This window comes from Somniosus microcephalus, chromosome 13 (assembly GCF_052327205.1).
Source record: "Somniosus microcephalus isolate GS21.2 chromosome 13, FLI_Smic_1.0, whole genome shotgun sequence".
NCBI lineage: Eukaryota > Metazoa > Chordata > Chondrichthyes > Squaliformes > Somniosidae > Somniosus > Somniosus microcephalus.
In genome coordinates, this window is record NC_140999.1 from 103,860,861 (window position 1) to 103,932,949 (window position 72,089).

The 72,089-nt window shown below is 46.9% G+C and overlaps 1 protein-coding gene, 1 long non-coding RNA gene and 1 pseudogene across 2 annotated transcripts in view; 1 reads left to right on the top strand and 2 right to left on the bottom strand.

The window, feature by feature from the left end:
• LOC147108510 (phosphoenolpyruvate carboxykinase, cytosolic [GTP]-like) overlaps positions 1–9,279 on the top strand; it is a 9,406-nt gene extending 127 nt beyond the window's left edge. Inside the window, exons 2-9 of the mRNA XM_086005161.1 lie at positions 618–871; positions 1,834–2,015; positions 3,751–3,954; positions 4,090–4,277; positions 5,222–5,384; positions 5,520–5,876; positions 7,052–7,147; positions 7,677–9,279. Coding sequence (XP_085861287.1) covers positions 648–871; positions 1,834–2,015; positions 3,751–3,954; positions 4,090–4,277; positions 5,222–5,384; positions 5,520–5,876; positions 7,052–7,147; positions 7,677–8,131 — 1,869 coding nt within the window. The 5' untranslated portion in view covers positions 618–647 and the 3' untranslated portion in view covers positions 8,132–9,279. The remainder of the gene's footprint in view (positions 1–617; positions 872–1,833; positions 2,016–3,750; positions 3,955–4,089; positions 4,278–5,221; positions 5,385–5,519; positions 5,877–7,051; positions 7,148–7,676) is intronic.
• Positions 9,280–31,994: 22,715 nt separating this feature from the next.
• LOC147108511 (uncharacterized) lies at positions 31,995–42,577 on the bottom strand. The gene is made up of 3 exons (XR_015080721.1): positions 42,474–42,577; positions 42,080–42,177; positions 31,995–32,727 (listed from the first exon to the last, which is right to left on the bottom strand). It is a non-coding gene; the product is annotated as an uncharacterized LOC147108511 (long non-coding RNA).
• Positions 42,578–69,469: 26,892 nt separating this feature from the next.
• Positions 69,470–72,089, bottom strand: part of LOC147108512 (phosphoenolpyruvate carboxykinase, cytosolic [GTP] pseudogene) — a 3,793-nt pseudogene continuing 1,173 nt past the window's right edge.

The window sequence follows — 72,089 nt, forward strand, 5'->3', positions numbered from 1 at the left end:
AGATTAATGTTCAGTATTTGTGCGAATAGATGGTATTGAGGAATAAAATGTGCATTTTACTGTTTTGACCCAAAAGTGTATTTTTATTGCAGCTTTTTCATATTACTGGGAATTGTTCATTATTTCCATTTTCATTCTGCCTCTTCCTCACACTCTTTCTCTCGCGCTGTCTCTAGATTTATTCTGCTGAAAATGATCTGCAGCTTCAAGACAAACTCAGGGATCAAGGGGTATGGGGAGAAGGCAGGGACAGGGTACTGAATTTGGATGATCAGCCATGATCTCATTGAATGGCAGAGCAGGCTCGAGGGGCCGAATGGCCTACTCCTGCTCCTATCTTCTATGTTTCTATGAATCATCTGGCTTTAAATACAGATTTCAACAGATTATTGTTCTTTATTATTGTCTGGTTTTTATTCTGAAAAATGGTTCAACAATCCATGCATTCAGCAAATGGAAATTTAAAACACCACCAACATGCATGAGAACACAGTGTATAATAATTAGTGTATAACACTTTCATTTTCATCAATTCTGTTCATATGAACAGTCTGCCATAATCAGGACACAAGCTCATTCCGACCGATCTCAGCAGTGATGTAATTGTTCTTTTGCAGGTTCTTGCTGATCCATTTCTCGGAGAAGACATGGCCCCCCAGCTGCAGTCTCAGACTCGGCTCCTTCTGAATGTGGTTCGAGGGGATCTGAACACCTTGAGCTCTCCAGTGAGAGACTTTGTTGAACAAAGTGCGAAGCTGTGTCAGCCGGACAGCATCCACATCTGTGATGGGAGTGAAGAAGAGAACAGACAGATTCTGTCCCTGATGGAGGAGCAGGGGATGATCAAACGCTTACGCAAGTATCAGAATTGGTGAGCAGCTTTCTCCTTTACAGATACAGTATATATTTTTTGATGAGGTTTTATTGTGTGTGTCAATTTTAGGTACATAATTTTTCACTTTTGCCATCCAGCATCAGCCACAAGCACTCCCAGGTAGGGTATACCAGGGTTACATGCAGAGCAAAACTCCGACTACACTGTCCCACCAACGTGCCTCAGCCCCAGCCTCAGAAGACTTGCTGCTGTACCAGTGTGAGATTTCCATTCGCCACACCAGCTGTTTATAACTCCTGGGTGAAGTTGCCAGTTTAGTGCCAATGTGCGGCTGATTTGCTGCCCACATGTTCAGATTTTTGCACCCTTCATGCCCCAGAGGTGAATGGGCAGAGATCCAGTCCCCTGCAATACTTGATAAAGGGAGAGATTTTCTGTGTCTGTGAAATGACATGTAGGACAACACATTAATTATTTGTATGACAGCAGTTACAATCATGAAAAGTGCTGAACAAAGCGAATTAAGTAAAAGGATGAGGGTTCAATGCTTGATTTAGAGTTGTAATTAATGAACACTCATTGATACCAAGCAAAAAACAAGCTTCACTGTAGCTGGTCCATACAGGGACAATCAGAACATGAGTCCAGTAAATCTTCAGCTTGCCACATTCAGCAACATATGCAACAGGAGAAGACAGAACACGCACAGCATAAGTCCATTCCCACCACCTCCCACGGTGCATCACCTCACACACACGCATTTCATTCAATCTAAAAACAGGGGTCTTACAGAAATATCACTGTCCTGTACAGGGCTTTCAGACCATGGACAGATCAGACAAATGTAATAGCTGGGCTCAGTCCCAGGGCTGTGCTGTCAATCCTGATTCACCACACATTGCAGTGATGTGTTATTGAGGTTCTAATTGTGATGAGGATTGACTCGCCTTAATGTGGGATTCACCGTGACTGAATTGATCAACTTTTGCCATTTCCAGCTGGTTGGCTCGCACGGACCCCAAGGATGTTGCTCGTGTGGAGAGTAAAACCGTGATTGTGACCCCTGAGCAGAGGGATACCATTCCCATACCAAAGAACGGAGTCAGCCAGCTCGGTCGCTGGCTGTCCGAGAAGGAGTTTGAAAAGGCATTCAAAGCACGTTTCCCAGAGTGTATGAAAGGTACAGACACTAATTCAATCTGCGGTATTTCTTAGCTATTCTTTCTGCAAATCGACTTGTGAGTTATTGCTCAATGAAGGTGGCAGGACAAGTGGAGATGTCTGTTAAAAAAGCTGATGGGATCCTTTATAAATAGAAGTACAAAATACAAAAGCAAAGAAGTTATGTTGAACCTTTGTGAGTTATTGCTCAATGAAGGTGCAGTGATTAAGTCGCAGTCAATGGCCCAGAAATTCGGGTCTCCACGGGTGAGTACGCATGGGTTACTCACCGGTAGGCCCAATGGAAGTGCCAGTTTCCTGCATGCATTGCGCATGCGCGGGAAACCGGCACTTCCGTTCCCCTGAAAGAAGGGGTTCAGAGGTCGAAAGCGTGCGCAGGAGGGCAACGCGTGTGCATCGAACTTACGTTTTTTCCCAGATTTTCCCGGGAGGGAAAGTCTCCAGAATTTACACATTTAAAAAGCAGTCGTAAGGCCTGCTTTTTACAAGGTAAGTGGTGACTTAACTAAAATTAAAACATTTTTTCCACAGGTTTATTATTTTTAAATACTTTAAAGAAAGGTAAGTTTATTTTTAGCCCCGTTAGAAAATAAAATTATTTTTTCAAAAATTTAAATTATTGTTTAAAATAGTTATTTCATGTAATTTACAGTTTATTTAAAAAATGTGATATTTTTAAAAAATGTATTTGAAGATTTAGTGATGTGACAGTGACAGCTTCTGACTACCAGTGTTGCAGACAAGCTTGCCGGCTGCACCTTTCTGCTGCCCTAATTACAGCCCTGCAGTTGAGAGGTTTGCCTGTTCCGGGGAGAGTCAGAAGCTAGTACGAATGATGCAGGACGCAGATGGTGGCAAATGCCAGCCAAAAGTGCAAGAACAATCGAAGGCGCCACGTCCCCCCACCCCCCAACCCGTGTTTCATAGAAACATAGAAACATAGAAGATAGGAGCAGGATTGGCCATTCGGTGCTTCTAACCTGCTCCGCCATTTAATGAGATCATGGCTGATCATCCAAATTCAGTACCCTGTCCCTGCTTTCTCCCCATATCCCTTGACCCCTTTAGCCTTAAGAAATATATCTAACTCCTTCTTGAATATATTTAATGAATTGACCTCAACTGCATTCTGTGGTAGAGAATTCCACAGGTTCACCACTCTCTGGGTGAAGAAATTCCTCCTCATCTCAGTCCTAAATGGCTTACCCCTTATCCTTAGACTGTGACCCCTGGTTCTGGACTCCCCCGCCATCGGGAACGTCCTTCCTGCATCTTGACTGTCTAGTCCTGTTAGAATTTTATCAGTTTCAATGTGATCCCCTCTCATTCTTCTAAACTCTAGTGAATATTAAGCCTAATCGACCCAATCTCTCGTCATACGTCATTCCTGCCATCCCAGGTATCAGTCTGGTGAATCTTTGCTGCACTCCCTCCATGGCAAGAACATGGTTCAGACTACAGGTTGTACAAATAATAGATACAGGGAGTTTGGGGTTTGGATACCAGATCGAAACTCTGAGCTCCACTCTTGTGGTTTATGAACTCGTCCGAACCAATTGATGGGATCACGGGCTTGTTGTTTGTTATTCGTCTGTAATTCTGTAAATGCCGTAGCAGACAGCAGTAATTGTAGCTAAACCTGAGCTTAACCTTGGGTTCATAAGGATTTAAACATCAGTCAAATTCTATCCCAGAATAGTCTCAGGATTGATTTTCTTCCTTTAAATCTCTAGGCCGTACAATGTACCTGATTCCATTCAGCATGGGACCTGTGGGGTCACCTCTGTCCAAGATTGGGATCCAGCTCACGGATTCACCTTATGTCGTGGCTAGTATGAGGATCATGACTCGCATGGGATCAGCTGTCCTGGAGACCCTGGGCAATGGCCAGTTTGTGAAATGCCTTCATTCCGTCGGATGCCCTTTACCGCTAAAGAGTGAGTTTGGATCCTGCCATTTTTGATCAATTATTGCTCTCTGGGTGCGGGGGAAGGAAGGGGAGAGGGATCCTACACTTTGATCCAACAGCTTTGTATTGAACCTTTGGGTGATAATCCATTTGTTGTATTTAGGACCACTGGTCAATAACTGGGCCTGTAACCCCGAGCTGACACTAGTCGCCCACATACCTCAGCGCAGGGAGATTATGTCATTCGGGAGCGGTTACGGAGGAAACTCACTGCTGGGGAAGAAGTGCTTCGCTCTGCGCATCGCCTCCAGGATTGCTAAGGAAGAGGGCTGGCTGGCCGAGCACATGCTGGTAAGGATACTGGAGTTACTGTTTGCTGGAGCAGTGATTGAAGAGTTTATTCAGTAGCTGTAATTTATCAGTAATATGCCTCTGCCCTGTGAAAGAAGCAAACTTTAGAAATATGTGAATAACATTTTTAAACCCTGTGTTAAGGTGTTAGCCTTGGCTCAGTTGATAGCATTCTCGCCTCTGAGTCTTGAGTTCAAGTCCCACTCCAGAGACTTGAGCACATAATCCAGGCTAAAACTCCAGTGCAGTACTGAGGGAGTGCTGCACTGTCGGAGGTGCCGTCTTTCAGATGAGACACTAAACCGAGGCCTCACCTGGTCTCTCATGTGGACGTAAAAGATCCATGGCATTATTTCGAAGAAGGTCAGGGGAATTCTCCCCGGTGTCCTGGCCAATATTTATCCCTTAACCAACATCATTAAAACAGGTTACCCGATCATTATCTCGCTGTTGTTTGTGGGAGCTTGCTGTGCACAAATTGGCTTCCTACATTACAACAGTGATTACATTCAAAAGTATTTAATTGGCTGTAAAGCACTTTGGGATGTTCCGAGGTCATGAAAGGCGCTATATAAATACAAATCTTTCTTTTCACACTGAGACTCGAGGCAATGAGTGATGTTTTTCAGTCTCCCACTGTATGATAATGAGCTCAATAATGTCTGAAGTTTAGGTTAAATGAAGCTTAATGTGTGTATTTTACTGGAATAATTTAAAAACATTGAATCATTTGGGATCGAGTGTGCAGCATGGGAGATATGACGGAGTGGAAATATTTACTGGTGATACGTTGCTCAGCCTGTGTCAGTATGGACACGTGCACTGACTGTCCCAGGCTGTATTTCTTTTGTCAAGCTGCAGCTATACCGGGTGCACAGTAAACTGTAGCCCAGTGTCAGTTTACAGGAATCAGCTTCTCATCAGCCTCTCCTCTCCCTCCACAGATCCTAGGAGTAACCAATCCCAAAGGCCAGAAGAAGTACATTGCTGCTGCCTTCCCCAGTGCTTGTGGGAAAACAAACATGGCTATGATGAATCCAACATTACCCGGCTGGAAAATCGAGTGCGTGGGAGATGACATCGCCTGGATGAAATTCGATGAGCAAGGTGTGTTGGTCTCGACATCGCTCTATAGTTTAAGGCAGATGTGAAATAATTCTTTGGGAAAGTATCCGCTTTGTGTTGCCTGGTGTGAAAGTCCAATGAGTTTATTAATATGTACCTTACTGGACCTTCCCACAGGTAACCTGAGAGCAATCAACCCAGAAAATGGCTTCTTCGGCGTAGCTCCCGGCACGTCCGTGAAAACAAACCCAAACGCAATGAAAACCATCAGAAGCAACACCATTTTCACGAATGTGGCAGAGACCAGCGATGGGGGTGTTTACTGGGAAGGAATCGATGAAACCCTGCCTCCCGATGTCACAGTGACTTCATGGAAAAACAAAGAATGGATGCCAGAGGATGGAGAACCATGTTCACACCCCAACTCCAGGTTCTGTGCTCCCGCCAGACAGTGTCCGATCATTGACCCGGACTGGGAGTCTCCTGAAGGGGTTCCCATTGAAGGAATTGTCTTTGGAGGAAGGAGGCCAAAAGGTACAATAATCTAACATATAGAGCAACACAATAAACATTAGCCACAGTGTGAGGCAGAGCCTGGGAGCAGTAGGATTGTACTGGATTGCTGCTCAGAGAGCCCAGGAACTCTTGCAGTCGACATTTGGTAAAAGGTTGAAAGTAGGAGTGTTTTGCGCAACAGTATTAAAACATACAGCGGTTCAAGAAAGCGGCTCACCACCATCTTCTCAAGGGCAATTAGGAATGGGCACAAAATGCAGGCCTAGCAAGCGACGCCCACATCCCATCAATGAATAAAAAATTTTTTTTTTTAAACTGTGCAGTTGATAGCCGACCATTAGATAGTAGTTACATAATAGATACAGCACAGAAACAGGCCATTCAGCCCATCAGGTTTATGCCAGTGTTTATGCTCCATATGAGCTTCCTCTCACCCCTCTTCATTTCACCCTATCAGCATATCTTCTGTTCCTTTCTCCCTCGTGTGTTTATCTAGCTTCCCCTTAAATGCATCTGTGCTATTTTGTCTCAACTATTCCATGTGGTAGTGAGTTCCACAATCTAACCACTCTGGGTAAAGAACTCTGGGTAAAGAATTCCCAATTGCATTTATTAGTGACTATCTTATATTTATGGCCCCTAGTTCTGGACTCCCCTGCAAATGGAAACATCTTCTCTACATCTACCCTATCAAACCCGTTCAGAATCTTAAAAATGTCTATCAGGTCCCTACTCAGTCTTCTCTTTTCTAGAGAAAAGAACCCCAGCCTGTTCAATCTTTCCTGACAGGTATAACTTCTCAGTTCTGGTATCATTCTCATCAATCTTTTTTGCACCTTCTCCAATGCCTCTATACCCTTGTTATGATATGGAGACCAGGACTGTGCACAATACTCCAAATGCGGTCTAACGAAGGTTCTATACAAGTTTAAGATAACTTATCTGTTTTTCAATTCTATCCCTCTAGAAATGAACCCCAGTGCTCTGTTGCTTTTTTATGGCCTTATTAACCTGCGTTGCTACTTTTAATCATTTGTGTATCTGTACCCCCTGATCCCTCTGCTCCTCTACCCTGTTTAGAAACTTATTTTCCAAAGTTATTCAACCTACTTTATTCTTCCTACCAAAATGTACCACCTCACACTTACCTGTACTGAAGTTCATTGTTTCAAAGACTTTCCGTTCCATTCCAGGTGTCCCTCTGGTGTATGAAGCATTCAACTGGCAACACGGAGTTTTCATCGGAGCAGCCATGAGATCAGAGGCTACAGCTGCAGCAGAACACAAAGGTATGAGTGTAACACTGGGACACAGATTACAACAGTAACACTGGACACAGAGTACAGTAACACTGGGACACAGAGTACAGTAACACTGGACACAGAGAACAGTAACACCGGACAGAGTACAGCAATACTGGGACACAGAGTACAGTAACACTGGGCACAGAGTACAGTAACACTGGGACACAGAGTACAGTAACACTGGACACAGTACAGTAACACTGGAGCACAGAGTACAGTAACACTGGATACAGAGTACGACTGTAACACTGGGACACAGAGTACAGCAGTAACAGTGTCCACCAATTCCTACTAGAAAGTGCATGTATGTGGATGTGGAGTGAGGAGCCTGCCAACATTCACTATTCACATTCTGTGTCACACATGAAGGAGAAAAGCTGTCACTTTATATTTTGAGTCTAGTGTGAAGGTTGTGCTGTTGTGCTATTTGTCTCCATACTAATGTACTGTTAACTCAGATAATTTCCATGTCACCCTCGGTACCAGTTCTTCACTGTTTGTCACTGTTCCTCAGGTAAGGTCATTATGCACGACCCGTTCGCCATGAGGCCTTTCTTCGGGTACAACTTTGGCAAGTACCTATCGCACTGGCTCAGCATGGAACACAGGGCCAGCGCAAGACTTCCCAAGATCTTCCACGTCAACTGGTTCCGCAAAGACAAGCAGAACAACTACCTGTGGCCGGGCTTCGGGGAGAACTCCCGGGTCCTGGAGTGGATGTTCCGGAGAATCGAGGGAGAGGACTGCGCCAAGCTGTCTCCTTTGGGCTTCATTCCCGCAGATGGTGCCCTGAACCTCAAAGGCCTCGGCAATCTGAACATGGACGAGCTCTTCAGTGTTGAGAAAGAATTCTGGGAAGAGGAGATAGAAGAGATCAGAAAATATTTTGAAGAACAAGTCAACAATGACCTTCCCAGTGACGTGGCGAACCAGCTGCTGCAGTTAGAACAAAGAATAAGTCGGTTGTAACGAGGGACACATGATAGGAAGTAAGGAATGAGCCATGATTATTTCAAATAAAATGGCCTCCGATTGGCATTCGGGTGTTTAGCACTGTTTATTGATACTGTGAGTTAGACTGAACACTTAGGAATGCTAAAGATCCTGTACATTTACTGTAACATTTTTTACTTGATAACAATGGACTCAGGTGGAAAAGAAAATGGCCCCTTTAAACAGGGGGTTTACAGTCATATTTAGGAGCATGGAGTTCTGTAGGATGTCTGTGTGCATTTTGTGTCACAATACTGCAGCCAACATTTATTAACAAGGTCTTTGAATGCACGGTCTAGCTATGGAAATCCATTGTTAGGGGTATATCACAATGCTACCTGTGGCCTGAGGGTGTGTGAAGGAAACGTGGCTTTAACCCACTCTTAGTTTGTGAGAATTCAGTCCGATGGAAAATTTCAGAGGTCTGAAGGGATGAGGGGGTTTAGATTTAGATCCAGCCCCACTAGTTGTGCAGCTTTTTCTGCAAAAACAGGTTGACAGGCACAGCACCTCTTGTAACCTATCAGCAACAACTGAGAAGTTGTACTTTGATTTTTGGTGTATTATGATTTTGATAGCTTTGTAATCCACAATTGTTTGATTACCTGCAAACATTATCACACAATGTACATTTCTATTCATATTTTGAGATTCAGCAGGGCTGCACTGGAGAGTCTTTCAGATCCCAGGAACAGCCTGTCCTGAACATGTACTAGTGCCACTACTGCAGCTTCCAGGAAAGGTGCGCAGTGCAGTGTACACCATGCAGCAACGTAGTTTTAAGTAGAGAACTGTTAGCTTTAGTTTTTTATATTAGATCTGATAAAGTTACTAATTTTTAGAAGAGATGCAGTCAGCACCGCAGTGATGTCACTGCGCCACCAATCAATCACCTGTGCTTTCCCCGGGTATACAAACACGGCCCAGCATCAGGGTTGACAATGAAGAAAAAAAAGTCAAATCACTTAACTAAAGCAAAGTAGTATTAATCTTTTCAAATTGTAACTTATTTTTCTACAACAAACTTCGAGAATATGTATTTTATACTGTAATTCAATATGTTTCAACTGTAAAAGTTATTGTTTATAGTGTTTTTTTATAATAAATTGTTATTCTGTGCTCAACATTTTGAATTTTATTTAACTGCATCACCCTGTGGGACTTTTTTGTCCAATCCTTTTCAAGCTTCCCACATCAGCCTGAAAGTTGGCCCCTGGGGTTTCTATCGTAAAGGTTTTTGAATATCTGTCCCTGTCTTTTTTGTTTAAGTGGAGGCTGGTGGCAAAACTCATAAGTAAAGGTATTGTAATGTGATTTCCTTAACCACTTCAGTTTGGAGTTTAGCTCAGACAGTTTCCTTTCACCTGAGTTCCAAACCATTCCTACACAGAGTGATGGAATGAAAGGCCGGAATTTTAATCGGGAGGTGGGTTGGGAACAGGGGTGGCTAGGAAAGGGTCGGGAAACCCGGGAGAACGGGTTTCCCGCAGCCCCTGTCGAATTTAACGGCAGGGTCTGATTAGCATTTCAAAGGTTTGTTTCCCACCCGCAGCCAGCCAGATTGAGAAGCTGGCTGGCTCCGGGGCGGGTAGGCCTGCGGCACTAGGCCCCAGAGGAGGGAGGGAGAGATCGGGGGGTGGTCGGGGGCCAGAGGAGGATTGGGGGTGGAGGGGAGAGGATCGGGGCCGGAGCATCGGCGGGGGGAGCGTGAGGGGGATGTGGAGGGATCGGGGCTGAAAGTTGAATCAAAACAGAACCATTTGTGCTGAAGATCTCGGTCTATGAACTGAATTGCACCAAGATTTGGGACCATGCAACAGTTAACCCCTTTCTCATCCATAGCTGCAAAGTTGCCAGATGCCACGGGGCAGGGGCTTCAGCAGAAGAAGGGAGAAAAGGTGGAGAACTGTGGAAAACTAGAGAGAATATGAGATGACATGAGGTTACCCAAAAAATGTTTTGGGAGGGGAGGGCTCTCTGGTCTGAATTCAGCACCAATTGGTACTAAGAGGGAGCTTTTCTGTTTTGGGAAATTTCACATCCCTCGCCTGTAATTTTCTATCCATTAAATTAAGCAGAAATCTCCCCTTCAATTCAGAGAGAAGAGAAAAATAGAAGGTGTAGTAAGGAGAATCTTCCAAGCTTCGGGGTTAATGTAAACCTGTGTTTGGGAGCAAGATGAAGATTCAAAAAAGGCAACCAAAGATTTCAAAGGCACTCTTTGAGGTGAAGTTTATTGATGCGGTTCTAGCCAATCACAGCTTTGAGTTTAATCTCCCTCTGACCTGCTGTACCACTATACACTTGTCGTGTAAGGGGAATTATAGACTGGTAAGCCTGACATCGGTAATGGGGAAAATGCTAGAGTCCATTATAAAAGATGTAATAGCAGAGCACTTGGAAAACAGTGACTGGATCGGACAAAGTCAACATGGATTTACAAAAGGTAAATCATGCTTGACTACTGGAATATTTTGAGGATATAACTGGTAGAATAGATAAGGGAGAACCAGTGGGTGTGGTGTATTGGGACTTTCAGAAGGCTTTCGCTAAGATCCCGCATAAGAGGTTAGCATGCAAAGTTAAAGCACATGGGATTGGGGGTAAGGTACTGTCTTGGATAGAGAACTGGTTGGCAGACAGGAAGCAAAGAGTTGGAATAAACGGGTCTTTTTCCGAGTGGCAGGCAGTGACTAGTGGGGTACCGCAGGGATCGGTGCTAGGACCCCAGCTATTCACAATATACATAAATGATCTAGACAAGGGAACTGATGTAATATCTCCAAGTTTGCAGGTGACACAAAGCTGGGTGGGCGTGTGTGCTGTGAGGAGGATGCAGAGAAACTCCAGTACGATTTGGACAGGTTGGGCGATTGGGCAGATGCATGGCAAATGCAGTATAATGTGGATAACTGCGAGGTTATCCACTTCAGTGGCAAAAACAGGAAGACAGATTATTATCTGGACGGCAATCGATTGGGAAAAGGGGAAGTGCAACGAGACCTGGGTGTCCTTGTGCACCAGTCGCTGAAGGTAAGCATGCAGGTGCAGCAGGCAGTTAAGAAGGCAAATGGTATGTTGGCCTTCACAGCGAGAGGATTTGAGTACAGGAGCAAGGATGTCTTGCTGCAGTTGTACAGGGCCTTGGTGAGACCACACCTTGAGTATTGTGTGCAGTTTTGGTCGCCTTATCTGAGGAAGGATGTTCTTGCCATGGAGAGAGTGCAGCGAAGATTCATCAGACTGATACCTGGGATGGCAGGAATGACATATGAGGAGAGATTGGATCGATTAGGCTTATATTCGCTAGAGTTTAGAAGAATGAGAGGGGATCTCATAAAATTCTAACAGGACTAGATGCAGGAAGGATGTTCCCGATGGCGGGGGAGTCCAGAACCAGGGGTCACAATCTAAGGATAAGGGGTAAGCCATTTAGGACTGAGATGAGGAGGAATTTCTTCACCCAGAGAGTGGTGAACCTGTGGAATTCTCTGCCTCACAGGGCAGTTGAGGCCAATTCATTAAATATATTCAAGAAGGAGTTGGATATATTTCTTGAGGCTAAAGGGATCAAGGGATATGGGGAGAAAGCAGGGACAGGGTACTGAATTTGGATGATCAGCCATTATCTCATTAAATGGTGGAGCGGGCTCGAGGGGCCGAATGGCCTACTCCTGCCCCCATCTTCTATGTTTTCTATGACACAATTCACACACAATGGCAGACAAGAGAATCTCATTGATAACTTTTCAGTGATATTCAGCCTCCAGGATTCACCCTAATCACCAGCACATCCCATCCTGACTGATGTGAATTTAATTGGCTTGAGATGCCATTTTCTGCAGCAAGATTAGATAAGTGTTTTGTTGTTTGCAAGGGTGCTTGGCTCCGGATAAATACCTCCAGGCATGAGTCTAATCCAAGTACATAATGGCAATGCACAGCACCAAATCAATTCATTTCTAATTCATTCTCATTAAAGACTGCCGTCTTAAATTTCAGAAATGGAGCCTGTATATTGGTAGTGGTACACATACCGATCACTCCATGTCGCCCTGCATTACTGCCACTGTAGAAGTAGGGAGGGAGCGGGTGTGGGGCAGGAGATGGTTGGGGGCTGGAGGAGGATCGGGGGTGGGGAGAGAGGATTGGGCCAGAGCATCGGGGTGGGGGGGGAGGGGAGGGAAGCATTGGGGCCGGAGCACCGGGGGAGGGAGGGTGTGGGGGAGTCCGGGAATGTGATCAGAGGCCTCATGGGGGAGATTGGAGGACTTGGGGTGGGGTGGTGTCGGAGGCCTTGGAGGGGTGATCGGAGGCCTTGTGGAGGGTCTCCAATCACAGGGGGGGGGTGGGGCAAGGACGCTGGATCCAGGAGGTTAGTGTAAAAACACGTACCTCCTGGATCCAGCAGTCCTCGCCTTACTTTAGCATGAGAAACCTGACCAGCCACAGTAAATTTGAAATGAGAGTTAAATCTGAGGCAAGCCAGCCTCATTATAATATTTAAATGGACAACCCGCCTCCTGGAAGCGAGTTGGCTGCCCGCCCTTCACTCCACCTCCGTTAATACCGGAAGTGGGCGGGTTGGGGTCGGGATTCATTTTTTTAACAATTTATTCTCCAACCTGTCCCCAACCCTCCCGTTTTTGGGGTTAAAATTCTCCCAAAGTCTCAGCTGATCCCAGCTGGAGCAGCAGTAGTCGCGCTACAATTGGTCACAATGCCCCCTGGGTTAAGGAAGGGACTATCAGCCAGGATTCCACTCCTATTCACAGCTGGTATCGACCCACTATCTGGATGGACAGAATCATGGGATGCATGCAACATAAAGAACCAACACCTCAACATTGACCCAACAGCAGAGGCCCCTGGCTTCGACCTCCCTTGGAGACAGTGGACAGCGCTCAACCGAATCCCTACAGGGCATGAATGATGTGGCCACCTGCTCCACAAGTGGCAGATGAGGGATGACCCGAAGTGTGACTGTGGCCATGAGCCCCAGACCATGGAGCACATCACATCACATCAACCTGCCCACTAAGATCTGCGGGAGGCACCTAATTTCTCCACTCGGCATCTCAGGAGACCATCAAATGGAGAGCCAGACTAGACATCCCATTATAATCTTTCTCCATCAATGCTTCTTCCATATACCTTGTACACGCCATCCTATCAAGAACTCTACCCACCCATTCGATTAGATTCCACATACCATATACACTCCAATTTATCCTACCTATTTCATTTCTTTGCACACGCCATATACAATCTCCCCTATTATAGACTCTACTCACCCATTTAATCTCTTTACATAGCTCATATATAATTTATCCTATCATGAACTCTACCCACTCATTTAATTTCCTGAGGGAAAGTTCTGTATAGATGCCCCCTGATCCACAAAGATAATTGAGCAAGACTCCAGAATATTCATCCATCCTTACCTCTCCAAGGATATAAATTAACAGAAGATGAATGGTTCACTATTAGCAGCCACATGTTAACATTTCCATTTCAAAAATATTGCTTATCCTACGTAACATATCACGTGGTGAAAATAAATATTTGCAGTCTTAAGTGCAGACTTATCTGATGTTACACTGCCTCAACAACTTGCATTTCTATAGCACCATTAACGTAGAAAAATGTCCCAAGGTGCTTCACAGAGGTGTAGTGTAGGATTTCGCAAGAATTTCGAAAATCTCTACAGCCCCGAAGATTATATTTCTGATTAAAGAAAACCTGGGTAGAATATACCTTTAAAAATCCAGGGCATCAAAATGGCCATCAGACCTCGTGGCAGAAGGAAAAGGCAGCCTGTGCGTATGTGAAAAGGAAAATCAAAGATGGCTGTCCGGCCGCGTGGCATAAGACACAACACAGCCTTTGTGTATGTGGAAGGAAAATCAAAGATGGCTGACAAGAGATTTGAAAAAAAACCCAGCCTCTGAAGTCGTCGTTGTACGTGTCTTCACACTGTTCCCTTTGGGGAACTGTATGAAGTGGTGGAAGGATTTCTGGCCGCGATTAACGCTCCTTCCGTGACCGTAACCATCTTCGTACCAGCCATTAGGGTGGTTAGTCCTATGGCGGGAGGGTTTTACGGGCTCCCACAACCCATACGAGGGGGGGTGCCACCCACACCCACGGACGCAAGTATCCCACTGGATGTCAACCCAGAATTTAGAGCCGGAGCTCCGACTCCACTTGCCGGGGCTGTCTGGAGCGGAGTTCGAAACCCTACGCCTTCTGGCCCAGCGACGGGAATGCTACCGCTACGCCAAAAGCCCACTCCTGCCTCTGAAGTAATGAGGTATTTAAACTGTCAATCAAATGCGGTTTGGGAAGCTGCAACATGAACAAAGAACTTTGTTTACATGAACTCTTACAATGTTGACTCAAGAGATTAAGTACTTGAGACTGTCAATCAATTGCGGTTGGGCGGGACCGCAGGACAATTGGATTTGTTTACACTAACATCCAAGGGCTGTTTACTCAGCACTTAAGGAAACAGACATTTTTTTTCAAACTGAGACAGCTTTATTCAAACCAGTCAATGAATGGGGTAATACATTAAAACCCATCACAGTCAATGGGGACAGATCGATTCCCTTTTGTATAGCCCAGATACATCCGGATTTGGGCGCGAAGATTTCGGCTCCCAATTGGGGTATATAGATAGCCTCTCGGGAAGCCATTCACTCTCTCTCTGCCGCCTCGCCTCCATGCTCTGCCTACAGAAGAACAACTCAGCAAGCCCGCCCAAAAGAAGTGGAATACCAGCAGTTACTTTTAAATACTGGGGTATCTCTACTTCGGGGCGGTGAAGAATACAGACCGCAGGGGCACGGAGCAGGCATTTCACTGGTGAGCATAGATTTTCTGGCCCATTACAAGGCAACTTAGCTAGGTATTAGGGGTGGGAGTTAAGGGGAATTTTTGTTAAATTGTAATTTTAGTCAATTTTCCCTCGTTGTGTCCGTTTTCTCCTCCCCTATTAAGCAAAAGTGCTGCACTAGGTAAAAGTGCTGTATTAAGTAAAAGAGTGCTGCACTAGGTAAAAGTGCTGTATTAAGTAAAAGAGTGTTCTACTAAGCAAGAGTGCTGTAGTAAGCATAAGTGTACTGTATTTGAGTAATAGTGCTGTATTTAGCATAGGTGTGCTGTATTGATTATTTTCAATTTATTTCCTTTTATTTCAATAAATACTGGTCTTCTTTGCATCCAACCATGAGTCTCGTTTTGTCTACATCGCTACTGAATAAGTCCGGCGGTCAGAACCAGAAAAGGGGAGCGATTTGAAACCGCACGGGGCTCTGGAGCAGCTCAGATACTTCTGACTGGCCAGAGACACTGGCCTAGAAATTCGGTTGGTAGCACCAGCGATTAGCACCTAAAGAGCCCGAGAATTGGGGCGTTACCCAATGTTCGGGCGGGCGCAGTGAATATAGCGCCACCTCCCATATTGAGTATTCTTTTAGCGCCAGCGCTAACTCTTTGCGCGCGCCCATGGGCGCAGGCAGATCATGACATAATTTCAGTGTGCAATGCCTTTTTGGCGCCCCGGACTGGATATTCGGTGGCACCCGGAACCTTTGCACCTAGAGCTGTTAGTGACAGTTCGATGGAACGTTACCAGGCCCTTCTCGTAGCCGGGGGGCGCTATTTAAAGGGGACAGCTCTAGCATAAAAGCTGCAGCCACTTGGCCTGTTCATTGTGATCGTTGCTGGAGAGAGTTGGTGAGCTACTGTGGAGCAGATTTTTTGGAATTTAGCCTTAGAATACTTGGGACCTTCAAACCTGTCCGGAGCAGTTGGAGCGCTACACCTAGCAGCGTTTTGACCGACTGGCATCGGAATGGGAGCTGCTTTGGATGGCAACGTCCTCATGGCTGGACACTGTGAAGGGGCAGAGAGACGGCGGGAGAGAGGGCCGGGATTGGCCAGAAGGAGGAGGGGCAATGGAGGTCGGCCAATCCGAGGGTACGCTACGAGGGTATTCAGGCAGCAGGTCTCATACCTTGCAATGTCGGATGAGCAGTGTGTGCGAAGGCTCCGATTCGGGAAGGAGGTTGTAACTGAGCTGTGCCACCTGCTTGTTCAGGATCTGCAGCCGTATCTACGGTGCAGGACCTCTCTGTCGGTGTCCGTTAAAGTGACTGTTGCCCTCAATTTCTATGCCACCGGATCCTTTCAGTCAGCCACTGGGGACATTGCGAATATCTCTCAGTTTGCAGTCCATTGTTGCATCCGGCAAGTTACAGCTGCCCTTTATAGACGAAGGCGTCAATTCATCACCTTCCCTCTGAGCCTGGAGAAGCAGGGCTTCGCTGCTATTGCGGACTTCCCCGTGGTGCAGGGGGCGATTGATTGCACACATGTGGTTTTGCGGGCGCCATTGCTCAATCCTGAGGACTTCCGCAACCGCAAGGGGTTCCACTCCCTCAATGTGCAGCTGGTCTGTGACCACCGCCAAATGATCATGGCAGTCAACGCCCAATTACCAGGGAGCAGCCACGATGCCTTCATTCTGCGGCAGACCTCAGTTTGTGACCTTTTTGAGGGGCCGGCTCGCCCACGAGGCTGGCTTCTTGGGGACAAGGGCTATCCTCTCTGCCCATGGCTCATGACACCACTCCGTTTGGCCGCCACCCCAGCAGAAGAGCTGTACAACAGCAGCCATCAGGCGACCAGGAACATTGTAGAGCACACTATTGGTGTGCTCAAACAGCGTTTCCACTGTCTGGACCATTCGGGGGAGCCCTGCAGTACTCGCCGGAGCAAGTGGGTTACATCGTCGTCGTCTGCTGCATGCTCCACAACTTGGCGATTCGATGCACCCAGCCAATGCCAGCTGTCCCTCAAGGTCCAGCAGAGCAGTTGGACGAGGAGGAGGAGGAGGAGGACGAGCAGGCGGACGAGGAGGAGGAGGAGGAGCATGCGGACAAGGAGGAGGAGGAGGAGCATGCGGACGAGGAGGAGGAGGAGGAGGAAGATGGGAGGGCTCCTGAAAGTGGAAGGGCCATCCGTCAGAGGCTCATCAGGACTCAGTTCCAGGTCACTCTGGCGGAATGATGGGTGTCATTCGTCCTGCGCACTTCGGACCTTTGAAAGGCTCTGAAGGCCAGCATGACTGTAAATAGTTACGTGTACCATTGCAAATTAAAACTTTTCTTTATTGTCACAAAAGTCCTTCCTTCCAGCATAACAATGTCATGTCAACAGAAACCATAACTAACAAAATAACAGTTAACTCTTCGGCAAAGCCGCAAAACTAAACAAACCATTTCCAACAATCACAACAGGTGAGGGAGTCCTTGAATTTGGCCAAAGAAATGTCTCTGCACCTCCCTCTACTGCTGGCCCCTTGATGGAGAACAACTTCTCTTTCGCGGTCGGCCCCTTCCCTCCCTGCTGCTCCTATGTAATTGAACCCCAGTGGTGGGGTCAAGGCTGGGGGACGCCTGCTGACTGTGTGGAAGCGCAGAAGCCCCTGAGGGACGGCCTGGCCGACCTCTGGTCTTGGAGGGTGCGGACGCAGGCTGCTTGATCTGAGCATGGCTGGAAGCAGTGTGCCCTGCAGGTGGTGGCAGCTGCACTGCAGAAGTACCAGCGGTGGCATGAGCAATGGTCACCTGCCGAGAGAGGACACCTGCACCATGGTCGGACGACACACTGGCTCTCTGAGGGGACCGGTTCGGCTCAACCGCCACAATCGCCTGCTCCACTGATTCCTGGCCTTGTATGGTACTGGAAGGGCCTGGGGTGATCCTAGCTGATGCAGATAAGGTGGCTGCAGTGAGAGTTCGTGTTGCCTCAATCTGGGTGTGGACGAGGCCAGCAAGTGACTGCGTGGCAGCAGTGAGGACCTGTGTGGCAGGTGCCAGTGCTTCGGAGAAGCCCTGGACAGTTCTTTCCATTGCTTCGGACAAGGCCGGAGCAGTCCATTCCACTGCCTCGGACAAGCCCTGGACAGACCTTTCCAGGGATTGTCCGAGGCTCTGAACAGTCCTTTCCATAGCAGCCTCGAAGCCCTGGACAGTCCTCTCCATAGCAGCCCCGAAGCCCTGGACAGTCCTCTCCATTGCTGCTCTAAAGTCCAACACACTCTTTGCCAGTGTTTCTATCGACTGAGGCATCCTCCCCACTGCAGCCATCAGCTCAGTGTGCCTGAGCCGGGCCTGGGTGCTCATTTCAGCAAGGCTACGCACCTCCTCTGCACTCTGTGCAGCAGTCATCACTCCCTGCCTTGCCCTCCGGGGAGCCGGTGGCCGAACTTGCCTACCCCCCCCCCCGCGCTGCTGCATGCCGCTTGTTCCGGCAACTGGCTCATCAGCAGAGCCCCCCCCTCCCCTCCAGGGAACTACTATCCCCAGTCTGCAGATGTGTACGCTCCCCGAAGTTGGAACAGATGCTCCGGCTTCCTCCTGATCCTCGCCTCCGGAAGCACTGGCACTGGCAGCTTCAGGGCGCAGATCCCGAGTTGGTGATGCAGCATCTGAAAGCAGGGAGGTGGAAGAGTGGCTTTAGCAAAAGGTCAGGTTGGCGGCAAGGCATGCCAGGCATGCCAGATTGCAGCATGGCTGCACACTGAGAAAGCATGCTGGCGGGGGGACCAAGTGGAAGGAGACAGCTGAAAAAGGTGAGAGCCTTACCCTCGCTGTCGAGAAGGGGGTCGGCAGCTGCAGTGGTAACAGGACCACTCAGACGTCCTCCAAGAATCTGGTGCACTCTCTCCTCGAGATCCATGAGAGTGACCACTTGTGGAGGTCCGCCACCGGCTCGACGCTGGTCCTTTCGAATCGTCGCCAGCTTGGACTGCAGGGGAAAGAAGGGGAAGCTCTGTTACACGATGCCTTGAGAGATCATCTCATGCCCCCCATGGTGCAAGAGCCCTTACATGATGCCTTGAGAGATCATCTCATGCCCCCCATGGTGCAAGAGCCCTTACATGATGCCTTGAGAGATCATCTCATGCCCCCCATGGTGCAAGAGCCCTTATATGATGCCTTGAGAGATCATCTCATGCCCCCCATGGTGCAAGAGCCCTTACATGATGCCTTGAGTCAAATGTGCATGTGTGTGCCCAGAAAGGGCCATGGGTGCTTGCTGACAGATGGCCATTGGGGCATCATGGCAACAGGATGCGTGAAGTCAGGTGCAGATGGAGGGAATCAGAAGTTTGCATAAACAACACTCACCCTAACGACCCGAGTGAGGTCGTTGAATTTCTTCCTGCTGCTGAAGCGCTCTGCTCTCTGTCTCACCTTCTCCATCCTGACCAAGTTTTTTGCAACAGAGAAGGAAGAGTGCCGATTCTGAGGCCTACAGGGCGTTGAGTGTGGAAGCTGAGGCTGACTGACCCACCCCTTTAAGAGCCGGCCGGCGCCTGGAAGTCTCGTGGTTATCGGTAATTGAGATCACCTGCGCTGCGCCCGTCCGCGCCGATATTGGGTAGCGCCGGAAGTTTTGCGCCTTAGGAGGCCCGTGCAACATCTGAATTCACGCCTCAATCCCCTTTGGGGGCGACGCAACCCAGGCGGCGATAAGTTTCGTCTGGCTATAAACTTTGCGCAGCGCCAGTTCTAATGCCTCAAGCGGGGCGATATCCAATTTCTAGGCCTATAACTCCAGTTATAACCCCATTTCTACAGTAGTCAGACAAAAATGGTTGCCAATCTTGACGGAAAAATAATGGTGAATTAACAGCTGTTATTAATGTGCAAATCAGGCAGCAAGTTCAGAGGTAGAAGAGATACGCCGTAAGTTATGAATCTCCAGAATTTGCTGCCCTGTCGTTTGCTTCACAAAAAACAGCATCTTGCCCTTACCCTTACTGTTATGTTTCAAGAACTAGCTGGATTTGCACATTAGTTGCCCATTAAAGTCGCCACAGAAAGTTAGGGCTGGAACTTAGCAGCGTAAGTACCCTTTCTAACGACGTGATAATTGTTAAATGCAATGCCAATCGCAGGGCGTGAAATTGGGCTCAGTAGCGCACGTTATTTGGGCGCTACGGGTGCTGTTCAGGGACCGAAATGGCGACTGATGCATGCGCGCACTTTTGCCATGAATCACACTGGACGTCATCTTGGCGAGGGCGTTAGCATGCGCACAGCTAACATCCACCAGAAGTATGCAAAGAAGGCAGATCATGATGTCATTCAGCGAGCAATATTGATTTGATGCCAGCTGTGCCATTTTAGAGCTCAACACTCCAGCCAACACCCTTTCTTAACCTCACGTTGCTGCCATCATGCTTGCAGCAGTGCTAAGGCCGGAATTTTGCTGGCGCTCAGAGTGCGGGTTTGGAGGTGGGTCCGCTGTCAAAACTGCAAAGATTGACAGCGGGTAAGAAACCCGCTGTCAACCCGCCTCCACGCGAGTCTCCCAGGTGTCAGGTCTGTCTGCGCAGAACTGACCCGACACCAAACAGCGGGGGAGACAATTCTGGTACTTAAATGGTTTGTTAAGAGCCAATTTAAGAGGATTTTGAGGCTTACTTGTAATTTTACCTTCTCCCCCACAAGTTACCCGCAGCTCAACCTAGCGTGTTTTGAGTCTGCTCTGATGTTTGTGAAAAGCTGACAGCTGCAGAAGTGGTGTCAAGGATGCCATGTTACGGATGGTGAGTTTCAGAGCAAAGAAAATGTTGGTTACTGCATTTTTAATACATGTACAGATTTATTTAGCTTACAAGTTTTTAAATCCAACTGTATGTGAGTGCTACCTCATTGGAAGAACCTCTCTCACCAGTGACACATCACTTCTGTCATCTCACCTGCAGCTGCCATCTATTCCAGCAACATTGGAGCCAATGAAACAATCAGACCTTGGTCTTCCAAATCCTTCCACAATCAGTCCCAACACCAACATCACCAACAACATCACTAACCTTCTCTGCCATCGCTGCACTGGACACAGGGCATCAGCCCCTGACAAAATTGCTGACTGGGAGGCCAGCGATGGCATCACCATGGCCAGACTTTCTTCACTTATTGCTGTACACCCTGGCTGCCACATGATGCGCCAGGTTGACACCATCCCACACTAGCACCGTGAAGCATCCCTTTAATGTTCAAGCCATTCCATGCACACACATCACTTTAGGGGGCCCGGCGGGCAGGGGGGAAGGAGGTGGGGGGAGTTATGACTGAACAATCACTGGAACTCAGTAAGACACTTCTCAATGTGCGCTCAGATCTGTCCAATAATTGAAAAAGAGATTTCACTGTATGACAACGCATTATCAGAAGCTTTACATGGACATTGGCTAAACCTCTCAAGTGCCCACCCTTATGTGTTGTTAGTTGATGTGTTGGCAGTGGAATGAGGGTGAGTGTGAGGGGTGAAAATGATAAAGTAGATAGAGAGGGTTGGGTGGAGGTGCAAGGTAAGTTGGTGTCCTGGGGAGGTCTCTTCCGCCCATGGAAAGGAAGAGAATCTCTCTGCGTACTGTGACTCCCTCCATAAGCATATGGAGGGAGTCATTGGAGAGCCTGGGTGCAAGAGTTCACGTTTGTGCAGTGATTGTCAGTGTTTTCAGCAGCTCAATGCTGTCATACACTGAAAAACAAACTGTCAAAATAAAATTGTGCATGGTCCCTTAAGGAAACCGGCAGATGACGCGTCATCAAATGACGTCATCAGACCTGCTTCCTGTTAATTGGCCGGTAAGGTCAATCAAGGGAAAATCATGACTGCAGAGTGGAGGCAGCTGGGGATGGGACTGGAACCTGGAAACCAGCTGACCCGCCCCATCTCGACACTGCTGAGAAAATCGTGGTCTAAGCGTGTGAGGGTGAAGTGAAGCATATGAAGATTAGGTAGGAGTCCTGTTTGATAGAGATTGTTGGTAGGTGAGTGATGGCGGTGTGGTGAATTGAGCAGTGGCGAAGGCTACTGGTATGGTTGGTAGGATATGGCATTTGAAGATGCATTCACTGACCCTGACCACTCATGTGAGGTCATTGAACTTCTTGCGGCATTGCATCCAGGTCCTCGGGGCTTGACCCCTGGAATTGACCTCCACGGCTATCTGCTCCCACTGTCTTTCGACCTTCTGTCTGGAGGGCCTCCTTCTCCCTGCAGATACAGTACATCTCTCCTCCTTTCCACCTCCTCCACCAAGGTCTCCAGTGCAGCATCCGAAAACCTTGGAGCCCACGGTCTCCCCTGCTGTGCCATTCCACACTGTTTCCCAGGACAGACTCACTTCCTGCATGACTCCTAGCACCTACTCCAGCCACAATGCACCTCCCCTTCAAGAGGTGCAGGCTAGCTTTAAGCAGTGCAGGCTAGCTTTAAGTGATGCTAGGAAGTTTGGACCCCCTGCTGATGTGTGCAGCCAATGAGCAGCACAGTTACCGCTGGCTGCACGCAGAAATCATTCTAATGAGCAGGCAGCACGAAGTTGGCGTGCTGCCTGTATTTCAATCAACGGGCACGGGTTAATCGCGCATCGCAATTCCCACACCCATTTTTGGGGGCTATTCAATTTAGCCCCCCAATCTCTCTGATGCAGTGTAGGAACAATTTAAACTGTTGAGTCTTATTCCTGCATGTAGTTAATCGTTGTTAGAGAATTTAAAAATATCAAACTTAAAATGTTTACATTTTTCTCTCTCTTAGTCCAATCTTTCTTTCACACGCCTTTCTCTTTCTGTACCTGACTCTAATTCACCCTATTTCCTTCTCCTTAAATCTCATTGGTTAAGGAGATAGACTGTTGGTCCCATTGTTCACTGAGGTCCCTGATGCCCTGTTGCCCTCAGCTCACACTTCCAGCAAGTTATGGCGCAAAAAAAATTTAAATTGAAGGGTGCAGAAAAAAAGTCTAACTAACAATGTATGCAGCTACAGCAAGGTCCTTCCCTATAGGAGGAATTGCTTGGCCAAAGAAGTGGGTTTTATAGAGGTCTTAAAGGAGGCGAGGGAGGTGGAATGGCAGAAGGGTTTAGAAAGGGAATTGCAGAGCGTGTGGTCTAGATGGCTGAAGGCACAGCCACCAATGGTAGGGTGAAGGGACAGGAAAATGCACAAAAGGCCAGAGTCAGCATAACAGAGAGTTTGGAGGATGGGGTTTAGGGCTGGAAGAGGTTGCAGAGATAGGGAGGGGCAAAGTCATGAAGGAATTTAAACACAAGGGTGAGAATATTAAATTGGAAGCTTTGAGACACTGAGAATCAATATTAAATCAACAAGGACTGGGGTGTTAAGTGAGTGGGACCTGGTGTGGGATAGGATATGGGCAACAGAGTTTGTGAAGTTTACAGAGGGTGGAGAATGGCATACTGGCCAGAAAAACATTACAATAGTAAAGTCTGGAGGCGACAAATGCATGGATGAGAGTTTCTACTGTGCAGTAGATGAGCTGAGGCTGGTGTGGAGGTGGTGTTATGGAGGTGGAAGTATGTGGTCTTTGTGATGGAGAGGATATGAGGTCAGAAGCACAGCTTGAGGTCAAATAGAGATTGCGAACAGTCAGCCTAAACCAATGGCCAGGGATGGGGATGGAATCAATGGTGAGGTCCGAAGACAATGGCTTCAGTTTTCCCAATGTTTAACTGGAGCGAATTGTGGCTCATCCAGGACTAGATATCAGACAAGCAGTCTGACAACACAGAGGGGTCAAGAGAGGTGGTGGAGAGATAGAGCAGGGTGATGTCAGTGTACTTCTGACCCCAAAATAGCACTTTAGCTGCCAAATGAAGGATAATTTATAGCAGTCCAGTAAAGGTCTTCATTGGATAGAGGCATGCCTCTAACCCGTTCCAATCTTTTTAACCCATTCCTGCCAAATTTGGCCCACCTCAATTCATTGCTGGCCCGCTGAGACTGCCTATGGCCTATCATTGACCATCCTGAGCGTATCAGGCCGGCCCCAGCCTGGAGCTTGTATTCTGTGCTATGTCCGAGTTTGTAATGCACAACCTGACTGTAGGTTATGATTAAGTGTGGTGTGGTCAGGGCATACGCACTAAATGTACTGCTTTCATTGAATAGCTCCTCCATCTTCTGTGCCATTGCTGAAGGGAAGTCGTTTCTGCAGGGCTGCTGCTGATCTTCCGAAGTTACAGTGAGAGATTCGGAGAACCCCTGCAGAATATCTACCCCCATGCATTGTTAAAATGTAGGTGTGTGTTGTAAGGTAGCCAGTGCAGATGGTACAACAGAGCCCTTGTGTGCAGAATATATTCTCAGGAACTCCACTATTTGAACTGAATGCATCAGAAGTTTTGGACTAATCTTTGTTCACTCTCCTCCCACACATAATAGCTCACTTCCCATTTCCTTCCCCAATCGCTCATGCTTCCCCTACCCCTTCACTCCCATCTTGTCCTACTACCTCTTCCATTCCTTTCACTCACCACTCTCATCCCTATCATGATCGCTTTCCCTTTGAACTAATCGCTTAATCCCTGTATCCTGCCCTCCTGCTTGCTCTGTTCTCACTCGCCTTTGCCTTAACACTCCATCTACTCCTACTCACTCCATTCCTACTTCATTCTGAGATCTCTTGCAATTCAATTAACTGCTTTTTGAGATTCCCTCTGTCTCAAAACTGCTGTTACCTAGATCAGCAGCTCACTAGGCATGCCACAAGGAGCCAGCTTCTTACTGAGCCCAGAAGCCCATGCTGTATCAAGGCTTTAAAGATGCCGAAAATTAGCTATTGTTTTAACTTTAGACCCTCGAGAGGATAAAAACATAAGAACATAAGAAATAGGAGCAGGAGTAGGCCATTTGGCCCTTCGAGCCTGCTCCGCCATTCAATGAGACCAAGGCTGATCTTTTACCTCATCTCTACTTTCCTGCACTATCCCCATATTCCTTGATTCCCTTAATATTCAAAAATCTATCGATCTCTGTCTTGAATATACTCAATGACTGAGCCTCCACAGTCCTCTGGGGTAGAGAATTCCAAAGATTCACCACCCTCTGAGTGAAGAAATTTCTCCTCATCTCAGTCCTAAATGGCTGACCCCTCATTCTGAGACTGTGACCCCTGGTTCTAGACTCCCCAGCCAGGGGAAACACCCTCTCTGCATCTACCCTGTCAAGCCCTGTAAGAATTTTGTATGTTTCAATGAGATCACCTCTCATTCTTCTAAACTCTAGAGAATATAGGCCGAGTGTACTCAATCTCTCCTCATAGTACAATCCCCCCATCCCAGGAAAAAAAGTTAGGATCTAAATTAAAAAGCAGGACCTCGAGGGTAATAATCTCTGGGTTATTGCCCGAGCCACGTACAAATTGGCATAGAAGTAGACAGATCCGGAGAATTAACATGTGGCTAAAGGGCTGGTGTGGGAAAGAGGGGTTCCTTTTCATGGGACACTGGCACCAGTTCTGGGACAGGAAGGAGCTGTACCAATGGGACAGGCTCCACCTGAACCGGGATGGGACCCGTGTCCGAGCAGAAAGGGTAAATCAGGAGGTGGCAAAGGCTTTAAATTGGTAAGATGGGGGGAGGGATCTACAAGAAATGTAGCCAGCCTAAATATAAACAAAATAGGAAAAGAGAGCATATGAAAGAATAAAGTAAGGGAGGACATTCATGGCAAGGGAATAAATAGAGTTGTAGAACAGAAGACTAAAAATATGGTTAAACATAAAGTGAGAGGAAATCCTATTAAAAATGAGTTAAACTGTCTGTACAACAATGCACACAGTGTCTGTAATAAAACAGGGGAGCTGGAGGCAATCATACGTTGTGAAGAACCAGACATAGTAGGGATTACTGAGAAATGGCTACAGAAAAATCAGGACTGGGAATTAAACATTGCAGGGTATAACATATTTAGAAAAGATAGGGAGGGAAAAAGAGGAGGTGGAGTACCTGTACTTATTAGGGATAACATAATGGCAGTAGAAAAAAGTGATGCAGATATCAGCAAGACAAAAATAGAATCCATATGGATAGAGATATAAGATAATAAAGGATCACACTAATAGGCGTAGCCTACAGACCACCTAATAGTGGAAGGGAGGTGGATGAAGAAATATGCAGACAAATTAGGGAAATGAGTAAAAAACATAGAATAATAATCATGCGGGATTTCAACTACCCTGATATTAATTGGACAGAAGAGGTAGGTAAAGGGGATAAGGGAATGGAGTTCCTACAATGTGTACAGGACTCCTTTCTAACCTAATATGTAAAAAGCCCAAAAGGGAGGATTCACTTTTGGATCTAGTAATGGGGAATGAACCAGAGCAGATAAGAGAAGTAAAGGTAGGGGAATATATAGGCAATAGTGACCATAATATAATACGCTTTAAGATGATAATTGAGAAGGACATAAGTATGATGAAAACCAAATTAATAGATTGGAGAAAAGCTGATTTTGAGGGGCTGAGAATAGAACTTGGGGAAAAAAATGGGCAACAATATTGGCAAACAACGATGTAGAAAAGCAATGGGAAACATTTAAAACGGTGTTCAGCTGTGTGCAGGAAAAATATATTCCGCTGAAAGGAAAGAACAAACTAAACAATAATGAGACTCCATGGATGAATAAAGCCATAAGGGAACAATTGAGGGTAAGGAAAGAGGCATACATTGAGTGCATAGACAGCAGTGGAGTGCATGATAAGAGAGAATACGAAAAGATTAGGAGAAAAGTCAAAAAAACAATTAGGGAGACAAAGATGAACTATGAAATTAAATTATCAAGGAACATAAAACAAAATAGTAAAATATTTTATAGGCACGTCAATAAAAAAAGGAAGGTTGGGATGGGAATAGGGCCATTAAGGGATAGTCAGGGTAATACCACAGCTAACAATAGAGAGATGGCAGAAATATTAAATAATTATTTTGCTTCAGTATTTACCAGGGAGATAGAACAGGTGCACATGACATTGGATGATGAGATTAGTAAAGAGATAAGTGCATTTAAAATAAAAAAGGGGATTTTCAGCCTTCTGATATCATGCACATATATTTTCCATGAGGATATATTAAATAAATTAACCAAACTCAAAGAGGATAAAACCTCTGTTGCATTCACACATTTTAAAAGAATCTAGGGAAGAGATAGCAGAGGCATTACTATGCATATTTAATAATTCGTTAGAAAAAGGAGAGGACTGGCGGATAGCTAACGTAATACCGATATTTAAGAAGAGGGATAGAACATGTCCAGGGAATTATAGACCAGTCAGCTTAACATCGGTAGTAGGAAAAATAATGGAATCCCTACTAAAGGAGAAACTAGAAGAACTTCTAGAAACCAAAAATATAATAATGAATAGTCAACATGGATTTCAAAAGGGAAAGTCTTGCTTGACCACCCTTATTGAATTTTTTGAAGAGGTAACAGAGAGAGTAGACAAGGGTAATGCAGTAGATGTAATTTATCTGGATTTTCAAAAGGCCTTCGATAAGATACCCCATAATAGACTGATGAACAAGGTCAGAGAATGCGGAGTCAGGGGACAAGTAGCAGAATGGATTACTGGCTGGCTTCAGGACAGAAAGCAGAGAGTAGAAGTAAAGGGTAGCTATTCACAGTGGCAGAAGGTGGATAGTGGTGTTCCACAAGGATCAGTGCTGGGATCACTGCTGTTCACAATTTACATTAATGATTTAGACTTAGAAATCAAAAATACAATTTCTAAATTTGCGGATGACACCAAATTGGGGGTGATAGTCAATACTGAGGAGGACTGCAACAAGTTATAGGAGGACATTAATAAACTTGCAGAATGGGCATTTAATTGGCAAATGAAGTTCAACACAGATAAATGTGAGGTATTACATTTTGATAGGAAGAACAGGGAGGTCACTTATCACTTGGAGGGTGCGAGTCTAGGTGTGGTAGAGGAACAAAGGGATCTAGGAGTACAAATACACAAATCACTAAAAGTTGCGACAAGGCCATAAAAAAGCAAACCAAGCACTAGGGTTTATTTCTAGAGGGATTGAATTGAAAAGTAGGGAAGTTATGCTAAACCTGTATCGAACCTTGGTTAGTCCACACTTAGAGTATGTGTACAATGCTGGTCGCCATACTATAAAAAGGATATAGAGGCACTGGAGAGGGTGCAGAGAAGATTTACAAGGATGATACAGTACCAGAAATGCAAGGGTATACATATCAGGAAAGGATGAACAGGCTGGATCTCTTTTCTCTTGAAAGAAGAAGGCTGAGGGGTGACCTAATAGAGGTCTTTAAAATTAAGAAAAATGTTGATAGAGTGGATACAGAGAGAATGTTTTCACTTGTGGGGAAAAGCATTACTAGAGGCCATCAATATAAGATAGTCATCAAGAAATCCAATGGGGAATTCAGAAGAAATTTCTTTACCCAAAGAGTGGTGAGAATGTGGAACTCGCTACCACAGGAGTGGTTGAAACGAATAGTATAGATGCATTTAAGGGGAGGCAAGACAAACATATGAGGGAAAAGGGAATACAGGGTTATGCTGATAGATTTAGATGAGGAAAGACGGGAGGAGGCTCATGTGGAGCATAAACGCCGGCATGGATGGGTTGGGCCGATTGGCCTGTTTCTGTGCCGTATATCCTATGTAATCCTATGTAATGAACCAGTCTGGTGAACCTTTGTTGCACTCCCTCTGTGGCAAGTATATCCTTCCTTAGGTAAGGAGGCCAAAACTGTACACAATACTCCAGGTGTGGTCTCACCAGGGCCCTATATAATTGCAGTAAGACATCTTTACTCTTATACTCAAATCCTCTTGTAATAAAGGCCAACATGCCATTTGCTTTCCTAATTGCTTGCTGTACCTGCATGTTAACTTTCAGTGATTCGTGTCAAGGACACCCAGGTCCCTATGAACACTAACATTTCCCAATCTCTCACCATTTAAAAAATACTCTGCTTTTCTATTTTTCCTACCAAAATGGATAACTTCACATTTCTCCACATTACATTCCATTTGCCATGTTCTTGCCCACTCACTTAGCCTGTCTATATCCCCTTGAAGCCTCCTTGCATCCTCCTCACAACTTACATTCCCACCCAGCTTTGTATCATCAGCAAATTTGGATATATTACATTTGATACCCTCATCCAAATCATGAATGTAGATTGTGAATAGCTGAGGCCCAAGCACTGATCCTTGCGGTACCCCAATAGTTGCAGCCTGCCAACCTGAAAATGACCTGTTTATTCCTACTCTCTGTTTTCTGTCCATTAACCAATCCTCTATCCATGCTAGTATATTATACCCAATTCCATGAGCCCTAATTTTGTTTAATAACCTCTTGTGTGGCACCTTATCGGATCCCTTCTGAGAATCCAAATACACCACATCCACTGGTTCCCCCTTATCTAATCTGTTAGTTACAACCTCAAAAAGCTGTAGCAGATTCATTAAACACAATTCCCCTTTCATAAATCCATGTTGACTCTGCCCAATCCTATTATTATTTTCTAAGTGCCCTGTTACCATGTCCTTAATAATAGATTCTAGCAGTTTCTCTGCTACTGATGTCAGGCTACCTGGTCTGTAGTTCCCGCTTTCTCTCTCCCTCCTTTCTTAAATAGTGTGGTTACATTTGCCACCTTCCAATCTGCGGGCACCATTCTAGAATCTATGGAATTTTGGAAATTGACGACCAATGCATCCAGTGTCTCTATCGCTACCTCTTTCAAAATCCTAGGATATAGGCCATCAGGTCCAGGAGATTTATTGGCTTTCAGTCCCATTAATTTCTCCAGTACTATTTTTTACTAATATTAATTTTTTTCAGTTCCTCATTCTCGCTAGACCCTTGGTGCTCCACTATTTCCAGTAATTTTTCTTGTCTTCCGTGAAGGCAGACACAAAAGGCTGGATTTTACTCACCGAGATGAGTTGGGGGCGGGACTGCTGCCTTCCGAGTTCTAGACTCGCCCCCAGCGACATCCGACACACAGATGCTATTTTCCCCGATTGGCCTTGTTAAGCCTGCCCTGCAGGCTTGCCAGCCAATTAAGTGAAAGGCGATGTCAGTTGATGACGCTTCATCTGCCAGTTTTCTTAAAGGGACATGAACCATCTATTTTTAACAGATGATTTGACAATGTTTGACAGCATTGAGGTGCTGTCAAATATTGACAATCACTGTACAAAGGTGAGCCCTTGCACCCAGGCTATCCAATTACTCCCTCCTTAGGATAAAACAGATGGCAGCTGCAGGTGAGGGTACAGAAGCAATCTGTCACTTATCCCAATGAGGTAAGGCCACACAAACACTTCAAAGCTTGTCACCTACAGAAAAATCTAAACACATTAAAAATGACTTTCCCCACATCTCCTTGTACAGGAATAGCCATATTTCAGAAAGATACACCATCCTATGAATGGAATTTTGACTTTATTACAACATGAAAACTGGGTTTAAAAATCTAAAAGCCTCAATGACACAAGCTGTAAACAGAATACAGGCTTTTGAGATAAGATCAGTTGTTAACACAAAGCTGTAAACACCATACAAGCTTTGAAATGGGAATTGGTTGTTAATACTAAAACAATGGCCCTATTGAAGCAAAGAGTTGGAGTTTCCAAGAAGTCTGTAGTTTGGGAGAAACACAATACCATTACCCAGTTTAAAGTGTCATAAAACTAACACTTCGAACAGAAACTCAGAACATTAAAGAACCATATGCCTTGATAAATATCACATCAAATGAAAGACAGGAGACATAATTCTTAATACAACCAATTGAAGTAGCTAAGAAATGCATAGAACACCCTAGTTGAAGTGTTTTTAATTTACATGTTGTAAAAGATATCAACAGAAAACTTTGTAAATATTACATCAATAGAGGCACCAACCAATCACATTGTGTTTGTATTGAACTTGGAACAGTCCCTCTACACCTCCATCCCCCACCCGGATGGCCTGAGGGCACTCCGCTTCTTCCTTGAACAGAGGCCCGACCAGTCCCCATCCACCATGACCCTCCTCCGCCTGGCTGAACTTGTTCTCACATTGAACAACTTTTCCTTTAACTCCACTCATTTCCTCCAAATCAAAGGTGTTGCCATGGGTACCTGCATGGGTCCTAGCTATGCCTGCCTTTGCGTGGGCTATGTGGAACAATCTTTGTTCCAGTCCTACTCGGGTCCCCTCCCTCACCTCTTTTTCCGATACATTGATGACTGTATCGGTGCCGTTTCCTGCTCTCGCCCCGAACTTGACAATTTCATTCACTTTGCCTCCAATTTCCACCCTTCCCTCACCTTCACATGGTCCATCTCGGACTCTTCCCTTCCCTTCCTCGACTTCTCTGTCTCCATCTCTGGGGATAGGTTATCGACCAATATTCACTACAAGCCCACTGACTCCCACAGCTACCTGGACTACACTTCCTCCCACCCCGCTTCCTGTAAGGACTCTATTCCATTCTCCCAGTTTCTCCGCCTCCGCCATATCTGCTCCGACGACGCCACCTTCCACACCAGTGCTTCAGACATGTCTTCCTTTTTCCGCAACCGAGGATTCCCCTCTACTGTGGTTGACACTGCCCTCGACCGTGTCAGTTCCATCTCCCGCACTTCTGCCCTCACCCCTGCCCCTCCCTCCCGGAACCACGATAGGGTTCCCCTTGTCCTCACCTTTCACCCCACCAGCCTCCACATTCAATGGATCATCCTCCGGCATTTCCGCTACCTCCAAAGTGATCCCACCACCAAACGTATCTTCCCCTCCCCTCTCCTTTCAGCATTCCGCAGGGACCGCTCCCTCCGAGACACCCTAGTCCACTCCTCTATCACCCCAAACAGCCCTTCCCCTTCGCCTGGCACCTTCCCGTGCAAGCAGAGGAGATGTAACACCTGCCCCTATACCTCCCCCCTTCCCACTGTCCAGGGCCCCAAACACCCCTTCCAGGTGAAACAGTGATTTACTTGTACTTCTCGCAATCTAGTATACTGTATTCGCTGCTCATGATGCGGTCTCCTCTACATTGGGGAGACCAAACGCAGATTGGGTGACCGCTTTGCAGAACACCTCCGTTCAGTCCGTAAGGGTGACCCCGAGCTTCCGGTCGCCTGTCATTTTAATTCACCGCTCCATTCCCACTCGGACCTCACCGTCCTTGGCCTCTTGTATTGTTCCACGGAAGCTCAACGTAAACTCGAGGAACAGCACCTCATCTTCCGATTAGGCAGTCTGCAGCCTTCCGGACTCAATATCGAGTTCAACAATTTCAGATCATAAGCTCGGCCCCCATTTCATTTTCTCTTGTATTTGTTCCACTCCTTTCCCCCCCCTTTCCTTTTGTTTCTCTCTCACACCTGGCAGCTATCTTTTGCCCTGCCAGTACACTTTACACCTAATCCCAGCCTATTACCATCTCGTCTAGCTTCTAATCTCTTTTACTTCTTTTGTTTCTTTTATTCTTTTGTCCGATCGCAGCCCTGCCTTCGATCTAGTTTCTTTTCTTTCCAGTTTTGAAGAAGGGTCCAACCCGAAACGTCAACTCAAATTTCTCTCCACGAATGTTGCCTGACCTGCTGAGTTTTTCCAGCATTTTCTGTTGTTATTTCGGATTTCCAACATCTGCAGTATTTTGCTATCGTAGGAGTCACGACATCTGCTTCCAACCAGCTAAGGTGATTTAAGAGATGAATAGAAGTCCTTTGTAAGAATGGCATCAAATAGATACATCTGTCATAACCATTTTATATGATAAGTTTTGAAACACATACACAGCAGGCAGAAGTCTGCAAGCTAACAGCTGAATTGACAGTAAGAATAAGAAAGAAGTCAACAGAGAAATGACTAGAGATAATTAGCTTACATCAGCAGAAAACTTCAAAGGATATACCACTGCAAAAAGGGTATAAAATATGGAACTTTCAGTTAGGAAGTCAGAAGTCGCTGAAAGGGGCAAGCGATTCTGTCACTCTTCAGAGGCAGGCTCTGTAAGTTTTTTACTCTTTGAGTCTCGGGGAACAAAAAGGTACTTTTATTTGATTTTGATGGATATCCTGGATTAGAAATAAGTAAGAAATGTAAAAATGTAACGAAATTAAGATTTGAGAATAAGAATTGTAAGCTATTTGTTTTTAGAACTGTTAATGTTGCAACGGAAATCATCAGCTGTTAACTACATGTCGGTTCTTTAATAAATCTATATATTTTTAGAATTGTCTCACAGATAACTTCTGTATCAAACTCGCAAACTCAATCTCTGTACACTCTTTGGTGAGGAGTTACAGAATTCTGGGGGAATATTCCGGACACTCATAATATCTGGAAGGTTATACTCTAGTTAAACTTATTAAAAGTGCTATCTGGAGGATGGTAACATCCTCAAGTCATTCCTTTCCTTTAGGGAGAGATAGTCTGGACCTTTAGACCCAATTAAGCATCTCTAGGATTCGGCTAACTCTAACTTTAGTTGAAGGTGAATGTCTGGGGAATACGCCTGATCCGGGGTAGCCTGAAAAGGGCTAGGACTAGTAATTATCCCTTCATCCTTACCTCTGATACTCACCAGTGTCCCATTGGATCCTTCACACCACTTCTGCAGCTGTCGTCTATACACAAACATTACAACAGACCCACAGCAAGCCTCACTTACCCTGGTGAGGTTCCCCGATGTCGGGAAGCTCACAGCAGAAGTCTCAAAATGGGAAAATGCCTCTTAACTGCCTGACAGTTAAGTGGCTATAATCCTCTTCCCGCCACTAGGAGTCGGTCCCTGCACAAATCAGGGACCCGACTCCCGGGAAGATTGTTTGGAGGTGGGTTGGGAGTGGGTTCGGGACCCGCTTCCATTCTTTTTGATTTTGCCAGCAGTCCCATCTCCAAACCCACCTCCTCAGGGCTGGTAAAATCCAGCCCAAAGTATTTGTTTAATTTCTCTGCCATTTCCTTATTCCCCAGTATAATTTCTCCTGTCTCAGCCTGTAAGGGACCCACATTTACTTTCGCTAATCTTTTCCTTTTTACATACCTATAGAAGCTTTTACAGTCTGTTTTTATGCCTCTCACTAGTTTACTCTCATATTCTATTTTCCCTTTCTTTATCATTTTCTTGGTCCTCTTTTGCTGAATTCTAAAATCCTCTCAATCCTCAGGCTTACTATTCTTTTCGACAACATTATAAGCCTCTTCCTTTGAACATAAGAACATAAGAAATAGGAGCAGGAGCAGGCCATTTGGCCCCTCAAGCCTGCTCCACCACCCAATGAGATCATGGACGATCCAACTTTGGCCTCAACTTCACTTTCCTGCCCGCTCCCCATAACCCTTGACTCCCCTGTTACTCAAAAATCTGTCTATCTCAGCCTTGAATATAGTCAACGACTCAGCTTCCACAGCTCTCTGGGGTAAAGAATTCCAAAGATTCACAACCCTCTGAGAGAAGAAATTCCTCCTCATCTCCATCTTAAATGGGCGACCCCTTATTCTGAGACTATGCCCCCTCGTTCTAGGTTCTCCCACAAGGGGAAACTTCCTCTCAGCATCCACCCTGTCCAACCCCCTCAGAATCTTGCATGTTTCAATAAGATCACCTCTCATTCTTCTAAACTCCAATGAGTATAGGCCCTACCTGCTCAACCTTTCCTCATAAGACAACCCTTCCATTCTAGGAATCAACTTAGTGAACCTTCTATGAACTGCCTCCAATGCAAGTATATCCCTCCTTAAATAAGGGGACCAAAACTGTCCACAGTACTCTAGGTGTGGTCTCACCAGCACCCTGTACAGTTGTAGCAAATCTTCTCTGCTTTTATACTCTATCCCCCTTGAAATAAAGGTCAACATTCCATTTGCTTTCCTAATTACTTGCTGCACCTGCATGTTAACCTTTTTTTGTTTCATGTACGAGGACACCCAAATCCCTCTGTACCGTTGCATTCTGTAGTCTTTCTCCATTTAACTAATATTTTTCTTTTCTATTCTTCCTACCAAAGTGGATAACTTCACATTTTCCCACATTATACTCCATCTGCCAAATTCTTGCCCACTCACTTAACCTATCTATATCCCTTTGCAGTCTCTTTGGGCTGGATTTTGTCAATGGGAAGCTTTTGGAGGTGGGACTGCTGCTTGCCAGTTTTCAATCCCGCCTCCATCAGCTTCTGGCCAACTAGTGGGATTTTCCCCTGATTGACCTTGTTAAGCCCACCTAGCGGGCTAAACTGGCCAATTAGGGGGAAGTCACTGACAGAGCACGTCAACGTCTGACGTGCCATCTGTCAAGATTTCTTGAAAGAAGAAATGTCAGCATTTGACAGCTCTGTGAAGCTGTTAAACACTGACATTCCGTGTAGTTTGATGAGTTCTTGTGTTCAGGACTCATCAAACCTTTCAACTTTGCAGAAATCACCTGGCTGTTGGTTCGGAGGATCCAACAGTCAGCCTGTGAAATCTACAATGAAGATGTCGGGACTCCAGATCCACAGCGGCTGAAGGCTGTAGGCAGAAACAAAGGTAAGTGAACATTTTATAACACTTAACACTCACCTTACACACTTACCACTCCACACTTGCAGCCATCACTCATCTCTACATCTCACTTTCAGACCCCGCAGACCTCCGTCTCGTCTCCTGCACCCTGGCGGGGTTCTCTCCGAGGTCGGGAAGCCTGCACTTCGGTGCTAAAAATAGGGATAATCCTTTTTTCTGCCTGTTAACTACCTGTTAACAGGCAGGTAATAGGATTTAATCCCTTTCCTGCCTTGAGGAGATGGGACCCAGGGCAGGACGGCTTCCCGCCTCCTGGCAAAAGGGCACGGAGGCAGGTTGGGGGCGAGTTTGCCAGCCGCCCCCAAATCCCGCAACTTTACTGGCAGTCCCGCCTCCATACCCGCCTCCTCGGGGCTGACAAAATCCAGCCCATAATGTCCTCCTCACAACTTGCTTTCCCACTTATCTTTGTAATGTCCACAAATTTGGCTACAATGCACTCACTTCCTTCATCCAAGTCATTAATATAGATTGAAAATAGTTGAGGCCCCAGCACTGATCCCTGTGGCACCCCAATAGTTACAGATTGCCATCCTGAAAATGATCCATTTATCCTGACTCTCTGTTTTCTGTTAGTTAACCAATCCTCTATGCAATCTAATATATTACCCCCAACACCAAGAGCTCTTATCTTATGCAGTAACTTTTTATGTGGCACCTTGTCGAATGCCTTTTGGAAATCCAAATACACTATATCTACTGGTTCCTCTTTATCCACCCTGCTTGTTATCTCCTCAAAGAACTCTAATAGATTTGTCAAACACGATTTCCCTTTCATAAAACCATGTTGGCTCTGTTTGATTGTATTATGATTTTCTAAATGCCCTGCTATTACTGCCTTAGTAATGGATTTGAGCATTTTGCGAATGACAGATGTTAGGCTAACTGGCCTATAGTTTCCTGCTTTCTGTCTCCCTCCTTTTTTTGAATGCGGTTTTCCAATCCATTGGGACTTTTCCAGAGTCAAGGGAATTCTGGAAGATTACAACCAATGCATCCACTATCTCTGTAGCCACTTCTTTTAAAACCCTAGGATGCAGGCCATCAGGTCCAGGGGGACTTGTCAGCCTTTAGACCCATAAGTTTGCCTAGCACTTTTTCTCTAGTGATAGTGATTGCTTTAAGTTCCTCCCTCCTTTTTGCCCCTTGATTTTCTACTATTACTGGGATGTTTTTAGTGTCCTCTACTGTGAAGCCAGATACAAAATATTTGTTCAATGCCTCTGCCATTTCCTTGTTTCCCATTATTATTTCCCTAGTCTCATCCTCTAAGGGACCAACATTTACTTTAGCTACTCTCTTCTTTTTATATACCTGTGGAAGCTCTTACTGTCAGTTTTTATATTTCTTGCTAATTTACTCTCATAAGCTATTTTCTCCCTCTTTATTATTTTTTAGTCATCCTTTGCTGGTTTCTAAAATGTTCCCAATCTTCGAGCCTACCACTAATCTTTGCAACATTGTATGCCTTTTCTTTCAATTTGATACCACCCTTACCTTCCTTGGTTAGCCATGGTTGATTCATCCTTCTCTTCGAGCCTTTCTTTCTCACTGAAATATATCTTTGTTGAGAGTCATAAAATATCCCTTTAAATGTCTGCCACTGCTTTTCTACCATCTTACCTTCTAATCTATTCTCCCAGTCCACTTTAGCCAACTCTCCCCTCATACATTTGTAATTGCCTTTATTTAAGTTTAATACTCTAGTTTCAGACCCAAGTTTCTCACCTTCAAACTGAATGTGGAATTCAATCATGTTATGATCACTCTTCCCTAGAGGATCCTTTACTTTGAGATCATTAATTAATCCTGTTTCATTACACATTACCAGATCTAAAATAGCCTGTTCCCTGGTTGGTTCCACAACATATTGTTCCAAGAAACTGTCCCAAATACACTCTATGAACTCGTCCTCAAGGCTACTTTTGTCTATTTGATTTGTCAAATCTATATGAAGATTAAAATCACTCATGATTATTGCAGTACCTTTCTTACAAGCCCCCATTATTTCTTGATTTATACTCTGTCCTACAATGTAGCTACTGTTGGGGGGCCTATAGACTACTCCCACCAGTGCCTTCTGTCCCTTACTATTTCTTACCTCCACCCAAATTGATTCTAAATCTGGAACTTCCAAGCCAAGATCATTTCTCACTATTGTACTGATCTCATCCTTTATTAACAGAGCTACCCCACCTCCTTTTCCTTTCTGTCTATCCTTCCGAAATGTCAAATACTCCTGAATATTCAGTTCCCAGCCTTGGTCATATTGCAACCACGGGGCAAATTTTGCCAGCCCTGGGGAGGCGGGTGTGGAGGCGGGACTGCCGGGAAAATGGCAGCAACTGGGAGCAGGTACCGAACCCGCTCCTAACCTGCCTCCGTGCCATCTTCCCGGGAGGTGGGTCCCCGACTCGCACAGGGACCCGTCTCCTCAAGGCGGGAAGGGGATTACAGCCAATTAACTGCCTGTTAACAGGTAGTTAGCAGGCAGTTAAGAGACTTATCCTCATTTTACCCCTGCAAGTGTGGGCTTCTCAATGGTTGCGAACCTCACCAGGGGCAGCAAGGCGAGCAGTGGGTCTGCGCGGGTGAGAGGGATCGACAAGTCCACTGTGGAGGTGAGTGATGGGTGCAAGTGTGGAGAGGTAAGTATGAGAAAAAGTTTACTTATCTTTGTTTCTTCCTGCAGGCTTCAACCCTTGGGGACCCGGAGGTGCCTCATCTCAACGGCAGAGATGACAGAATGGCTGCTGCATTCTCAGATGCAGCAGCCATCTGATTTCTGCTAAGGAAAGAGGTTTGGTGAGTCTTCAGTCCAAGGGCTCACCTTAGAACAAAGATTGTTAGTGTTTGACAGCTTCTCAAAGCTGTCAAACACTGACAATTCATCTGACAAGTCAGTGGCCACGATTTTATGAACCTTGGTGGGGCCAGGGGCGGGTGTCGTCAGTGGCGGGTCCCGACCCCGCTGCTGGCTCCAGCCCACTGTGTAGAATGAATTTCCCTTGACTTGTTAAGCCCGCTTAATGCATTTCCCAGCCAATTAGAGGAAGCAGGTCTGGTGACGTCATTTGATGACACGTCATCAGCTGATTTCCTTAAAGGGACCATGGCCAACTTTATTTTGACATTTGTGCTGTCAGTGTTCTACAGCATTGAGGTGTTACAAACATTGACAATGACTACAAAGAGGTGCAGGGCTGCACCCAGGCTTTCCCTTGACTCCTTCCATATGCTTATGGAGGGAGTCACAGCACATAGGATGGTCCTCTTCCCTTCCCATGGATGGAAGAGACCTCCCCAGGAGATCAACACAGCCTGGTTGCACATTGCAGAGGAGGTCACAAGCAGGGATGTGGTTAGGAGGACCTGGGTGCAGTGCCACAAAAGTTTCAATGATCTCAGTAGATCATGAAACGTTCGTACAAAGCCACATTCAACCTCATCCTGCTGTGCCGCTCATCACATCCCCATCACTCTGCCTTCCCTACCCTACTCCTGCTCATCCTTACTCACACCAACTTACCTTGCACCTCCATCCATCCCTCTCTATCTACATTATCACATCCCCATCTCACTAGCCACCCCTCACACTCACCCTCATCCTAGTGCAGTCATACCAACTAACAACACACAGGGTAGGCACTTGGGTGTTTTATGCAATGGTCATGTAAAGTTTCTGTTCATGGAGTGTCAAACATTGAAACCTTTATTTTCAACACTTTGCGTTCTTGGACAGATTTGAGTGCACCTTTGTAAGTAGCTTAGTGAGTTGCAGTGAATGGTGAGATATAACGGTACCACCCCCCCGCAATGGTCATGAATGTGAAAGGAATGGCTTTGATCACTAATGTCCTTTAGAGAAGGAAACCTGCCATCCTTACCCGGTCTGGCCTGTATGAGAATCCAGTCCCACACCAAGGTGGTTGGCTCCTAACTGTCCTCTGAAGTGGCCTAGCAAGCCATTCAGTTGTATGAAAATTGCTCCCAGTGGTTCAAGAAGGCGGCTTACCAACATCTTCTTAAGGCAACTGGGGATCGGCAATAAATGCCAGCCTAACCAATGATGCCCACATCCCGAGAATGGATTAAGAAAAGAGAAAGATCCTATCAAATGATATCTCGCACAAATTTCTAAGTAAGTTAGAGCAACCATAACAATGTTTCATACCTAAATTCAATTCAGTGCAGAAGTCAGCTGTGGAACAAGACAGAATTCACACAATACCAAGAACATTACACAAGTTTGTCTGCAGAGATATAAGCATGATTTATAAGTGATAGAGAACCAGTTTATACCCATAAAGGGCAAGAGCTCTATTTGCCAAAAACACAGCCATGGTCAACTAAAGAGGTAAGGGATAACTTAAGCAAAAGAAAAAGCATACAAGAATGCAAAATCTAGAACAGATCCTGGCGACTGGGAGAGATACAAAGACCAACAAAAGGCGACAAAACAGATAGTGAGAGCTACAAAAGGGAGCATGAAAAGAAACTTGCAAGGGACATCAAAATCAACAAAAAATGTGTTCCAATTGTATTAGGAAAAAGAAGGTAGTCGGCCCCTTGAAAACTTGAAAGCGGTGATACTATAAAAGAAAATAAGGAAATGACGGACATGTTGAATAATTACTTTGTGTCAGTATTTACAGTAGAGGAAGAGGCTGGCATGCCGGAAATCCCAAGGAAACTAATATTGAATTGGGGTGGGGACTCACCAAAATTAACGTACGCAAAATAACAATAATGAAGAAAATACTGGCACTAAAGAGTGACAAATCCCCAGGACCAGATGGTTTCCATTCTAGGGTTTTAAAGGAAGTAGGTGAGCACATTGCAGATGCCCTAACTATAATCTTCCAAAGTTCTCTTGATTCAGGAAATGTTCCTTTAGATTGGAAAATTGCGCATGTCACTCCGCTATTTAAGAATGGTGAGAGAGGGAAACCAGGGAATTATAGACCAGTTAGCCTGACATCTGTTGTCGGGAAATTACTAGAGTCTATAATTAAGGATTGGGTGACTGAACACCTCGAAAACTTTCAGCTGATTGGGGAGAGCCAGCATGGATTTGTAAAATGTAGGTCACGCCTGACAAACCTAATTGAATTTTTGGAGCGATGACTAAATTAGTGGATGGGGGAATGTCTATGGATGTTATTTATATGGACTTCTAGAAGGCATTTGATAAAATTCCTCATAAGAGACTGTTAGCTAAAGCTGAAGCTCATCGAATTGAAGGTAAATTATTGATCTGGTTGGAAAATTGGCTGAGCGGCAGGAGACAAAGAGTAGGAATAATGGGTAGGTACTCAAATTGGCAGGATGTGACTATTGGTGTCTCGCGGGGATCAGTGTTGGGGCTTCAACTATTCACCGTATTTATTAACAACTATTCACCATATTTATTAACATATCCAAGTTTGCTGATGACACAAAGATAGGCGGCATTGTAGGCAGTGTAGATGGAAGCATAAAATTACAAAGTGATATTAATAGATTAAGTGAATGGGCAAACTGTGGCAAATAGATTTGAATGTAGGCAAATGTGAGGTCATCCACTTTGGACCTAAAAAGGATAGAACAGGGTATTTTCTAAATGGTGAAAAACTAAAAACAGTGGTGGTCCAAAGAGACTTGGGGGTTCAGGTACATGGATCATTAAAATGTCATGGACAGGTACAGAAAATAATCAAAAAAGCTAATGGAATGCTGGCCTTTATATTTAGAGGACTGGAATACAAAGGGGTAGAAGTTATGCTACAGCTTTACAAAGCCCTAGTTAGACAACACCTGGAGTACTGTGAGCAGTTCTGGGCACCACACTTTAAGAAGGATATATTGGCCTTGGAGGGAGTGCAGCGTAGGTTTACTAGAATGATACCTGGACTCCAAGGATTAAATGACGAGAGAGATTACACAAATTAGGGGTGTATTTTCTGGAATTTAGAAGGTTAAGGGGTGATTTGATCGAAGATTCAGGATATTAAGGGGAACTGATAGGGTAGATAGAGAGAAACTGTTTCTGCTGGTTGGGGAGTCTAGGACTAGTCTAAAAATTAGAGTCAGATCTTTCAGGAGTGAAGATAGGAAACACTTCTACACACAAAGGGTGGCACAAGTTTGGAACTCTCTTCTGCAAATGGCAGTTGATGCTGGGTCAATTGTTAATTTTAAGTCTGAGATTGATCGATTTCTGTTAACCAAAGGTATTAAGGGATATGGGGCAAAGGCGGGTATGTGGAGTTAGGTCACAGATCAGCCATGATCTCATTGAATGGTGGAGCAGGCTCGAGGGGCTCAATGGCCTCCTCCTGCTCCTATGTTCCTAATGCAGGACAAATGTCTGTTTACAGTGATGCATACTGTGGCAGATCTGAACATTTTTATAGGATTGTGTCAGACATACAGTGGTTCAAAAATCATGTTTTCACGTCAGAGTAACAAAAGAGTTAATAATATCAAGGAAGCAAACCCGTTTATCTTCTGATCAAAAGCCACAGTCTGAACTTTAGGTGAATGAGACACGCAGCTTGTGACGACGTCCATATCCCCTGCCACGAACATTCCTCACTGTAATGCACATAACGTCCACAAATAAAAATGCAATCAGCTATAATTTGACAATCCGCAGCTTACAATCCACATTTGCATCTGTCGAGATCATTTACTTAAATATAAAAGTTGCAGTTGATTGAAAGTTTTCTATTTCACTACCAACAATGTCTGACAGAATCCAACTGGCAGCTTCCTAGAATCACTGCTCGTGAATCCCATCAGTAGAGGCTGGCAATCCACCAAAGCACTGACAAAACATATGGCGCAATTCTGGGCCCTGCACGTGAGATAAACAAGACAATTTCCCATACCACCGTGTGAGACTCTGACCAACTCCAATGAGATTACGCTGGTTATGTTCTGGCGTTGAAGCTCATAAACAGGTTGTGCAAGGCGCTGACGAACTGTTGTCCAGTTAAACTTGTTACATTCTGTGCAAGCCAACAGTAACTAGCTGTTTTATAGCTGATTGCATTTTTATTTGCGAACGTTGTGCGCGTTTATTTATTTTGCATCTGCTTATTTGTGGAGTAGAGTAAAATTGGCAATTATCCCAGGACATGTTGGCTTGTTAGCTCTGTATCACTCTTAACTGAGACCCAGTTATGCTTCAGGTATCAGTTTAAGCCCAGTACCTGCTTAAAGTTATACTGTCGGCTCCCTTCCACTCTACACATGTCCTGCTTACATTTAAATGTCACCGTCAGTGTTAGTCAGGCAGATGGGACACCCAGCTTTTCACCAACGTTAACACATGGAAAAATAGAGTTTAATACTAGCTCGTGTAGTTCCTATTTTCAAAAAAGGGAACAAATCGATTATCAGCTGGGATTATTAGCCTGACATCCATTATTGGGAAGATATTAGAAGGGAATTTAAGAGATGCCCTTTACGATCACTGGGAAAGGGAAGGGGCCATTAGAAATTCACAACACGGCTTCTGAAAAGTGTCTCATCTCATGATGCTCTGGTAGGTTTGATGGGTCAGCGGGTCTTCTCTTGTCCATCAATTTAATGTGTTAGAACATAAGAACATAAGAAATAGGATCAGGAGTAGGCCAATCGGCCCCTCGAGCCTGTTCCGCCATTCAATAAGATCATGGCTGATCTGATCCTAACTGCCAATCCACTATCACAGAACCATCTCCTGCATCTAACTGAATTAGACACACGAAATAGGAGCAGGATCAGGCTACACGGCCCCTGGGCCCGCTCCGCTACCCACAGGGCCATGACCGATCCGAACCTAGACTCATGTCCAAATTCCTGCCCGCTCCCCGTAACCCTTAATTCCCTTTACTTCTAGGAAACTGTCTATTTCTGTTTTAAATTTATGTAATGATGTAGCTTCTACAGCTTTTTGGGGCAGCATATTCCATGGACCTACCACCCTCTGAGTGAAGTAGTTCCTCCTCATCTCAGTTTTGAAAGAGCAGCCCCTTATTCTAAGACTATGCCCCCTAGTTCTAGTTTCACCCATCATCGGGAACATCTTCCCTGCATCCACCCGATCCAACCCCTTCACAATCTTATATGTTTCAATAAGATCGCCTCTCATTCTTCTGAACTCCAATGAGTAGAGTCCCAATCTACTCAACCTCTCCTCATATGTCCATCCCCTCATCCCCGGGGATATGTTTGTATATGTCAGCCAAATCGCTGTGAAATGTACAGACCTGGGAGTTTTTATTTGTACTTGGCATGTGGGTAACACTGGTGAAATTGCATTTATTGTCCATCAAAGGTGGGCCTTCATAGCAATTGCTTTTTTTAAGACTGAATGGCTGGCTAGGCCACTTCGACGGGCATAAAGAGTCAACCACCTGATTTGGGACCGAAGTCACATGTAGGCCAGACTGGTAGGTGTGGCAGGTCCCCCTCCATGAAGAACATTCGTGAACCAGTCGGCTTTTCACAACAATCCAGCAGCTGCCAGGGTCACTTTTTTTCTGGTACCAAGCCCACAAATTACCAGAAGTATCGCATTCACTTTCATAACTCGCCATGGTGGGATTTGAATCCATGACCTCTTTTTGTTGTCATGCTGTTTATGGGTTTACTGAGGTTTCAGAGTAATGAATTTTCGCTCCATGTGCTGTTTATGAGACATAAGAACATAAGAAGTAGGAGCAGGAGTAGGCCATACGGCCCCTCAGGCCTGCTCTGCCATTCAATAGGATCATGGCTGATCCGAACCTAGACTCACGTCCACTTCCCTGCCCTCTCCCCGTAACCCCTAATTCCCTTATCAGCTAGGAAACTGTCTATCTCCGTTTTAAATTTATTTAATGTCGCAGCTTCCACAGCTCTCTGAGGTAGCAATTTCCATAGATTTATTACCCTCTGAGTGAAGAAGTTTCTCCTCATCTCAGTTTTGAAACAGCAGCCCCTTATTCTAAGATTATGTCCCCTAGTTCTAGTCTCACCCATCAGTGGAAACATCCTCCCCACATCCACCCGATCAAGCCCCCTCACAATCTTATATGTTTCGATAAGATCGCCTCTCATTCTTCTGAATTCCAATGAGTAGAGGCCCAACCTACTCAACCTTTCCTCATAAGTCAACCCCCTCATCTCCAGAATCAACCAAGTGAACCTTCTCTGAACTGCCTCGAGAGCAAGTATATCTTTTCTTAAATATGGAAACCAAAACTGTACGCAGTATTCCAGGTGTGGCCTCACCAGTACCCTGTATAACTGAAGCAAGGCTTCCCTGCTTTTATACTCCATTCACCTTGCAATAAAAGCCAAGATTCTATTGGCCTTCCTGATACTAACCTTCTGTGTTTCATGCACCAGGACCCCCAGATCCCTTTGTACTGTAGCACTTTGCAGTTTCTTTCCATTTAGATAATAACTTGCTCTTTGATTTTTTCTGCCAAAGTGCATAACCTCACACTTTCCAACATTATATTCCATCTGCCAAATTTCTGCCCACTCACTTAGCCTGTCTATGTCCTTTTGCAGGTTTTTTATGTCCTCCTCACTCACTGCTTTCCCTCCCATCTTTGTATCATCGGCAAACTTGGATACGTTGCACATGGTCCCCTCCTCCAAATCGTTAATATAGATTGTAAAGAGTTGGGGTCCCAGCACTGACCCCTGCGGAACACCACTAGTTACTGATTGCCAACCCGAGAATGAACCATTTATCCCCACTCTCTGTTTTCTGTTAGATAGCCAATCTTCCACCCATGCCAGTATATTACCCCCAATCCCATGATTTTTTATCTTGTGCAGTAATCTTTTGTGCGCAAATTGGCTGCCATGTGTCCTAGATTAAAATAGTGACTACACTTCCAAAGTACTTCATTGGCTGTAAAGCACTTTGGGATGTCCTGAGGTCGAGAAAGGCGCTATATAAATGCAAGCTCTTTCTTTCTTTCTCTGGGTTGCTAGTCCAGGACCATAACCACTAGGCTCAAAAAGAGCCCCGGTGTGTGCTGAGGCAGCTGAAGTTAGTTAGGCAGTAATGTGGGTGCTGCAAAGGGACTAGGGGTAAAAATTGGGTAGTGCTATCTTCGCTAATTTTAGCGCCCCGAGAAAGTTAGCGCCCCCGTGGCCGATTTTCCCAGGTAGCGCCCCGAAAGGGCGCTGTGAGCCAATATTGCAGCGCTACATGGCGTTGCAGCATGTCACGCCATGGTACTGCAGGCCTTCCTCCACTTATTAAAGGGGAAGGGCCTGGCGCAGCACGTCCTGGCACCCAGCTGGGCCACCAGGGATCAGGAGTGCCGGCAAATGGAGAGCAGCCGACACCTCACGGGGGGGCTTCACTGGGGCCGGGGACAGCAACAGAGGCAGGTGCTGGCAGACGGCCAGCAACAAAAATGGCCACCCGCCACCTCCCCTTTAACTAGCGCCGCCCTGGCCGCAGGTAGGCCCCCCTGACCCCGGCGGACATAGCATCCGGCAGTAAGTTGGGGGGCGCCACCCAAAATACAGCCAGGGCGCGAGTGGGGCGCTGCGCATGGTGATGACGTCATCGCCGGCGGCGCAGTGCCGCACTAACGGTTAGCTCCACCGCTAACCTCCCGCTGAATTTCATGAGAGGTGTTAGCGGCGCTGTGCCCAGGCACTAGTTGAATTGCACCCCGTTAGCGCCCTCTTAGGGAGCTAACGGGAGGTGCAAATCAACCGAATTTAGCCCCCTAAAATTCAGTCTGGTTTCTCACTGATTGCTATCCAGTGACCTCTGCTGGAAGTGAGCATGTAGCAGGGATGTCAGGTGGAGACAGGATTGAGTTGAGCTTTGATGCTCTGTATGCTTGGAATACCTGCTGTCTCGGTGTTTTGGTTGAGCTACCAGAGGGTTGCTGGTGCCCATGGAACCAAATCTAGCACGAGTCATTGACTTGAGGAGAGGAGAGGAGAAAAGAAGGTACTAAATCTGATGAAGTTATATTGCAGATTCTGTATCAATTCAATGAAAAATGTGCCTTCGTTTTTAGTAGAGGAAGCAGTTGTCTAGTAATTAGCAAGTTGTATCTGTGAAGTATGCCGCAACATTAGTGATTTTACGGTAATAATCGAAGAATGTGGAGCAATAATTCATTATTCTGAAACTTCAGCAAATCCATCAACATCAGAGAGACTTTGTCTGGGTTTTGGTGTCAGGATATCTAATGCCATTGTGATGGAAACAAAGCTTCATTATGCTTCAAAATTTCTCTATTGTCTTTTTTTATCTGATTTTAAACGGACCAGATACAGGAAACTTTGGTTTATCCGGAGGTTAACTGTCCAGAATGCTCGATCCACCGGCAAAATTCAGGAGTCGGTTCAGTAAGTTTTTTTTTCTTTTCGTTGCTTTTTTTTCACCAGTCAGGCTCTGCAAGGTCTAGCTAAAGCTGTTGCTTAGCTACAGAGACGCTTGCAAGCTACGGCCGACTATTTAGAAGCTGTTGCTAAGCAACAGGGTTTGTTGCTAGATACGGAGCTCAAGCTCTGTATGTTTTAACATTACCGCTGGTTTGTCCGGCAGTTTTGATGGGACGGCAACAGCTCGGTCCCGTCGGTGCCGGATATCACAAAGTTTCCTGTATATTCAAATTAGAAGTTGGCTTCAAAAACCTGCAGCTGAGATAGAGAGTTGCGGCTGTGCGTGCAGGCAGCCTGTTTAATATATAAGTCAACCAAGATGTAGTAGTTTTGTTGCCATTTCTATTGACAGACAATGGCCCAGAAATTCGGGTCTCCACGGGTGAGTACGCACGGGGTACTCACCCGTAGGCCCAATGGAAGTGCCAGTTTCCTGCATGCACTGCGCATGCGCGGGAAACCGGCACTTCCGTTCCCCTGAAAGAAGGGGTTCAGAGTTTGAATGCATGCGCAGGAGAGGCAGTGTGTGTGCATCGAACTTGCATTTTTTTTGCAGGTTTTCCCGGGAGGGTAAGTCTCCAGAAATTACACATTTAAAAAGCAGTCATAAGGCCTGCTTTTTACAAGTAAGTGGTGAATTAATTAAAGTTAAAACATTTTTTCCACAGGTTTATTATTTTTAAATACTTTAAAGAAAGGTAAGTTTATTTTTAGCCCCGTTAGATAATAAAATTACTTTTTCAAAAATTTAAATTGTTTAAAATAGTTATTTCATGTAATTTATAGTTTATTTAAAAAATGTGATGGTTTTTTAAAAATTTATTTGAAGATTTAGTGATGTTTTGGGGCTCGTAGTATTTCTAAGTTTGACAGCACTTCCTGTCAAACTTATGAATGAAGCATTCCCTGCTCTGATTGGCTCCCCATGGCCCACGTGATCCCAGGGGACGCATCGAACTAACTGCACCCCTGGGATGTGCAAGCACTGCGCGCCGGCAGTTGGAGCAGGCCCAGGATCGGAATTCCACGGGGGCCCACAGCTCAACGGCTGGCGCGCAAGGTAAGTGCAGGTCGGGGGCTTACACCCGCGGGAAGCCCCCGACCCGAATTTCTGGGCCATTAGCCATTCTGTAAACTCCAACTACTGACCCTCACACCCTAAGAATGGTTTCTGTTACTGTCAGGCGTGAAAAGCAAACAGACTATGAAATGGCCAGGAGATTATTGTTTGCACTTTAATTTACTTTTTAATGTTAGAAATGGTTAATTGCCTGACGATTGAGAAGATTCCATTATTCTTGTGCTTTGACGAGGAGGTGAATGAGAGTGTGGAGGAGGAGCGGATGGAAGCTAGGCGATTGTGGCATCATGCATGCAGGCAGCGCCCGATCCATAGGTATCCACCCTACAGGGGCTACAGATGGATGTCTCAGCTGGATTTTTCTTATAGGCTGTGCTTCACCTGGGATACAGCAACTGAGGTACTGAACTGTTGGAACCTGACCTGCAGCCTAATTCCATCACAGACATTGCCTTGTCGGTGGCTGTAAAGATGTCAACAGCACAACATTTTTATGCATCTGGATATTTCCAAATGGCCTCTAGTGACATTAGTCACATCAGTCAATCAGCAGGGCATCAGTGCATTACACAGTTAACTGATGCCCTGCTCAGATAGGCCTCTGACATCATAAACTACTCCCATAGACCCAGCAAAGTAGAGGAGGACAATCAATTTCTTCAGAGTGCCTGTATTCCCTGAATTGCAGGGTGCCATATTAATGTCACCCATGTGCCAATAAATGTCCCATCTGAGAGGACCATCAGTTTCACCAACAAGAAGGGAATTCATTGCCTGTAGGTGCTAGGCACCTCATCCTGCACGTCAATGCATGCTACCCGGGAGGCAGCCATGATGGTTTTATTTACAAGCAATCCAGGATACCTGCACTGCTCAGCTAGAGCAATGTGTTAGGATGGCTGATAGGAGGCCAGAGGTACCTGATTCAGCCATGGCTGATGACTCCTTTCCACCATTTGAGGACAGAGACTGAAAACAAGTACAATGAAGCATTAAGTGCTACAAGAATAATGTTTGAGAAGACAATCGGGATTCTCAAGTCCCATTTCTCTTAACTGGGTAGGTCGGGGGAACCCTACAGTACAATCTACTGGCCTAAACATCCACCGCCTCTACCATCAATGCACTGTAGCTGCAGTGTGTCCTATCTACAAGATACACTTCAGAAACTCATCAAGGGTTGTTCAGTAGCACCTCCCAAACTCGCAAGCTCCACCACATGGCAGCAGGTGCATGGAAAATCCACCACCTCCAAGTTCTCCTCCAAGTCACACATCATCCCGACTTAGAAATATATTGCCGTTCCTTCATCATCGCTCAGTCAAAATCATAGAACTATCTACCTAACAGCACTGTGGAAGTACCTTCACCACATGGACTGCAGCGGTTCAAGAAGAAGGCCCACCACCACCTTCTCAAGGGCGACTAGGGATGGGCAGTAAATTATGGCATTGCCAGCAACGCCCACATCCCGAGAATGAATAAAAAAAAGCGAGGGTTTAAAGAATTATGGTGGCTTTCTGCTTCCTCCATAATTTGGCCACTATGAAGGGATAGGGTATTCCATCTGCAGAAGGTAAAGGAGAAGAAGGTGGAGACACCCAACTCCCTGATGATGCTCAGGAAAGAGAGAAGGTGGTTCATGGTCTCTGCAACTTATCCACTATCTGCAACATATGAAAGGAGACTGTCCCCACTGCCTGCACCTAAGATCCATGCTCCTTTAAAGACTGGGCCCCTGAGATTTTGGATCCTTAGCCAAAGGCAATCAGTTCCTTCCCTCTGTGGTCAGGTGACAGCAGGATCACATAGGTGGGCATTTCTCCGCCTTTCTAGGCTTATACATGAAGAAAGTCCGCTTACAGTCAATGGCTGGAGAATCGTGGGCAGCGGGTCTGTGATTTCTCAATAGATGGGGCCAGTGGGCAAGGCTCCACAGCGGCAGCACATCTGGAAAATCAGCACTAAGATTTTCATGCATAGATGTATAACCTGACGGCCCTTGAAACGTCCCTCAGAAATGGTTTCTTCCAGTTGCTGGTTACCAGTGGATTAAGAGCACTAACTGCTAGTAATTGTTAACTCCCCTGCTTGCATGGGTAAAAATCTTCCCAATTGGCCAGGCCTGATCTGGAGGGGAAATGCATTTGAAAGTGATGAAGGCACTGTCATCTGGGATATTACGGAGTCAACATGCCAGAACATTCAGTGAACTGGAGCAGGGTCCAGGGTCAAGGGCTTGTTTTGGGAGGGGATGTGTGAGAGAGTGCTGTTTTCAAACCCAGTGAACTCTCACTATAAGCTCTCCAATCAGGCATAATCTCTGACCCAATGAGTGGACTCTGAGCCTTTGGCACAGTGCCATACCAGCACACTGTGGTGGATGAACATCAGAACCCACTGGCTGTATACCAGGTTCATTGAGTACCATGTTCACACTCAATGACACAAGAGTCCCAGATACTGATGCTGAAACTAGACATCTCTGTTTAACAACAATTACAACAACATCCGCCTCTCACGCAGAAGACCATCGTAGAGTGATCTTCAAGGTGAAGAATAGGACACCCAACTGGACATGGGAAATTAAAGTGTGCTGAAAGATTAAGGCCTAGAAATTCAGTGGGCTGCGCCACCCATTAGCGCCCAAAGAGGGCACTTAGTGGGTTTTGCGCCACTGACCACGCCTCCCGCTAAATTTAGCAGGACGCTAATGGCGGCGCTAGCCGTTAGCGCTGCGCTGCCACCGATGACATCATCGGTGTGCGCAGCACCCCGCTACCGCCCCGATCGCGAAATTTGGTAGCGCCCCCTGCTTTAACGCCGGTCGCAATTTGCGACCGGTTCAGGGGGGCCTACCTGCGGCGGTAGAGGCGCGGAGGTGCGAGCCGGCCACTTTATTTGCTGGCCGCCTGCCAGCACCTCTTCGCACCGCCGTTCCTGGCCTCCTGAGCACCCCCCCCCCACCGTGTTGTGCTGGCTGTGTCCCAAGAGCCCAGCACTTCTCCTCGGTGCCGGGCTCTTTTGCCGGCACTCGCGATCGCCGATCGCGCTGCAGCAGGCCCCTCCCCTTTAAGAAGGGGAGGAAGGTCAGCAGTACCGCAGTGCACCATGCCGCAGCGTGTGGCGCTGCGGCACGTTGCGCTGTGATTTTCAGTTGCAGCGCCCCAAGAGGGATGCGGGGCACCTCGAGTAGCGCTGCGCTTCCGTCTGGGGCGCTGAAACTGAATTTCCGGCGGGCGTTCGCGACTCCTTCCAGGGCGGTACTTCCAGCGCCTTGGCAGAAACGGGGCGCCAGTGAATTTCTAGGCCTAAGGCTTTTAAGAATACAGGGAGCTAGATAGCATGGCAAACTAGTTTTGAGTGAGAATTCCAAAGAGCAGCTTTACGGTGTCTGAGAGATTGTTTTCCAATGATGGAATGGAGGAGCTAGAACAGTAGAGTTGGAGGAGCAGAGGGTGCAGCCTGGGACATACAGTGGAAGTATAGATCGCTCAGTAAAAGTGGAACAAGGCCATGGAAGGACTGTGAACGATGACAAGGACCTTGTTGTTGTGCAGAACAGACCTCAGACTGCAAGGTTCTTGGTTAGCTAAAGTTTGTGAAGAACGATGGGGGAGACAAAGCAATGAGAAAAGCATTCCAGAAATCAATCCTCCACGTGATGAAAGTATGAATTGAGGTTTCAGCACCAGAGGGAGAGAGGTACAATCTGGTGGTGGAAAATGCTGCCTTACTGATTGACTAGATATGGGGTTAAATAGATCTGTTCAGGACTAAGCAGAACACCAAGACTGCATATCACCTGATTCCGTGGGAAACAGATGTCATTAGGGGAGATGTAAAGAAAGAAAGATTTGCATTTATATGGCTCCTTTCACAACCTCAGGACATTCAAAGTGCTTTACAGCCAATGAGGTACTTTTAAAGCAATTGCAAAATACTGCGGATGCTGGAAATCCGAAGTAACAACAGAAAACACTGGAAAAACTCAACAGGCCAGGCAACATCCGTGGAGAGAGAAACAGAGTTAACGTTTCAGGTCAAAACCCTTCTTCAGAACTGAGAAAAAAGCAGGAAATGAAACAGATTAAAAGGCCAGTTTGGGGGCTGGGAAATGGGGGGGATGAAAGAACAAAAGGGAAGTTCTGTGAGAGGTGAGGAGACATTAAGAGACATTCAAGACGAGACGAGATGGTAATAGGACAGGTAAAGAGACAAAGGATGGCTCTAGATGAAGTGTGAAATGCGCTGGCAGAATGAAAGACAGCTGCCATGTGGGAGAGAAAAAAAAAGGGAAAAGGCACAAACCAAAAGTGTGGATAAAGAATATAAAAATATAATAGGGGCCGAGGTTATGATCTGAAATTGTTGAACTCAAGATTGAGTCCGGAAGGCTGTAAAGTGCCTAATCGGAAGATGAGGTGCTGTTCCTCGAGTTTACGCTGAGCTTCCGTGGAACTTTTGAAGTGTCATCACTTCAATTGTAAGGTAATAGAGGTGTTCAAAATGTTGAAGTGTTTTGATAGAGTAAATAAGGAGAAACCATTTTCACTGACAGGAGGGTCGGTAACCAGAGAATACAGATTTAAGATCATTGGCAAAAGAACCAGAAGGGAGATGAGTTTTTTTACGCAGCGAGTTGTTGTGATCTGGAACGCGTTGCCTGAAATGGTGGTGGAAGCAGATTCAATAGGAAACTTTCAAATGGGAATAGGAGCAACACTTGAAAAAGGAAATATTTGCAGTGCTACGGGGAATGAGCTGGGGAGTGGGGCTAATTGGATAGCTCTTTCAGAGAGCCGGCACAGGTTAGATGTGAGTGAGGGTTAATCCTGGACCTCGTCCAATGTGTGAGTGAGGATTAATCCGAGAGAACTCCTTTCTTATTCTTCAAAATGTGCCATGAGATCCTATGGGGGAAAAATTGAGTCGCGTCCCCTCTGAGGCGCTAACTTTGCCAGGGCGTTACTTTTAGCACTCCGGAGAAATTAGCACCCCTGCAGCCGAAATTGAGTGGTAGCACCCCAAGAGGGAAGTGGGGCAGTACTAGAAGCACCCCGCCTCCCTCTTGGGGCGCTGCGAGGGAATATCGCGGTGCTACGTGCCGCGGTATTGCAGGCTTTCCTCCCCTTCTTAAAGGGGAGGGTCCTTGCACAGCGCGACCCGGGGCCCAGCTGGGCCCCCGGGGATTAGAGTGCCGGCAAAAGAGAAGTGCTGGGCTCATGGAGCGCAGCCAGCACTCCGCGGGGCGGGCAGGTCAGGAGGTCAAGGACGGGAGCGGAGGCAACACTGGCAGGCGGTCAGCAACACAAAAAGCCGCCCGGCACCTTGCCTTTAAATACCGCTGCCCCAGCCGCACGTAGGCCCCCCTGACCCCATCGGACATAACGTCCGGCGGTAAGTCAGGGGGCGCTACCGAAGATCACAGCGCCACGGGGCACTAACGGTTACCGCCGCCGCTAACCTCCTGGTGAATTTCGCAGGAGGCGTTGGCGGTGCCGCGCCCGGGCGCTAGTTGCTTTGCGCCCCCCGTTAGGGGAGGTGCAAAGCAACTGAATTTTTCCCCCTATATATCCAGCTGAGAGGGCATATGAGGCCTCGGTTTAACATCTTTTGCATAACTGGGCACCTCCAACAATGCAGCTCCCTTTTAGTACTGCACTGAACTGTCAACCACTGGATTATGTGCTCAAAGTCTCTGGACTTTGAGCCAAGAGCACACTGGGACAAGCCTGCAGTGGCAAGGCATTCCACCTTGTGGCCAGAGGGGAGGGAAATAGGAATGAATCACCCCAGACTAGCCTCATCAGTTAGAGATACAGTATCCCAGGAGCAGGTTGTCAAGTCTGTCTGGAAAAATGCACTGCACAGAATGGTAAGAAGTTAGTCAAGTATAGTAGAAGCACTTACAGGACATCCTACAGCACTTTACAGCCAATGGGGTACGTTTGAAGTGCAGTCACTGTTGTAATGTAGAAAACACAGCAGCCAATTTGTGCACAGCAAGCTCCCACAAACAGCAGTGTGATAATGACCAGCTAATCTGTTTGAGAGATGTTGGTTGAGGGGTAAATTTTAGCCAGGACACCAGGGAGAACTTTCCTACTCTTCTTAGAAATAGTGCCATGGGTCTTTTACATCCACCTGAGAGAGCAGACAGGGCCTCCAGTTTAACATCTATATCTGAAAGACAGTGTATTGTACTGGAGTGCCAGCATAGACTATGGGGGAAAAATTCAGTTGGTAGCGGCACCCGTTAGCGCCTTAAGAGGGCGCTAAGTGGGGCGCAAAGCAACTAGCGCCCGGGCGCGGCGATATCTGCGCCTCTCGCGAAATTGACTGGACATTTTGCAGCGGCGTTAAACAATACCGCCCGATCTCCTGCGCACGCAGATCTTGACGTCATTCGAGAGTGCAATGCCCTTGGGGCGCCCCGGACCGGAAATTGAGTGGCGCCCCCTCCTTTCCACCTGGCGCTACCAACGGCAGGTTGACTGGAGCGCTTCCCAGTCGCTGTGGGGCTGGGGGGGCGCTATTTAAAGGGGGCCTCTTCCTGGCTTTTGTGTGGTAGCCATTTTTGCACCACTCGTTCTGAGAGAGAGAGAGAGAGATTTTGAGAGAGACAAAGAGAGACTTCTGCACTGAGTCAACGCTGTCTGAGGTAGTTTTGGCTTCTGACCATAACTTTGCAGGTACTTTGCTTTTTGACCTTCATAACTTTGATTGCCCAGCTGCTATGGGGGCTGCAATGGATGGGAATGTCGTCCTTCTCCATCACATTCGGAGGGCACAGAGGCGCAGAGAGAGAGTGGCAATCATGGCCAGATGGAGGCGGGCCACCAGGTCTCGGTACAGGAGATCTTACCCTCCCAGGGTTTTTTGCCAACAGTTTTCCTACATTAATATGTCTGAGGAGCAGTGTTTATGAAGGCTGCGCTTCAGCAAGGAAGTGGTCACTGAGCTCTGCCACCTGCTTCAGCCAGATCTGCAGCCTCAACTGAGGAGCAGGACGTCTCTGTCAGTGGCAGTGAAGATAACAGTGGCTTTCAACTTTTATGCCACCGGCTCATTTCAATCAGCTACTGGGGACATCGCCAATATCTCCCAGTTCGCGGTGCATTGCTGTATCCATCAGGTAACAAATGCCCTCTTTAAAAGGAGACGAGAGTGCATCTCTTTCCCCATGACCCCGAACAAGCAGCAAGAACGCGCAACGGGCTTTGCGATGATAGCGGGCTTCCCCATGGTGCAGGGTGCCATTGACTGCACGCATGTGGCTTTGCGGGCACCGCAAGAGATTGCCGAGGATTTCCGCAACCAAAAGGGCTTCCATTTCTTAAACGTCCAGTTGGTCTGTGACCACAGACAGCTGATACTCGCTGTCAATGCCCACTTTCCTGGCAGCAGCCACGATGGCTTCATCCTGCTCCAGACTTCTGTGACAGACCTTTTCCAGGCACCACATCACCCAGGAGGTTGGCTTCTCGGGGACAAGGGATATCCTCTGTGCACCTAGTTGATGACACCGCTCCGTTCGCCCAGCAGCCCTGCTGAGCTACAATACGAGAGCCATCAAGCTACCAGGAACAGCATTGAGCACACAATCGGCGTGCTCAAGCAACGGTTCTGCTGTCTGGACCATTCTGGAGGAGCCCTGCAGTACTCGCCTGAGCGAGTCTCCCACTTTGTTGTTGTGCAATCCTCAGGACCCTGCCAATGCCACCAGGCATTGGAGCACCAGCAGAGGAGGAGGAGGAAGAGGAGGAGGAAGATGAGGAGGATGATCACCAGCAGCACCAAGGCGGGAGGAAGACACAAAGTGGAAGGGCCATCCGCTAAAGGCTCATAGCAAGTCGCTTCTAGGCCCCCTCTGAGGAAATGGCTTCTGCCATTCAAACAACCTGAATGAAACCATCCCGCAACCCCTAAGCCGGTCAAGGCAACAATGATTGCAAAGACCAAACATGTACATTTTGAACACAGACACTTCTTTATTTCACAAACTCTGTGTGTCTCATTTCCGCATGACAAAGTAATAGAAAGAAACACAAAAAAAAGCAGTCATTCACACAACTGGCTCTCACAACCTGGAGACAATGTCCAAAAGAGTTTCAAAAATTTGACCACGAACCTCGGCCTTCAATAAAACAATGAAAAACATTTTGCCACACCTCCTACTTTTTGCCCTTCGAGGGTGATCTGCTTCCCTTGCAAAATTCCCCCCTTCCCACCCTGCAACTCCTCCGTAATGGGACCCCAGTGGCTGGAGCAAGGCTGGGGGAAGGCTGCTGAGTGTCAGAAACTGAGACTGCAGATGTCCTTGAGGGACGGCCTGGACCAGCTCTGGGCTTGGAGGGCCCGGCTGCTGACTGCACCAACTCTGCATGGGCGGCAGCAGTCTGTCCTACAGGTGGTGGCAACTGCAGTGGAGAAGTGCCAGTGGTGGCAGCAGGAATGCTGTCATCTTGAGAGAGGACAGCAACTCCCTGCTCGACCGAAACACTGGCACTCCCACGGGGCAGCACTTCAGCATTTGAAGCAATCTGATGGAGCACAGATTGCTGGCCTGCTGCGGCGTGGTGAGAGCCCCGGGGAAATCTGCCTGATCCAGCGAGGGTGGCAGCAGTCAGTGCTCGTGTGGCCTCAATCTGCATCTGCATGAGACCAGCCACTGACTGCATTGCAGCACTAAGCATTTGCATGGCAGCCGGCTGTGCTACAGCGAAGTGCTCCACACTCCTTGCCAGTAATTCAATGGATTCGGGCAACCTTGCCACTGCAGCCATGAGCTCAGTGTGCCTTTGCTCCTCCTTGGCGCTCATTTCAGCGAGGACCCGCTCCTCCTCTGCGTCTAGTGCAGCAGAACTCAAAGCCATACTCTCCCTCCGGGGAGAAGGCCCCCGAGCTTCCCTGCCCCCATCACGTTGCTGCAGCCCGCTGGGTCCTGGAGCTTCTCCCCTCCAGGGAAGGCGTGTTCCCAGTGTGGGCATGGGCTGCCTTGGTAGAGGATGGCGCTGATGGTCCGGCTTCCTCTTCCTCCTTGCCTTCAGCTTCGCTCTCACTGGCAGCTTGAGGGCCCATCTCATCACTTGGTGAATCACCATCTGAAAGCAGGGAGGTACAAGAGTGGCTTTAGCGTGAGGACAGGGTGGCAGCAAGGGAGGCATGAGTGCAGCGATTTAGTGATTGGATTGAAAGTGTCAAAGGCTGCTGTTGTGAGGAACAAGTGGAAGGAGAGAGGACAAAAAGGTGATGACCTTACCATTGCTGTCCAGAACGGGGTCGGTGTCTCCAGTGGCAACGAGGCCAATCACCCGGCTTGCCACTATCCTGCGGACGCGCTCCTCAAGATCGCTGAGGGGTTGCAGCTGAGGCCTCCCTCCACCAGTCCGTTGCTGCTGCCTCCTATTATGAGATAGCTTGGCCTGCAAGAAAAAGGACGGCGTCTGAGTAAATATGCAGCCATGGCCTTGCCTGAAATGCCTCCCATGGTTGAATAGCCCTTACTGTATGCAGCCATGGTCTTGGCTGAAATGCCTCCCATAGATGAATAGCCCTTACTGTATGCAAAGTGTGGAATGTGCATGTGTGTTTGATGAAAGGGCCATAGGTGTTGGATGAGTGTTGGGCATTGGGGCTTTCAAGATCCTTTGGCCATAAAGTGAGGTTGAGATGGAGGGATGAAGAGGTTTTGAAAAAAAGGCACTCACCCTGACGACCCGAGTGAGGTTGTTGAACTTTTTCCTACATTGCAGATGGGCCCTGGGCACCATGCTGCTTGAGGAGACTCTCTGAGCCACTCTCTGGGTACAGAATGTATCCTCTGCGCTCCACCCCGCGAACCAGAGCCTCCAAAGCCCGCTCGCAGAAGCGCTGCGCTCGCTCCCTGGCCCTCTCCATAGTGCCTGGCTGCTAGATTTAGCCACAGGTCTGCCCAGGCCGAGATTCAAGGCTCCAATGAGCAGGGTGTGGCTGCAGAGCGAGATCGACCCTCCCCTTTAAGAACTGACCGGCGCCAGTGTGTCTGTGTTCAATCGCTAACTGACAGCACCTGCGCTGTGCCCGCCCTCTGAGGTAGCGCCTCGCTCCTCGGCCTTAGCGCCTTAAGAGAGGTGTGTAGTGCCTGATTTAGCGCTCCAATCACCTCCAGGGGCGATAAAAGCCAAGTTTGCTTTCGGAGGCGATAATTAGCACCAGGCGCTAAACTTTGCGCACCACCAGTAATGGCGCCCCATATGGGGCGATACCGAATTTCTCCCCCCATGTGTTTAAGTGCCTGGAGTGGGATATGAACCCAAAGGCAAGAGTGCTACCAACTGAACCAAGGCACCTAGAGACACAGCAAGCAAAATTTTCTCTTTATTCAAATGCTTATATTGGAACAGCCTAACACTAGGTAATGTGAATATTGAACAGTTATCTCTAGATCTACATCATTCATTTTTTTAACTCTCCATCCAAATAAATAAAACCAAAATTAATTTGAACCTGCCTAATATTTCAAATTTCCTTCATTTGCCAAGATTCCTGGAGTCTCCAGGAATTAAAGATTAATCTCCAGGACACCGCTGTGAGCAACCCAGGAGAAAAAACAAAGGGGGTTAAAAAATGTGGTTTTTTAAAATTTCTTTGAACACTTTTGTTTATTAGTTATAAAAATATTGGAGATGGGAAAAAGGGCTGTTTGACCGGCAGTCAGGAATCATCCAATTGGGTAACAAAGCATCTTTTCACTTTCCAATTGGCTGGGAAGGCGGGGCATCGCGAGATTGGCGGTTTGGGGCGACCAATGGCGGGAGTGCGGGGGTGGAGCAGTAGGAGACAGGAGGTCATGTGATGACTCCTCCAGGAATATGTCCAACCAGAATTGGCAACCCTACATTTATACCATTTAATATTTATATACTTTGATAAGATTCTTCCCTTTTCTCCAGACTGTATTACAAAGTATTACGAAGTATTCACAGCACAGAAACAGGCCATTCGGCCCAACAGGTCCATGCCAGTGTTTGTGCTACACACGAACCTCCTCTCACCCCTCGTCATCTCACCCCATCAACATAACCGTCTATTCCTTTCTTTCTCATGTGCTTATCCAGCTTCCCATTAAATGCACCTATATAGTCGCCTCAACTACTCCCTGCGGTCACGCGTTCCACATTCTAACCACTCTCTAGGTAAAGAAATTTCTCCTGAATTCCCTATTGGATGTATTAGTGAGTATCTTATATTTATGGCCCCCAGTTCTGGTCTCGTCCACGAGTGGAAACATCTTCCCTATGTCTACCCTATCAAAACTTTTCATAATCTTGAAGACCTCTATCAGGTCACCCCCTCAGTCTTCTCTTTTCTAAAGAAAAGAGCCCCAGCTTGTTCAATCTTTCCTAATAGGTATAGCCTCTCAGTTCTGGTATCATTCTAGTAAATCCTTTTTGCACCTTCTCCAGTGTCTCTCTATCCTTTGTATAATATGGAGACCAGAACTGTGCACAGTACTCCAAGTGTGGTCTAACCAAGGTGTAAGGGGTTTTCCTTGAGAGATGTCTCTGAGGTTTCTCTCTCTAGAGGCCTCTCTCTTGCACAGTAAAACCTTGAGTGGTTCGACCCACTCGCCCCTTAGATTCTATACTCTGGTCTTTGGGGCAGGAACTACAATGTAGAGAAAACTCTTATAGACCAAGTTTGATGAAACAAAATGAAATTTTATTGCATAAGGAAAAATATCAAATCAAATGCAAGCAGATAAGAGAGTGCATGGGAGGGAAAAACACAAACAAATCATAACGACACCATACTAACTAAGGCAAATACAGACATCTTATACTCTACAAAGATCATCGTGAAATAAGGAAACACACGGAACATCGAGGGACAACAACTCATGTTAATTGTACCCTTAAATCCACCCCCTTAATTAAACCTATCTAGATCTGATTGTGAAGGGCCAGAAACATGCTCACCAATCCCACTAGGAAGTGCAAGGTTTTGAACCAGTCTGCGTTTGATCCTTTCAGGCGTTCTGTCTCCATGTGGATCATGGAACCCCTGCGAGCTGCGCCACACCTCTCTCCTGAGGTGGGGGTCGGGGGCGGCTGGACACCGGCTGGTTCTGGCTGTCGGCGGGGTCGGGGATCGTCGGCTCGACCCTGGTCAGAGGAGCCTTGGGCTGGCTCCCATTGTTTCTTCAGTTCGTTTTTGTCTCTTCTCCCGAGTTGGGTCGATGGCCTCTCGTTTCGGCAACGACCTGGGGATGGTCGATGGTCTCCCGATGTGTTTCCCCGGGGTGGGACATCGGCTCGAGCGGCCTTCTTGATGTTGGCTTAATTCTTCTTCCTCCTCCGGTGGTGGAGAGGAGTTTGCTGATCTTCTCCCGAAGCGACTCCTCTTCACCCACTGCTGTCTCCAACCATCTTCGCAACTCCAACTCCGGTGTCTCCTTCAGTGTCCCAGTACAACTCCAACTCCTCCAGTTATACCTTTCTTCAGGAGTCTCCACTTCCCGCCCAAAATCAGGTTAGCCTTTGTTTAACTTTTGGCGGGCTGGGAGCACAGCGGGGTAGTTATTATATTTTAAAATGTTTTCGATGGCCGGTAAAGGCCCATCTCTGGTCTGGAATGACCTTCATTGTTTTTAATGTCCTGCTGATCTCGTTATCTAGTCCTTGGTGTTGTTCTCATGAATATGAAATTGTCCCCTTTTGTCTGGGTCAACATTTAGATGGCCTCTGTCTCCAGGCTGATCTTGACTGGATCTGCATCTAATCCATATGTATATGTGTGGGTCTGGTTTCGTTCTCTCAGAAATGGCTTCCAGAACTTACTGTGGGTTGAATCCACAAAGCTGTCTGAGGATTCGCAGGAACCATTTTAAAGTGTCCCAATAAGCTGGTCACATGGTATGGCGGCCATTTTGTATGCCCCCTTTTCTGGGCTTCTTTTAAAACAGTCTTTAAAATCATGGCCTCTTCTGCCATTTGACCCTTATTAATACAAAGTCCAATTTTGTGAATCCTACGCTCCCCCCTGATGATACTGTAACTTGCTTGAAGTATCATAATTCTGGGTGAGCAAAATTTTCTGACTTTCCACAATCTAACCATCCCCAGTATTTACCTATCTATGACCCCACGACACATGCATTTCCCATTTCAGAAAAATCTAGTGTACATTAAGCATCTATAGATGGCAATACCTTGGAGTTAAAATCTAACAACTTACTTCCAGGTGTGGAGGGGGGCCTTATACCCCTACATCACCTAGTGCATACACATTACCTTCTAATAATAACATCACATCTAATAAAACTTCAATAATAAAATAAAATAGACACGAAAATCACAATGCACATGAATACATATCAAAAATAATACAGAGGAGGGAGGGAAAATTTTAACTTTATACAAAACAGCAAAAATCTAAACGGGTGTCTCTTCTTCTACCCGCACATAATGCTCCCTCCATTCCCCTCTATTCTCGTACCTTTGCGAATGTTTGACCTTTTTACAGTGTACAAACAGCAAATAAACTACAATGATAACCTGGCACACTACAAGAACGTGGGAGGCTATCCTAATCCAAGAAGGGACTTCTATATTAGTGAACTGGTCCCACCATGGTGGGGTCACTATATCCAATATGTCTGCCCCTATCTCTAAAGTCTTCTGCTCCAGTGTGTAGAAGTGTTTCTGTAAAACAACAATGGCTTTTAATATCTTGGTGAGGTATTCAGGGAGAGGGGGAATGATATATCCAAAATGTGCAACGAATCGCTAGAGATCAGTGAAATTCTCTTTCACAGTGATGTGAACAGTGGAAGGTTCAGGAATGGGGACAATTCGCTCTTGGGCCACTTGAACTTCTGCCCTGGGCTTGAAACAGAAGCTGCTGTCACTAACCGGACACCAACCGTGCTGTCCATGTTGGTAGTGGGGCGCTGCAGTGGTGACACAGTATGTCCCACCTCCTATATATGCCACCTGTGGGGGCACATGGCCTTGTGCCATTGCCTCCATGGTGCAATTTATAGGCTTCGCACCAGCAGTTCTGAACCCGTACTGTGGTTTTGAAGGGGCATTCAAGTGCTGGGGACACAGGATGATGTGTGCTCCCTGGCTCTGGCACCCCGAGAGGTCAGTACCCGTCATTGCATGCTCCCATCGAATGACGTAAGGTGGGACCCCCATGTAGCGAATGTGCGCACCCCCCTGAATGACTCCAATGTTCTCCACCCTGTATACCGGGGCGGGTTTTGCTGTCTTTCCCATCACCGGCATTCTTACCACTATACCCATAATGGTGTGATTAGACCGTCCACAGTCCACTGGGACTGGGTAGGCCTCTGAAGCTAGTCTGAGCTGGCATGGGCTCAATGCATTCTCAAAAGGGTGGAGGGCTGTGAGGTGCTTGTTGCTGATCCAGGAGGGGACTAAACCTTGCTTTAAATCCTCCAGATTACTGCGGCCCTCGCCCAGTAACCACGCCCGGTATAGCACACAAGCTTCGTTCTGCGCAGCCTGATCGGACGCATTCCAATCCTCCCTGATGAGAGCATTTACTGTTTTGGCATGTTTCTCCAGCTCAGCTATTATCTCTTTTAAGTGTAGTGTCATGGCCTGGTCCTCATGTAACTCAGAACCCACTACCTTATTCTCATCAGTCAGTATCTTTCTTAACTGTGTTTTTAAACCATTAATTTGGGTTTGCAGCTCCACGTCATCCAGTGTGTTGATGACGGAAGTTCCTGTGTTAAAAGCTGTGAAAATATCATTTACTGCACCCCTTCTTTGTCTCCCTACTCTGTCCAAGACCTCATGTGGTATGGTGTACAATTCGGCTCTGTCGACATCAGCAAAGTAGAATTCGTAAAACTGTTTAAACATGTTTGTTAACAGGACCTGGTACAATTGCTCCGTTTCCCTGGGGCACCACGCTGGCAATCTTACCTCGGTGAGGTTTAAAATCACCGAAGCCACCGCGTAGTGGACCCCTTGGTACAGTACCTGACCTGTGGGTACCAATACCAATCCATTCCCGGGTCCCTTTGTTGTGGTGGGGCACCCTTCCTTGAGGGCTTTAGCTACCGGAACTGTGGGCAAGGGCTTGCGGGGTTGGGTGATGAGCTCGGTGGCGTTTACTGCGATCTGAGAGTATGGGACTCCACACACCCGTGTGCTGACGTCCCACCTCATTCCTTGTCCAGCGTCCTGCCACTGTCTTTGGAAAAAGATGGAGACGCCTGTGGGGCAAGCGCGTTCTGAACCCCACATACAGATGTAGATCCCCTCATCTGGTTCCCACCATTTGTCCCAACAAACACTCAACCCCCCGTGCATTCCCGTAATTGTCCGATGGGTGTTGTTACCCAATCTCTCCCATTCCACAGTGGAATTCTTCATGGTGCCGCTCAACTTGCGCAGTCACCACCAATGATCCAAAGGTACATGTCCCAGACAGTTCAAGCAAATCTTCTTGCCCACGGTGACGCTGATCTTGGGTGCAATGATCCGCACCCTGGGGCACATCAGAGACATTTCTCTGTATGTGAATCCCGTCTGGCTGGAGTATTCAGTAGAGTTTGACCCCAGCCAGCCTGGCCACCTTCCTTCATGGAAGTAGACAGCAGTCTCTTCAGTGTCCCGTGGGCCGGTTCCATCAGTCGCGATGGGGCCTCTGTTGCCAGAGCACCCGTAGATGGTAGAGTCCTTAGTGCGGCCCCGATAGGCCCAGCTCCACCCGATTATCACGAACGCGACGAGGATCCCTCTCATCTTTCTCCTGGTTCCTGCAACAAATCACACAATATAGCCAGGCTCCCGAGAGATTCTGGCTTAGGTGACGGTATGATCGGGTCTTTCGACCTCGATCCAAAACAACACGCATACTGGGCAGATTTAAAACTACTTAAACTCTAATCATTTTAATATTTACACACCTTAAACTTAAACCTAAACTTATGTACAGCGCCGCCCGTCTCCGGGCAGCTTGCCTAATCCCTGATTGGACTGCAGCTCGCCGCTCCCTGTGGCGGGGCTGCAGTGAGCTGGGGCTCGGGTTCCCCGCAGCCTTTTGCTGCTAATTGGGGACTGTGTTTTTTCATGGATTTCTGAAGTCGGCGTTTACTGAGAACGGGGGACTCGGGCCAAGGTTTTGCTGGCTGAGGCATACGAGTCGATCTGCGAAAAGATGCTTTGGGCGTGGCTCCCTTAGCGAGTGGGCCTTCAGGTGGGACCTTAGCTCTCACAGTCCATGGCTCCTCCACGACTGTGGGCTTCGGCTCCCTTCCCTCAGGCTCCACCCCTTTGGGATTCGGGCAGGCTCCCTTGGCGAGTGGACTTTCGGGTAGGACTTTAGCTCTCACAGCCCGTGGCTCTTCCACGACTGTGGGCTTCGGCTCCCTCCCCTCAGGCTCCGCCCCGTCGGGATTTTGGTCTGTGGTAGACGGCTCCTCCTCACCTGTCCCTACAGGTGGAGAATCTCTGCCCCCAATTTCTACCTCCCCCACGCTTGAGTCGAGGGCGGGACCTCCGTCCTCCGACTCCACCTCCTCCAGAATTGTGTCGAGGGCGGGACCTTGTTGCTCGGGCCCCTCCTCGTCCAAGTCCCAGGCCATCGGGGAAAGCTCCCCCCAGGTGGGCGGGACAGCTTCTCCTTCCAAGCAGGCTACAACGCCAGCTTGTGTGGTCTGTGACTCATCGCGCGCCTCAGGCTGAGGATCTTTACCCTCAGACCTGGCTTCGGTTGCTGATGCTCTTGCACCCGGTTTAAACAGTTTGCACCGCTTCATGCAAAACCACTTGTTGCGTCGGGACACCTCCACTGTGCGAGTGGCGTAGACCGGTGGATTTTCCACCGATTCCGGTCTATCCTCCTGGTCTAAGGCTCTCTCGCCAGCGCATAGGGTTAGACCCAAGAATTTTACTTCTCGCCGGCCAACCCGCGCCTTCGTAGGGTTTTCCTTAACACTCTCTATCTCCTGCACACTTGTACCCGCTCCTCAGATGCAATGATTTCTCAGGTCCACGTGGATCCCGTGGGCCACCAAAAAATCAGACCCCAGGACTCCCGTTCCACCTCCCACCTCCCACTTCATTAGTGTACACTTCCACGTGGTGCGGAGTGGTCCTAGACGAATGGAGAGGGGAAGGGAATGTGCGCCAGCCTGTTCTTCGCCCGTGAAGCCCGACAGAAGGTATGGGACCCCGGCGGACAGAGGCGAGGCGGTGGGGTTATCTGCGTGGATTACGGTGCACGATGCTCCCGTATCCAACAGATAGGTCCCTTTCACCTCCTCCACTTCCATCTCCACGAGGGGTCGTCTCCATACATCATATCGCAGCGCACACAGGTAGATGGGCTGCGCCGACTCTAGTCACTTGGGTACAACGGTCGGAGTCTCGGGAGTGACAAGACCAGTGGTGATGGCTATTTTCCCCTGTGAAATCATCAGAGACCGCATTGTCTCTATGATCGATTCAATCACAGCGGGATCCATAACTGCACCAGCTCCTTGTGCTGGGACAGGAGCTACGGCTTGGGTTTTGGCTGGTGCTGGGGCGGCGGTCTGAGCTTGGGCTTGGGCTGCGGGAAATCTCCCTTTATTATCCTTCCACGGATTTCTACAGTCCTTGCACCAATGTCCATCCTTCCCACACCCGTAGCAATTGAGCTTGGCCTGGACAGGGCGATTCCTCTCCTGACGCCACTCCTTCTTGCTTGGTGTTAAGTCTGTGAATTATTTAGTTAATTAAAACAGACTAATGAGTAACAATAAAAACAGGTCTTTACTGGTTGGAGGTAGGGACTATACTGAATACAAGATTACTGCACAGTGCTTATATACCGGTGTGTTCACCCCCGGTATTACGTCTACAGCAGCCTGAGAAAGTAGTACATCTCTTAAGGTGGAACAGGCTTAAGCTCTCTTAAGGTGGAACAGGTTACATACACAACACTCCTCCCTTCTTAGCTTTATGGTCATCCCCCCCATTTAACATAACGTAATAACATATATACATATATAACTTCATGTTTAACGTAACATATCACAGATTCAGTCTCTGCGGAAAACAGTTCACAGATTCAATCTCTGTGGTGTAGTCGGTTCACGTTACTCATTCAATAGTCCTTTCATGGATTTAACAGCTTGAACTTCCGAACTGATTTGGCTCCGTTCGGAGGGACCACGTGTGTGATCTGGTAGAGGTGATAATGGTTCAGATGGGTCATCTTCTGTTTTTACTTTTCCTTTTCTGCTTCTTGGAGACTCTCTGGGCTCCATTGTCAGCTGCCACAGCTGCCAGCTGCATGCGCAGTTCCTCCTTCTCTTCCTCCTGTTTCCGTCGTAGAGCCAGCTTCTCCCGATGTTCCGTAGACTTTTGGTGCTCCTCCATGATTTCTGCACTTTGGGAGTCGAAGTTACAAGCTGGGCAGGACAGGACATCGTAATATTCGGTGTCGTCCACCAGGTCATGGTAATATTCGGTGTCGTCCTGAGCTAGACCAGTGAGAGGGTCGTCTATTTCCTCCATACCCAGCTGGACATTAGCCAGCTCTTGTTCCAAATCCAGACATCTTTCCTGAAGAGACTTCTTCATGTGTACCTCTGCATCCAGCTTTTTCTGGGCTTTCAGCAAGTCGTTTACTAGTGACCTCATTTGTGATTTTAATACTTCAACTTCCTTTGGAGATTGATTGATCGGACTATGCAATCCCTCTACCGGAGCAGCTGTTTCAGCGGTCTGTTGTTCTACATTGACGTGAGTCAGCGTACTTTTGGCATCCAATGGCTGCTCTGTTGCAGTCGTTTCAGTCTGTGTCGTCACATCAGCCATCTCAATGACTTTTGAGAGCTCTGAACCCTTTTCCTTTGAAGATCGCAGCTCGTGTTCAAGTTTTTCCCATTTCAGAGTCTTGTCCCTCAGCATATGAAGGAGTTGGCTGACCGTTAACTCTTCTGACACCAGATTATGGCACGCACCTTCAGAACCTGAATCAGCTTTGATTCGTTCGGCCTCCTCACGCAGATGGTTGGTGTGCTCCTGCTCCATTTTCTCCATCAGTTGCTTCTGTTGACTTTCCAGATTCTCCCACTCTGTAACAAAGAACTTTTTTATTTCATTCATCTCTTGCTCAAAACGGCGAATCATTTGTTCTAATTGCTGTTGTAGTTTGAAATGGAGTTGAGTTCGAGCCCAGTGTCCCTCAAAAATGTGCATATCAGTAGACTTGACAGACTCAGAATTCTCTGTTAAACTATGTTGTTGTTGCTCAGTGGAATTCTGTGCTGAAACTTTGTCTTTTGCACATGGGTTGGTCTTACCATCATCAGTTCTAGAGTCTGGGCTGATTATCTGCACCGAGTTCTCACTCTTTATGGCTTTTAGCGAATGCCAGTCCATATTTATGTTTCTAAACCACTCCCGGCCTAGTAGTGGTGGACCTCCCTCCGGTAGCACATATAAGTCCATTATTTGACTTCCTTCACCCTTGTTGGCCACTGCAACCTTTATTGTCCCGATGGGGTACACTCTCTGCCCCGTGTAGGTTGTCAATATAATCTCCGTATCCTGTAGGGGAATATGTTGGAATAACCTTCTGTAATCTTTCTTATTCATGACCGACAATGCCGATCCAGTGTCCAATTCCATTTTTACTTGGACTCCTTCTATCTGAAGAGTAACCCAAATTGTCTGGAGGTCTGCACCCTTACCAACGTTGAGTACCCTTAAGCTAGCCAGTTCAATACTGCTTAAGCCAGCCAGTTCATTACTGCTAGCATCTGAATCGGACTCCTGTTCGGCCACCTTGTGTACTTTTGCGTATTTTCCTTGCGGTGACTTCTTGTTGCTGGTCTTCTTCCCTGACCTGCATACTCTAGCTATGTGTCCAAGCCTACCACAAGTTCTACATTCTTGGTTTTTAAACCAACACTGGTTCTGATCATGCGTTGTCTTTCCACAACGATAACATTTGCCAGAAGTCACACCCAATTTGTGTGCACTGAGCTCCGGTGACCGTAGCTGCATTACTGCCGTGCCTCTCGCTGTGGCTTCGTGTGCTGCTGCCATAGTGACCGCCTTCTCAAGCGTCAGCTCATTCTCCTCGAGCAGTCGCTTTTGTGTATCCTGTTTAAATAAACCACACACAAATTTGTCTCGTAGTGCATCTGTCAGTCCCGTTCCAAACTGGCAATATTTCGCTAATTTACGCAATTCCAGCAAATATTCAGCATTGCTTTCATGCTGTAGCTGCCTTCTGTCATAAAATTTAAATCGTTCCGCTAGCATCAGCGGCGTGGGGTTTAGATGATCTTTCAGGACAGTAACAATCTCATCGAACGTCTTATCCGCCGGTTCATCTGGTGATAACAGGTGTTTCAATTGCCCGTATGTCTTCGCACCCATTAAATTTAATAATGTTAGTGCTTTATCAGCCTCACGAATTTTATTGGCCTTACAATAATTTTTAACTCGTTCAACATATATGGCCCAATCTTCGATGTCACTATCAAAGTTGCTAATATTCCCGTGTTTAGGCATTGTAGTACTTTATCAGATTTGCAATTTCTCAGATTTTTTTTTTACTGCTATCCAAGATGGCGGCTTCCCGCTCTTGCCGTCGTCCTCTGCCCACAAAATGGTGGTTTTCCCGCGATTGGCGGTCTTCACCCGTCCCCCGACGCCGTCTCCCTTCAGCCCCCGAGTGCGGCCCTTATCTTCGCCGCGATCGCCCGAGTGCGGCCCTTATCAGCGGATGCGATCGCTGGATCGCGAAGTGGCTCCCGACCGAAGCGGCTCTCGGCCCTTATCTGGAGATGCGATCGCTCTCGCGGCTCTCGGCCCTTATCAGGAGATGCGATCGCTCTGTTGAAACGCCTCCCGCTCGAAGCGGCTCTCGCGCCCTATTCCTCTGGCTCCCCCAGCCCCGTTCGTGCGGCCAACCCCCTTCCTCCTCTCCCTCCCACTCCCCGCACCCAACCTGGCCTTTAGCCATTCACCTGTTCTGTGATGTGGTTCCACAAGCCCTGGTTGCTCCCCCGTATCTCACCCAAGTGCCTACCCTTTATGTGTGAGCCTTAACTGCGAGCTATTGAACCATGACGAAGCCCAATTCGTCCTCACCTGGAGCCCACATACACACATACACACACACACACACACACACACACATGTACCCGTGCAGCAGACATCATTGAACAGCAACCGGGAGCGGGAACCCTGGCTGATTTTCCACTCCCTGACCCATGAGGCATAGAGGAGGATTGCCCCTGATGGGTGAGGTCCATTAACTCAGCACAGATCAATGGTCAAACCAGGGGGAGGGGTTCTCCTGGTCTGCATGGATTAGCTACTCACTCCCTTAACAAGATGACCTATCAGGAGAGGCTCTGTCTCCATAAGTTTTTGTTTACGTCCCTTGTTACAACTGACTTATTCTTTGTTCTAACTGCAGCAGCTGGTTCGCCACGTCACTGGGAAGGTCATTGTTGACTTGTTCTTCAAAATATTTTCTGATCTCTTCTATCTCCTCTTCCCAGAATTCTTTCTCAACACTGAAGAGCTCGTCCATGTTCAGATTGCCGAGGCCTTTGAGGTTCAGGGCACCATCTGCGGGAATGAAGCCCAAAGGAGACAGCTTGGCGCAGTCCTCTCCCTCGATTCTCCGGAACATCCACTCCAGGACCCGGGAGTTCTCCCCAAAGCCCGGCCACAGGTAATTGTTCTGCTTGTCTTTGCGGAACCAGTTGACGTGGAAGATCTTGGGAAGTCTTGTGCTGGCCCTGTGTTCCATGCTGAGCCAGTGCGATAGGTACTTGCCAAAGTTATACCCGAAGAAAGGCCTCATGGCGAATGGGTCGTGCATAATGACCTTACCTGAGGAACAGTGACAAACAGTGAAGAACTGGTACCGAGGGTGACATGGGAATTATCTGAGTTAACAGTACATTAGTATGGAGGCAAATAGCACAACAGCACAACCTTCACACTAGACTCAAAATATAAAGTGACAGCTTTTCTCCTTCATGTGTGACACAGAATGTGAATAGTGAATGTTGGCAGACTCCTCACTCCACATCCACATACATGCACTTTCTAGTAGGAATTGGTGGACACTGTTACTGCTGTACTCTGTGTCCCAGTGTTACTGTCGTACTCTGTATCAAGTGTTACTGTACTGTGTCCAGTGTTACTGTACTCTGTGTCCCAGTGTTACTGTACTCTGTGCTCCAGTGTTCCTGTACTGTGTCCAGTGTTACTGTACTCTGTGTCCCAGTGTTACTGTCGTACTCTGTATCCAGTGTTACTGTACTCTGTGTCCCAGTGTTACTGTACTCTGTCCAGTGTTACTGTACTCTGTGTCCAGTGTTACTGTACTCTGTCCAGTGTTACTGTACTCTGTGCCCCAGTATTACTGTACTCTGTGTCCAGTATAACTGTACTCTATCCAGTGTTGCTGTACCCTGTGTCCCAGTGTTACTGTACTCTGTGTCAAGTGTTACTGTACTCTGTGCCCCAGTGTTACTGTACTCTGTGTCCAGTGTTACTGTACTGTGTCCAGTGTTACTGTGCTCTGTGCCCAGTGTTACTGTACTCTGTGCCCCAGTATTATTGTACTCTGTGTCCAGTATAACTGTACTCTATCCAGTGTTGCTGTACTTTGTGTCCAGTGTTACTGTACTCTGTGTCCAGTGTTACTGTACTCTCTGTCCCAATGTTACTGTACTGTGTCCAGTGTTACTGTACTCTGTGTCGAGTGTTAATGTACTCTGTTTCCCAATGTTACTGTATTCTGTGTCAAGTGTTACTGTACTCTATGTCCCAGTGATACTGTACTGTGTATAGTGTTACTGTACTGTGTCCAGTGTTACTGTACTCTGTGTTACAGTGTTACTGTATTCTGTGTCAAGTGTTACTGTACTCTATGTCCCATTGTTACTGTACTGTGTACAGTGTTACTGTACTCTGTGTCCAGTGTTACTGTACTGTGTCCAGTGTTACTGTACTCTGTGTTACAGTGTTACTGTATTCTGTGTCAAGTGTTACTGTACTCTGTGTCAAGTGTTACTGTACTATGTGTCCCAGTGTTACTGTACTGTGTCCAGTGTTACTGTACTCTGTGTTACAGTGTTACTGTATTCTGTCTCAAGTGTTACTGTACTCTGTGCCCCAGTGTTACTGTACTGTGTCCAGTGTTACTGTACTCTGTGTCAAGTGTTACTGTACTATGTGTCCCAGTGTTACTGTACTGTGTCCAGTGTTACTGTACTCTACCCAGTGTTGCTGTACTTTGTGTCCACTGTTACTGTACTCTGTGTCCCAGTGTTACTGTATTCTGTGTCCAGTGTTACTGTACTCTGTGTCCAGTGTTAATATACACTGTGTCCCAGTGTTACTGTACTCTGTGCCCCAGTGTTACTGTACTGTGTCCAGTGTTACTGTACTCTGTGCCCCAGTGATACTGTACACTATGTCCAGTGTTACTGCACTTTGTGTCCCAGTGTTAATGAAAAACTTGAACACGAACTTCAATATTCAAACGAAAGGGGTTCGGAGCTCTCAAAGGTTATTGGAAGAGCTGAGGTGGCAACACAGACTGAGATGACTGCAACAGAGCAGCCCTTGGATGCCAAAAGTACGCTGACTCACGTCAACGTAGAACAACAGACCGCTGAAACAGCTGCTCCGGTAGAGGGATTGCATAGTCCGATCAATCAATCTCCAAAAGAAGTTGAAGTATTAAAATCACAAATGAGGTCACTAGTAAACGACTTGCTGAAAGCCCAGAAAAAGCTGGATGCAGAGGTACACATGAAGAAGTCTCTTCAGGAAAGATGTCTGGATTTGGAACAAGAGCTGGCTAACGTCCAGCTGGGTATGGAGGAAATAGACGACCCTCTCACTGGTCTAGCTCAGGACGACACCGAATATTACCATGACCTGGTGGACGACACCGAATATTACGATGTCCTGTCCTGCCCAGCTTGTAACTTCGACTCCCAAAGTGCAGAAATCATGGAGGAGCA